General features: G+C 37.1%; 2 long non-coding RNA genes and 23 other non-coding genes across 25 annotated transcripts; 1 reads left to right on the top strand and 24 right to left on the bottom strand.

The window, feature by feature from the left end:
• Positions 1-6,836: 6,836 nt before the first annotated feature.
• Positions 6,837-8,525, bottom strand: LOC149635022 (uncharacterized). The gene is made up of 2 exons (XR_016372407.1): positions 8,109-8,525; positions 6,837-8,048 (listed from the first exon to the last, which is right to left on the bottom strand). It is a non-coding gene; the product is annotated as an uncharacterized LOC149635022 (long non-coding RNA).
• An 11,486-nt stretch (positions 8,526-20,011) lies between these two features.
• LOC149635021 (uncharacterized) lies at positions 20,012-20,676 on the top strand. Its single transcript, XR_016372390.1, has 2 exons — positions 20,012-20,122; positions 20,183-20,676. It is a non-coding gene; the product is annotated as an uncharacterized LOC149635021 (long non-coding RNA).
• Positions 20,677-33,709: 13,033 nt separating this feature from the next.
• On the bottom strand, positions 33,710-33,793 carry TRNAL-UAA (transfer RNA leucine (anticodon UAA)). The gene has a single exon. It is a non-coding gene; the product is annotated as a tRNA-Leu (tRNA).
• Positions 33,794-33,946: 153 nt separating this feature from the next.
• TRNAL-UAA (transfer RNA leucine (anticodon UAA)) lies at positions 33,947-34,030 on the bottom strand. Its single transcript has one exon. It is a non-coding gene; the product is annotated as a tRNA-Leu (tRNA).
• A 390-nt stretch (positions 34,031-34,420) lies between these two features.
• TRNAF-AAA (transfer RNA phenylalanine (anticodon AAA)) lies at positions 34,421-34,504 on the bottom strand. The gene has a single exon. It is a non-coding gene; the product is annotated as a tRNA-Phe (tRNA).
• Positions 34,505-34,657: 153 nt separating this feature from the next.
• On the bottom strand, positions 34,658-34,741 carry TRNAL-UAA (transfer RNA leucine (anticodon UAA)). Its single transcript has one exon. It is a non-coding gene; the product is annotated as a tRNA-Leu (tRNA).
• A 1,575-nt stretch (positions 34,742-36,316) lies between these two features.
• TRNAF-AAA (transfer RNA phenylalanine (anticodon AAA)) lies at positions 36,317-36,400 on the bottom strand. The gene has a single exon. It is a non-coding gene; the product is annotated as a tRNA-Phe (tRNA).
• Positions 36,401-36,553: 153 nt separating this feature from the next.
• On the bottom strand, positions 36,554-36,637 carry TRNAL-UAA (transfer RNA leucine (anticodon UAA)). Its single transcript has one exon. It is a non-coding gene; the product is annotated as a tRNA-Leu (tRNA).
• A 390-nt stretch (positions 36,638-37,027) lies between these two features.
• On the bottom strand, positions 37,028-37,111 carry TRNAL-UAA (transfer RNA leucine (anticodon UAA)). Its single transcript has one exon. It is a non-coding gene; the product is annotated as a tRNA-Leu (tRNA).
• A 390-nt stretch (positions 37,112-37,501) lies between these two features.
• On the bottom strand, positions 37,502-37,585 carry TRNAF-AAA (transfer RNA phenylalanine (anticodon AAA)). Its single transcript has one exon. It is a non-coding gene; the product is annotated as a tRNA-Phe (tRNA).
• A 153-nt stretch (positions 37,586-37,738) lies between these two features.
• Positions 37,739-37,822, bottom strand: TRNAL-UAA (transfer RNA leucine (anticodon UAA)). Its single transcript has one exon. It is a non-coding gene; the product is annotated as a tRNA-Leu (tRNA).
• A 1,575-nt stretch (positions 37,823-39,397) lies between these two features.
• Positions 39,398-39,481, bottom strand: TRNAF-AAA (transfer RNA phenylalanine (anticodon AAA)). Its single transcript has one exon. It is a non-coding gene; the product is annotated as a tRNA-Phe (tRNA).
• Positions 39,482-39,634: 153 nt separating this feature from the next.
• Positions 39,635-39,718, bottom strand: TRNAL-UAA (transfer RNA leucine (anticodon UAA)). The gene has a single exon. It is a non-coding gene; the product is annotated as a tRNA-Leu (tRNA).
• Positions 39,719-40,108: 390 nt separating this feature from the next.
• On the bottom strand, positions 40,109-40,192 carry TRNAL-UAA (transfer RNA leucine (anticodon UAA)). The gene has a single exon. It is a non-coding gene; the product is annotated as a tRNA-Leu (tRNA).
• Positions 40,193-40,582: 390 nt separating this feature from the next.
• TRNAF-AAA (transfer RNA phenylalanine (anticodon AAA)) lies at positions 40,583-40,666 on the bottom strand. Its single transcript has one exon. It is a non-coding gene; the product is annotated as a tRNA-Phe (tRNA).
• A 390-nt stretch (positions 40,667-41,056) lies between these two features.
• On the bottom strand, positions 41,057-41,140 carry TRNAL-UAA (transfer RNA leucine (anticodon UAA)). Its single transcript has one exon. It is a non-coding gene; the product is annotated as a tRNA-Leu (tRNA).
• A 627-nt stretch (positions 41,141-41,767) lies between these two features.
• On the bottom strand, positions 41,768-41,851 carry TRNAL-UAA (transfer RNA leucine (anticodon UAA)). Its single transcript has one exon. It is a non-coding gene; the product is annotated as a tRNA-Leu (tRNA).
• An 864-nt stretch (positions 41,852-42,715) lies between these two features.
• On the bottom strand, positions 42,716-42,799 carry TRNAF-AAA (transfer RNA phenylalanine (anticodon AAA)). The gene has a single exon. It is a non-coding gene; the product is annotated as a tRNA-Phe (tRNA).
• A 153-nt stretch (positions 42,800-42,952) lies between these two features.
• Positions 42,953-43,036, bottom strand: TRNAL-UAA (transfer RNA leucine (anticodon UAA)). The gene has a single exon. It is a non-coding gene; the product is annotated as a tRNA-Leu (tRNA).
• Positions 43,037-44,921: 1,885 nt separating this feature from the next.
• TRNAL-UAA (transfer RNA leucine (anticodon UAA)) lies at positions 44,922-45,005 on the bottom strand. Its single transcript has one exon. It is a non-coding gene; the product is annotated as a tRNA-Leu (tRNA).
• A 153-nt stretch (positions 45,006-45,158) lies between these two features.
• TRNAL-UAA (transfer RNA leucine (anticodon UAA)) lies at positions 45,159-45,242 on the bottom strand. The gene has a single exon. It is a non-coding gene; the product is annotated as a tRNA-Leu (tRNA).
• Positions 45,243-46,106: 864 nt separating this feature from the next.
• On the bottom strand, positions 46,107-46,190 carry TRNAL-UAA (transfer RNA leucine (anticodon UAA)). The gene has a single exon. It is a non-coding gene; the product is annotated as a tRNA-Leu (tRNA).
• A 153-nt stretch (positions 46,191-46,343) lies between these two features.
• TRNAF-AAA (transfer RNA phenylalanine (anticodon AAA)) lies at positions 46,344-46,427 on the bottom strand. Its single transcript has one exon. It is a non-coding gene; the product is annotated as a tRNA-Phe (tRNA).
• Positions 46,428-47,528: 1,101 nt separating this feature from the next.
• Positions 47,529-47,612, bottom strand: TRNAL-UAA (transfer RNA leucine (anticodon UAA)). Its single transcript has one exon. It is a non-coding gene; the product is annotated as a tRNA-Leu (tRNA).
• Positions 47,613-49,088: 1,476 nt separating this feature from the next.
• Positions 49,089-49,210, bottom strand: TRNAL-CAA (transfer RNA leucine (anticodon CAA)). Its single transcript has 2 exons — positions 49,173-49,210; positions 49,089-49,134 (listed from the first exon to the last, which is right to left on the bottom strand). It is a non-coding gene; the product is annotated as a tRNA-Leu (tRNA).
• Positions 49,211-71,403: the final 22,193 nt, after the last annotated feature.

Here is a 71,403-nt window from a genome sequence, read left to right as displayed (position 1 = left end):
ATATTTATGTTTAGCTTCCAAAACTAATACTGTTATGTAAGGTTAGGGTTGGTTAATAATATTTTATAAAATATTTAACTATGGTACGCTTTTCCAAACTATTTATGTTTATCTTCATTGACTTCTCAAATAATATGCCTTTTCTAAAACATTACTGTTAGGTTAGGTTTGGGTTGGTTAAGTTAGGTTAGTAATATTTTATAAATAATTTAACAATGTTAGGCGTTTTCCAAAATATCGATGTTTAGCTTCATTGACTTCTCAAATAATATGCCTTTTCGCAAAAGTTACTGTTATGTTAGGTTAGGAGGACGTCTCTTCCTCTTCAGAGCGGTTATACACTTCAAGTAAGTGTATCCCTTATGGAATGAAAAAATAAATAAATAAATAAAACCATCAAATTCTTCTCTATTTTAGTCTTTTTGGGTATGCTATATTGGGTTAAATGGAATAGGAGAACTGGGAATTGGGTTGAATGAGGTTTGAGTAAATGGGAATTGGGTGTTTTAAATTGGGTGAAATAGGGGGTAACCGGTTGTACATGGGATCTCAGAACTTTTACGGTGTAGCAGTTCCAAAATGAAGGTTTCAATATTTTTGAACGTTAGTATTTTTGATAGGATTTCACTTCTTTTCATATGTAGTTTTTAAAGTGAGAACTAGAAAAATATTGAAAGAAATTTCAATATTTTTAAAATTTCCTTAGTTAATAAATTAAATACTAAATGAATCCCAAAGGTTTGGTTTCCACGTCTTCTAGAAGTACCTTAGAATATTCATGATCGCTCAGTAAAAATAATGAAAATTTGACTTTAGTTATTTCGTAAACTATATTAGGTACAAACTAGTAATTTGGCGATAGAGGTAGACCTAGTAAGATCTATTAGTTAATGAAAGTTCGGAATGTTACCTTTAGTTGCTACGGGAAAAGTGTGTTTGGAGTGCTTTTAACGATTGCTTAATTTGTCGGACCCACAGTCGTGTACCCATACATTTTTCTAGGGACCAGACCCATAATCATTTCCGGGGCCTGCAAAGTCTCTTGACGGGCCTGGCAATAGCTTGCATGAAGAACATAAATTTAGAAGCTAGATTTTATATAAAGTTTTCATAATTACAGAATCATACGCACGCCTGATAATAATATATTAGCAAGTGAAAAAGTGACTATTTATTTTAATAATAGTGAACCGAAAGTAACTAAAAATTAAGATATAGAAAGAGAATGCGAATTCACAATTTTATTTCATATTTTACCACGAAAGTGGTATTATGTTACTACTTTCAAAAACATCAAGTTTTAAGTATAATTGAACCAAAGTTTCTATTTTTAAAATCTATTGAAAAACCACAAAAACTCAGTTATTAATTTTGACTTGTCGAACTTGTTCGCCCGTTTGATGACATCACTATGACGCGAGGAAAAAATACCGCGGGAATCCTGCCTGCGTCTCGAGCTTCTCGCCAGTCTAAACTCTGGGTCTGATAGCGGAGAGAGTTGCACCATCTGACGTGAAAAATATATCTGTGACCTCAGCCTACGGGAAAGGTTTTAGCCTTTCAGAAAAAGTGGATTTCAAATATTTTCATATGAAGCATTTTCAAATGCATATTGCGGCCAAATAACAATTAACGGAGAATTAAAAGCTTGATATTTTTGAATTCACAGATATTAATTCTATCTTTTGTCATATAAAGCAGAGGTATTACAAACGAAGCTTCTCATTCCCTTTAAAAGATCTTGGTCAAGTAAAATCTTACTTTCAAAGCTAATCACATCACCGATTTCCGTAATTTTGGCAAGAGTTATTATTGTTTTGAAATATAAGCAAACTATTTTGTTTGAATTTAATAAGACATAAGCGAGCTCCGCCATTTTTGGACTGGTGAATTCCAAGACAACACATTTTCCGGTCACTCTGACACTGTTACACAGACTTTAAATTTCACTCGAAAATATTTTTCACTGAGATTACGAAACCTGTTACGGCACAGACTAATATACTGTATGTTAAAGCTCAGATTTATCAGATATTTCATTCGTTCTACGTCGTTTGGCAGCGTCAAACGGACTTGAAGGTGCACAAATTCTTTTAACTCTAAGGACCCTACCATTATGACAAGCTTCTTCATGAGATTTCTTAAAGTAATGGTTAAAAACTGCTTTACAACACAAATATTGTACAGTCTGTTAGAAAAGTCTTTGCCCGTTGATTTTTTTTCCGAAATTGTTCAATAATTCAAAGACCGTTAATCACAGTAATATGATACTTGAAACTAGTGTTGTAAATTTTCCGGAAAAATAAAACGCGGAAAATTTTCCGGAAAATTTTCCTCTTCGCGGAAAATTTTCCGCTAATCGGAAAAATATAAAACTAGCAATTATGTGAGCTTTGAGTCAATTTATCCAACTTTTAAAGATTTAAAACATTCCCCAGCTATTTTGCCATCTTTAGTAGATTTATTAAAGTACCGCCAAATATTACTGGTTGATTTTCCCATAATTTGTGATTTTAAACAGGGTTAACAAGCTTAATAACATTAACAACATAACACCCCGTTTCCCTTACAATGACGCAGACCATCACTATCCTTTATGCCTGATAATTTTAGTTTCACTTGGGTCTCTTAACGGTTAGGTCTCGACTCTCTAACGCCTTATACCGTCATAAGACCAAACAGTAACCCTATGCATGCAAGCGATAGCAAATGAGTGAGCTTTTCCTATAGAGAATAGGGGTCACTAGACTCTGTGCCCTTGGACAATTTTTACCCCTCCGAATTCACCTAAAACAAAATAATGAATGTTTTGAAAAGAAAGGCAATTGAAAAATTTTAAAGTTTTAACTTTTTAATTGAAAAACCGGTAGCGGAAAAATACGGAAAATTTTCCGGAAAAATATAGCTCGGTCATTTTCCGGAAAAATTTCCGAGCGGAAAATTTTCCGCGGAAAATTTTCCGACTTACAACCCTACTTGAAACTATCATAAATAATATGGTTTACCATATTATTAAGTTTCTGATAAAGGTTGAAGCACGTGCTTAAAAATCACAAAATGTCCAAAATCTGAAATGTTGAATCTTTTCAACTATGACATTTTGGAGAAAATGAATATGATTTTTGGCATCAGCAGGGTCGATTAATATTTAGAAGGTGTGAATATTTTCTTATCATCTTTAATAGTTTGTGAGATATTATGGTTTAATTAAAATCATAACATTGAGAATGTCCCAAATTGCACAGTGTGGAAGTGCAAAGCGTTACCGCAATGCGTAGAATTCTCGCATGCAGGATTTTTACTCCTATTAATTTGGTGATGCTACGAAAAGGTGCACTATAGTTTTTTATAATATTAATGGGATACTTAAACGGTATAATTTTTGTTATTTATTTCTGTAGTCTTTTACTGAGAAACCAATGAATGACGTTACACGAAATTATTCTTGCATTTCGAGAAGCCATTCGAGAACAAGCGGTCAGAACGGATTTCATGGCGTTGTATTAAATAAACCATTTCAGTAAGTCTTGAACTGCTAGATTTAATACATGAGCATCACAATATTTGCATATAGCCATATTCTCTTCAATAGTGAAATGATCCCACACTGGGCTTCGCAGTTTTCTCTTCTTTGCTATATCGTCCGAAGTGACACTATCCATTCCGGCCACGATAACGCAAGAACGACGGATCACACGGGTCCAAACAAATATAAACTTTAAACCGCTTCGCGCGATGCTAACACGATGATATAATTATACCGATCAAGCGGGTCCTTTTGTATAACCACTCCACTAGCAAAGCCCGGAATAAAATAATTAATAGGTAGCCGAGTGTTTATATCCACAATTAATTACAAAAATAACTACAGATATTATGCATGCGCATATAGATAATGAAAAACCCAACTTTTTACGATAAAAAACGACTTCGTTTACTTCACAACATTCGAGTGGAATATTTAAAAATATATCTTCGCGTCGATTAACAAAGGTACTATATTCTATTGACTAAACCTACGTGAATAACCTTGCACCGATTAACCGCTCCGTAGATTTATAACAAAAATAGTATCATTTTTGGGGAAATATATCACACTCTAATCGTGAAAAACGATTATTCGTTCACCGAGCCCTAACCTACACAAAGGTGGGAAAAATAATTACTTTTATAATTTAAACATATGAATAACTTAAACACAACCTTAACCTAAACCTATTGCAAAATATCCTTTCCAAACTCCAAATACAGTGAGGACCATGTTGCCATTTTAACCCATCAATTTTCACAATTTAAGATTTGCAAGAAGAAATGGGGGAAGACTGGGACGAAAATCAAGGTATAACCTTCTCGTAGTTATGAATCAAGAAAAAATGCCAATAAAGAAAGATTTTTACAAAGGTAAAGAATTAGACAATGGTACCATTGTTTAGAGTAAATTATTTGAAGCATTGGTTTTATGTTATAATTTTTCTATTTAGGAACGCGAGAAAACTATATCGTACTCAGTCTTCAAAAAAGAATGAGACCTCTTTAAATACTGATATAAAAGAACCACCTCAGTATCACTCGTGGCATAACTGCAAAGACTTGAGGTCAGCTGTCAAAGCTATTTATGTTAAAAAAATGGAATTTACGCACTGAACTATGACAGGTACCTACTTTTATTTAACACATTTTGGGTTGATAATATTTGTAATATTTTTGTACTGTATCAGTGTTCAACGCAGTGAATGCTCGGGAAATTGCACTCCGATGTATTCCCCTTATAATTCACCGTAAGTTTTTAATAATTTAAACCTAGTAAATAATCGAATGTAACCTTTTCTACTAGGTATAATATTATTATTATTAAAGCTTTATTTATTAGGATATTCCTATTCAGTCGAAACTGTTTTACAAAGGAGTCCTTAGTTTAATTAAATGATAAATGTGCCGTTTTGCTTCCCTCTTAAACTCCTTAAGGTTCATTACATTTTTTAGTCAAAGGTTTTCAAGTCCATGCTTTCAAAGCCCAATTGTAACACCAAAGAAACGTCCCTAGGAAGCCCCAGATGTTTTAAAACAAGATGGCCCCGGCCATATTAACGTTTTGCCTTGGCTAGCTAAATTTATTGTAAGGTGACCCCGGCCTATATACTTTACGGTTATTTTTTTCTTTTAAATATCAAATATCATTCCAATTATGAATAAAAATAATCTAGCTTGATTTTGGGTTATAGATTAAGAAACAAGTAAATAACCAACTTCTGTCCTATGAAATGGAACAATTTTCTTGATATTTTTGTTGCAAACCTAATATTTGTGGGATAATTGATGCGTTTGGGTACTAAAATTATTCATTGATTGCACGCTTATGCAATATGCAATATGCAACAAGCGCTTAGAATTAGCCCCGAGTCATGTTCTCTTGAAACTTGAAGCAATAGAAATGAAGTAATTTGCATAAGCCCTAAAGAACAACGCTAGACGGGACACGGAAACGGATGGTGGAGATAAAGATCCTTTTTGTTTATGATGTACTAAGCGTTAATTAATCAGAGAAGCTGGAACCGAAAAAACTTACAAAAATCTCATAATATTTGTGCCAAAAAAGTTAATTTAAAAACAATTTTATATATTTTAATTTAGTATAAAACAATTTTAGAACTAAAAATGGGGTTGACGGGACGCCCAGCCTGCCAGCCAGGGTCGGACCAATACTTTTCCGAACCTCTAAAACGCGCGAAACTAAAAACTTAGTAAGGAAATAATTTATAAATAAAAATGTGGTTGAAGGTACGCCCAGCCTGCCAGGCAGGGTCGGACCAATACTTTTCCGAACCTCTAAAACTCGCGAAAGTAAAAACTTAGTGAGGAAATTTTTCTCAGATTCCGCGCCTAGAACGAAAAGTTTCACTAGTGCCATCGTCCGGAGAAAACGCGAAGCTTGATCTAGGTGAAACAAAAATGGCAGGCCTGAGACCTGTAGCATCAACGGCAGTGTATGTGACGTTTAAACTTATAATTAAGTGCCAAATGAAAATTAGTACTCGAAATTTTTTGCAATGAATGAACCACAATTTTCAGAAGAGAATATTTTCAAAATTGGTAAGTGTTGAAAACCTAATCACCCTAATATTAACCAGATTAGTTATGTAAACTCTTAAGCCTTGGTCATAACACGAGTATAAAATTGGTCATACTGTTTTGTTTTGTTTAGTACCTGTTGCTCTCTCTCTTGTGAAAATTGCTACGAGTATTACACATATTTTCCAAAAGATCCTACTGAAAAAATTCGAAAAGCTCTTCAGTCAAACTTTAAGGGAAATGAATTCACACAGTATGGAATTATAAACGAAAAAACAACACTTGTTGCTTTAAAAAAGAGTCTAATTTAAAAGTAACGAAGATTGGTTTGAAGTCAACCCTTCTTATCAATTCTTGGGGTGTTCCCCTGACGGTCTAGTCAACGATAATTTGGTCGAAATGAAGTGTCCAGTCATTGGTGAAAAAGGAAACTTAGAAACAGTCCTCAAGAAAACTCCTTACGTAATCAAGAAGGACAGAACATTTTCTTTGAAACCCAAACAAATGTATTATGGGCAAGTGCAACTTAGTTTGGCCCTTTTAGGACTTCAAAGTTGTCATTATGTAATTTATTCAAACTGGAAGATGATTGTTTTGTTATATGTGCCTAAAGACCAAAAATTTATTAACAATCAATTAACCAAGATTACAAATTACTTATTTCAAAAGGTTTTTTTGCTTATTTTAATTACTACATTCCAAATTATTTGAAATGGAAAAATAATGGAGCAAACAAGGCTGAAGTGATATTTTTAAGTTCCTTAAAATGTGATAGAATCTTACAAATTTATTAAATAAAATTGTTTTACAAAATTTCACGAGTCTTGGGTGCATTATTCATTTGCATTTTTTTTCACGGGTTTTAACAAGCTTGGGAACTGCGTAAGAGTTAATTTAAAATGATTTGAGGTCTGAACTTTACTTATTCCAAACAAAGCTGATAGAGCGGTGAATGAAATGCCAAGTTTTAGTTTCATGAGTGTCAAAAATACCCTATCTCGAGACTCGTAGTTTCCCCCATTCTTGGCCCTCTCTACCTTATTTGTCCATGAAAAAGGGGTATGAATTTACTGTTAATATTTTTAATGATTGCATCAAATAGACCAGTACTCCTTAATCCTGTTAATGAAATTATAGAGGGGGCATTCAATATTCCATTAGAAGCATTAACATAACATGTATGATTTTCCAAGGTGTTGACCATAATGCATTTACAGGGTTGCCACGGAATATTCAAAACCAAATTCCCTGACTTTTCCAGGTTTTCCCTGACCTTTTTCTGAGATTTTCCCTGACCTTTTCGGCCGAAAGTGTAAATGTTTACAGCACGTTTTAAGTGGTGCTTATAATTAAATAAAGTCTCTACATTTAAGTTTTCCAATGTATTTTTCACACCAAAAAGATTAAGAAACATTTTCACCTAAATGATTAAGAAAAATTTTAACTAGGATATAAATAACAGTCTGAGAGATTTCTTTAGAGAGCATTAACTTTACAAAAACAATTCTAGACAGCATTTTTAAGGATTGCTCTAGAGTTCACTCTGTGTTAAGAGAGGATGAGAAGAAACTTTCATTACTCTTTCAATAAAGACTTATCCCCAGAAATTTTACCTACTAAAATAAAATTCCCTGACTTTTCCCTGACCTTTTTGGCCCATTTTCAAATTCCCTGACCCGTGGCAACCCTGATTTATCATTGGGGTTTGGAGTGGTGCATTTGTCGGTCGTAGTTTCCTCGGTAGTTTGTTGAACCGCATCAATCCCCAATCTTTCAGCTAGAATTTCTGCGTCTGCTGGTCCATTTATTTCAGCTGTTTCACTTGCATGCAAAGTTGGAGATTGTGAGAGCTGATTCCTTTTTTTTCAGTCTTTCCAATCTCCCATTAGCCTTGAACTATTGTTGATCATGTTTCCTTAACGGGAGTTTTTTGGAAGGAACAGCCAAAGGTCCAAGTCTGGGAGGGTAACTTAACTTATCTACAATAATAACTCTAATTATAATTGGTTTTAAATTAATATTATACGCTTAAAACATACCTGAATGTTCATATTTCGGAATGAAGGGAGCAGACAACCACGGACTTGGTGCGTGGTTTACCCATTTTTAAAGCTATATCCCATTGTTTCGACAATTTAACGTCGCGCGGAAATTGGTGAAAGCGGACACCACTCATTATTTTTACACCCATACACGCTGCAGTATTTAACCATTGTTTAATTACGTTTAAATAAACAGCAAAACTGACAAAAACTAGCCAAATTATCGTTGAGCAGATAGTTGAGTTGTTGATTTAATTTTATAATTATCTTTGAGCAATTCAATTTAATTAACTTTAATTAAACCATGAGTATGTTGATTGCGTTTGTCATTAATGGTATCGCCGGAATCAAGTTACATTTAAACACCTGATTAAACTAATCATCGATCATCCACCTTGCAATAGGCAGACAACAAACTAGCAGGGATGCCAGATTGAAAACCTTCAACCCGCCAAAATCAAATTGGAAACAAGCCCAAAAAACCGCCAATCGGTATTTCGAAAAAAAGCCCAAAAACTGCCTAAGATCTAGACTATCCAGCCCAAAAACAAGCCCAAAATTTATCGTGAAAATTTGAAATTAGTTTTTCTTTCAGAAATTTCAATGCATATTCTATACTGACACCATTTTTAAAACCCAAGCCAAAATGAAACCATTTTATTTAATCATGAATTAACGAATTATAAGCCGCTCAAAAGGTTTCACAGCACCATTTGTCAGTTTTTTGGGCATTCTAATGATCTTCGCCTATTGGCGGTATTTTAAGTACAAAAAGCCAAAGAAAAACCCCGACAAGCCCAATTTCGAGCCAACAGCCAACCCTTTTATTTCAAGCCAATATTTTTGAGAAGAAGCCCAATTGGCGGCTTTCCAGCCCAATATGGCAACCCTGCAAACTAGACGGAGTTCGCAAACTTCGCAGTCTTATTTATGACATCTCATGTTGCCCTCTATTGAATCTCTCAACAACTATCGTTAAATTTATTACTTAAATAATATAATTTTTTTTAAATATAATAATCATATTAGCTAATTATAATTATTTAACTTTAAATGAGTATGTTTCATTGATTTAAATCGCATTGCTAAAAATGATTGGCGGGCGCTAGGCAGTCATTCTCTCTACTCTCTCTCCTCTCCCACTTACAAAATCCAGCCGCAGCTGGTTGCCGCGCGTCGGGAAGGGGAGGGTGGGTGGGGATCCACAAACTTCTACCTCTCTCTACTCTACAGTCTAACTTAACTCGGGTTTTGTACTAAGCAAGCGTGGCTTCGTGGTAACGCGCTCGCTCGGGCGTCTTCACTGACGTCTCGTATGGATTAGGACATGGCAGGTTCAAACCCCGGCACCGACGGGAAAAATAATTTCAATTGAAATTAAATACGTTACGCCACCTATGAGGTGTAGCGTGAACTACGGATAAATTTCGAGTCGAAAATTCGCGGGAAATTTGAAATTTAAAAAGTTTATTTATGACGAATCTCATCAGGTCACACCAAAATCCAGCCAGCCGACATGCCGACCTACCGACCTGCCGACCAGCCGTCCAGCCAACAGAGGGCGGAACAATAGTTTTCCAGCTCTAAAGAGCGGCAAAACTAAAAATTGAGGATGATATCGATTCACAGTTATCACAACTATCAGACGATTTCTGGTCTCAAAAGAATGTGAAAATGGCCAAGTGCGATGAAAATGCCGAAACCATACGAGAAAAAAATCAAAGTACAACTGAGCAGCTGAATCTTTGTGAAAATACTGAAGCCGAAGTGAAAGAAGAAAAAGATGAAACCAAAAATGACGGTCAAATGAACTCAAAAAAGACTAGTAAAACGAAAAAATCTTAGAACGCAAAAAACTGATATACTTGAAGACATAAGTGCAAAAAAAATGTTTGACTTTTCTTTTTAATTTTTTTATATTTAAAAAAAAACCTGTATGCTTTGAAAGACCAAAAATTAAAGAAACTTTAACAAGTCGTCCTTCTCAAGAATGTTGAAACATTTTTAATATCATAGAAGGGTAGATTGAAACACAACTCTCATTTAAATTTAGGAAAAAGTAGAAACAAACACATTAAAAATGTAATGGTACAAATATAAAGTTATTATTTGTATGAAACATTTAAAATCACGAGCGAGTAAAGCGAGCTGCACTATTTTTCGTTTTGACAGGACTCTACATCCAAAAAAAGCTCATTTCAATCTTCAATTACCCTGACATTTTGTATTATCAATGAATTTTCATGCTCTTGTGATTTTTCATACTACTGAGTTGATCTATGAAACGAAACTTTCCTAACACGAACTAATTTTCAAAGAAGTCGAGATTTTGTAAGAAATAATTAAAACAAATACCATTTTTACTTTTCCCAACAAAATATCCTCACCAAAATTGTAATATTAAACGTTATTTGACCAGGGATGTTTTTCATGGTTTCTAGCAAACACTGTTCGGACAGAAAATAACATTACCCCATTTTCCGGATAAATCTTTCCAACACTTGATCTGAAATTAACATGTCAGGTTCACCGGAAAAAAGTTGCTAACCGATTAGTAGCCGCGCAAAAGTGTAAAGTTGGCCGGGGCCATCTTGTTTCTTGAACATTGGGTGTTGATTTTGCTTTTGGGATGCTTTCGCACCCAGAAACGAATTGTTCCCATACTTCCATAGTAGACTCCATCGCTACTTCAAAATTCTCGTCCAAAGTGACGTAGGAGCTTATTGCGGTGGTAGATTGCTCGAACTCGATTCAGCAATCACATCTACTGGGGGCCAAAACCCGCCTCAGGAATAGAATTTAGCCTCGTGAGTGTTCCCCTTCCAATAATTGAGAGAAGCCGCTCCTCCAAATCTGTTAGTGGCTCGGCTTGCGGGCCACCACCAGTCTTGTTCTTTAAAGCCTTGGAGGCTTTGGCTCTGACATTCCAACGACATGCAGAAAAACACTACCGAAAAAGATTCCTTAAAGTAATATAAATTATAAATAAAATTGTACATACCTTCTTCCACTTTTCTACTGTTTTCGAAGGGCCTGCACCACAACTGTTAGTCTTGCTGCAAGTTCAACCCAAAGGGCATCGAACTTGGCCTTAGTGAAACTAACTCTAAATTTCATATAGACTAAATCCATATTAGCTTCCAAAAATTCAATATAAATCAATTGTTGCTTCTTGTGCGCTTTAACACCCATTACGGAAATCATTTTTAAGCAAAAACTTCTAATTACAAGCTTTACAAAACTAGTACAACTTAACTTGCAAAAATTCAACGATAAAAAAATCTTTACTTGTATATAAAGCGAGCGCAAAAACGAATTGACCAATAAAGAAGGAAAAACTACGTCATGAAAAAGTAAGCGCGGGAAAATATTGACCAATAAAGGAGGAAAATTACATAATGAAAGAGGAAGTGACGTACATTTGGTTTGGATAACGGTTTGGGAGAGATCCAAATGTCGATTTGGATTAGAGAATACGGGTTTAAGCGCCCTGTCCAAATGGAACCGATCGAAACGTTTAAGATTTAAATCCTCGTCCAAATGATTTAGATTTTTAGAGAATGGGTTCCCTGGACAGTTTTCGCAGCCGTGAAGAATGCAATGCCTATCATTCGCGTCACACACAGATTTCAGCATTAGAATTTTATAGTAGATCTTCGTTGGCAAAGCCAGAGCCATTAACTCTAAATTTTTGGTGAATTTTCCAGACGCTCACGCCATAGGCACCATTTGAAGAAACCGTTAAGCACCACTTTGGCCTAAGTGTGCAAAATTTCGAAAATTCGATCTTCGCCTGTGGAAATATTGTCTTGAATTGGACATAAATCTCTCTAAGATTGGCGAGCAGTAACCTGTTTTGTTTTTGCACTTTGGCACCATTTTCTCTAATCAAAACGTATTCTTTTTTACCCGGAACATCCTTAAAATTTCATCGTCTTCGTAAAGGTCTTTCTTTAATTTTCGAGCCTTTTTCGCCAAGTAATGAGTCACTTGAAACTGTTCAGAAATTTTCGAAATAGGCCACGAGTTTGGCACTAATGTCAAAAGCTTGAATTTATCTTGTCTTGAAGAGTTTCTCACTTTTTCTTTTAATTGGGATATCAAGGTGTTGAAGACTTCATCATTACCATTTGTTGAGCTCGGGTCGCATTCGTTTTCTTCAATGTTAAGAAGTTTCGCTACTTTAGATTTTACTCCTTCCGTGGTTTCTCTAAATTTTCGTTTAGCATGGTCAGGGCGTTGATACTCGTGTAAACCATGTAGCTTAAGTGGTGACGTTTCAAGAGCCACTAACGAACTCTTAAAGGTTTCTAACTGTCGTTCGTTCTCTTGAGTTACTGTAAAAGATTCACTTTCTTCTTGGGCACTATCACTTTTCTCATTTAGACTCTGTGACTCATCTGGTTCAGCAACTCAGGAAAAGAATTAAGGTTATAAACATATTTAAAACTTAAAAAAGTCAAGAGATTCATGAAAAAAAACCGGAATGTAACTTCTTTTCCTGTGCCCCAATTTAATAAAAGTGTTAAATTTTTTAAACATGGCTTAGTACTTAAAAAGATTTACAATGACGTCTCCATGGTTCCACCTTTGAGCAGACTGGTTCCACCCTCTTGTGGTGGGGGTGTCACCGCTACTACAGGCGACTCAACGCCCGCCGAATCCGTTTCCGCCGGTGAGACCGGCAACGCGTCGTCTACCATGCAACCGTATATAAGTCAACTATATATGCTTGAGCTTTTAACACCTTTGGCTAGATTGTGTTCATTATTATTTTTTATAATTCATTTTGGTCTCACATGCAGAGAATATCTGTCCTACAATTTCAGTCTAAATTCCCTTTCTCTCTATATACTATTATACCATAGAATATCGTCCTACCCCGTTGCCATATATTAGAACAAAATTAAGCTATGAAATCCATGGCGATAAAAGGCTCTAGCTAAGATTGCTTGCATTAGGGCCTTTTTTAATTTTGAATAAGTATTTTCTTATTTTATTAAAATAAAAACTCGTTTTCCTCAACGAGAATTTTAACCAAGTGCCTAGAAGTTTTTAGGTAGCTCCAGGAAAAGCAATCGAAAATTGTTAGTACCTCTATTTTGCGGGCAGTCCCGCTTTAGGTGGCCCGGCTTCTTGGACTTGTGGCAAGTGCGGATCCACTTCCATTGACAGCCCCGTTTACTTCGGCCGCCTCGCCCTCGACCGCCGCCGTAAAAGTAGGCTTTGACTACTTTGATATTTTTTGATGCACTGAAAGATTTCCAAGCTATCTTATCTGAACCAATCGAGTCTCAAAGTGATGAATTACTACGCCTGAAAACCTGTTTCCCTGACCGTCAGGGTAACGATCATTCCATCTCTATCTCTGCCAGTACCAATTTCTCTCCGTCTACTACACCGAAAACCAATTCAGCAATCGCTTCGTTACAAACCAATCAACCACACTCCTCGAACTCTGCCCGTCCTCATTCTACAAGCGGCCATCCTTCTACCCACACCCAACTTTATCAAAATAAAATCTGGAAATTTCTAGGCACAACCGTAACGCTATTCTCTTCCAAGTACCGGACTCAAATGACTATGATAAAGACGCTAGGTTTTCTTCCTCCAGCCTTAGAGACTTAGACTTTACCCCCCCCCCACCAGTGTCAGTATATTCGTATATCGAGGCTCGGCTATTTCAAACCTGGTCAAAATCGCTCTCTACGTCTCGAATTTCTATCGCTTAGTCATCGCCAATATTTCGGACAAGGCATTACTCAATGGAGACAGAAATATGGCTTTGAATACCCCGTATCTCCAGACCGTTCAGAATCTCAGCGTATCGCCCGCCGTCAATTGGTGGCTGAACTTCGTGATCGCCGTGCAAGGGGTGAAACCAATCTTTTGATTCGCCGCGGTCAAATAGTTCTCAATGATACGTCCACTTTTAATGTTACAGATGTCGCCGCTCCTCGGAATCAGAATCTTTCATCATACTCACTCTTCTCACCCAACAGCATTCCGCTATCTAACCAATACCACCACATCCTACCTACCCAAAAAAAACTAACTGCAATACCCCCCACCCCAAGTCTCGTTGTGAACTCATTTAATGCACAGCATCTTTGCGGTAAGTGCCCAGAACTTTTGAATCTTTCTCCTAACTCCTTCTTGGAGTGCCGACTCCATCTGTATCACTGAAACATGGGCTACTCCTTCAAAAGATGATGCAGTTTTTAACCTTCCGGGGTACTCTATCTTGCGCAAAGACCGTTTGGATCGAAGTGGTGGTGGGGTTCTAATCTACATTCGTCAAGATGTTGTTTTCCATAAGCTCGACGTCTCTGTGACCCATCCAGAATCTCTATGGCTTGAACTTAAGCCTCGTAACTCATCCTCCTGGGTCACCCTTGCCTGTATATATCGTCCCCGAACTCCCTACCTTCACGTCTTAACATTCACCTTAAAAATGGTCAAAAAACTCAAAACTGCCTCAGATTCCGAAATGTGTGTAATTTCAATTCGTCTCCCAGACCTTGCCAACCTACCTGACACCTTGACCACTCCTATGCCTGACTTCCTTCCCTCTATTAGTGACATATATCACATCCTACGGAAAATAGACGTTAAGAGTGCTTCTGGACCCGATGGAATACCAAATCATCTTCTCAAAAACTGTGCCTCAACTCACTCCCCACCGCTTCACGCGCTTTTTAAATTATCTATTTCTGAAGGTACTCTCCCCTAGATTGGTGCACAGCTCATGTGACCCCACTTTATAAAGGCAAGGGCAGTAAAAGTGATGCTGCAAATTATAGACCAATTAGCCTTACTTCAACTCTATGCAAAGTTCTGGAGAAGTGTATCCATGCACCCCTATTGGAGTTTGTTAGACCCCATCTTAGCTCTTTCCAGCATGGCTTTATTTATGATCGGTCCCTTGAATCCAATCTCTTATGTGGCCTTTATACCTGGTTAGCTGCTTATGATGAAGGCCGCCGAGTTGATGTTATATATTTGGACATTGCTAAAGCCTTTGACTCTGTTTCCCATAAGCGTCTCTTGACCAAGCTTCGTGCCTTGGGTATAAATAATAACGTCTACTCTTGGATTGAGGCTTATTTACTACGCCGAACCGTGTTGGAGCAAGTCTCAGTACCCGATCCCAGTTACTAGTGGAGTCCCACAAGGGAGCGTGCTTGGACCACTTTTGTTTTTAATCTTTATTAACGACCTGCCCGATAAAATTGTTTCCCAATTTTGTCTATTCGCCGATGATTTAAAGATTTTCCGAGAGATAACCTCTTATAACGATATACTTCTTCTTCAATCTGACGTCACTCGACTTGAGGCTTGGTCAAAGACGAATGGTCTGTCCTTTAACGGGCAAAAATCGTTGATTTTATCTATTCAGCGTTCTGAGGTTAATATTTTCTCAGTGGCCAAAATATCCGCCGCGTTAACGAGTGTCGTGATTTAGGTGTAAAAATATCGCATAATCTTTCCTTCCATGCCCACATCAAGAAAACTTGTAGTCGTGCAAACGGTCTCCTTGCCACGATTAAAGCCAACTTTCCAAAAATCCCTAACACCTTAATGACCCGTCTCATCAACTGCTATGTCCTTCCCATATTAGAATTTGGTAGCCAAATTTGGAACCCTTATCAGGTCTCTGACACACAATTACTCGACAATGTTCAAGGTCGTGCGTCGAAAATTCCTTTCCACCTTCGTCACCTCCCTCGTCCCGATAGACTAAATTCCTTAGGTTGGCTGTATCTGTCAGTAGTAAGTTACCACACTTTTAGGCATGCAAATTAGCCAACAATGATCCAAATTTGCATAATTCAGAAATCTCACTTTTGACTATGCAAATTAGGATCTAAATTTGTATAATTCAGAGATCCGACCTTAAACATGTAAATGAACCGAAAATGATTATAATTTGCATAATTCAGAATCCCACGCCTGTCAATCAAATGCGAGTCACGTGTGAGTCACGTGTAGTGTTGTGACGTAGGTAAAATTTGTAAGATATATCAGCAACAGGGTTTGAAATGATATTAGTTCGGGACAAAACGTAAAGCTATAATGAACTGGGAAAAACTACGGCTCGAAACTTTTAAAGATTACCCCGTTAGTAATATAAGACCGTCAGAGTTTGCGAAACATGGTTTTTATTATTTAAAGAAAGGCGACGCCGTTAAATGTTTTTATTGCGATATAACATTACATAGTTGGAAAGCTAATGATAAAGTAAATGAGGAGCATCGGAAATATTCCCCGGAATGCCCAATTGTGAAAGGGTTTTCGACATGCAACATACCTATACATTGTTCTATCGATGAGATAGGTAGAGATGTACCACCAACGGAGAAATACGTTTCAACTACAAGCAAATCCAAGACTGAAGAATATTGTAATAATCGATGTTGTACGCAGCGTGTTTTACAGGTTGTAAAAGAAAATGTCTGTTTAGGTGGGTTATTACTTATCCTTCCCATAACTGTACCTGTAGGAATTATTTGTGGAATGTTATCTATGAACCCAGGAGTAGCGCTTCTTGGTTTTTATCCTGTACTCTTACCTATTTTAGATCAGAATTTTTTTAAAACAGGATTGTGTCAATGGTGTAAAAAACAAATCAAAGGATGAAATAAATTTTTTAAAAAACAATGTTTATTTGTATTGATTACATCACGATTAAATTCTGCGATAAATATTCCAAAAAATTGGAAATAAATTTAAAAAGTGTCTTTCCATCTGCTCCAAGTCTTGATGATAATAATAATCAATAGCGTCTTTTGAAAATACATTAAAAGTGGGGTCATACGCTAATCTCAAGTTTCTATCTTCCAAAATACTTGGAAGATATGGAGATCTTGTAATGAGACTAAATTTATTTTTAAATTTTTCGAAAGTGAAAGTTAAATCCATTAAAGAATGATTATATTTATGCAATTCTTCAATAACTACGCTAATATATAATAATTTTAACAAATTAACAGTATAACTAACAGGTGTAATAATATATTTAATATGGGGGTCGTCATTGCATTGTCTGTTCTTTATAGTCAAACGAGTGTTGAATTCATACAAAAGTTTTATAATTGCAGTATTTAATACCGATTCAACACTCGCTTGATCGTGACACACATACCCTAAAACGTACGCTGCTCGATAACATTGATCAAGTTCATTAGGGTCGTATTTATGTATACTTCCTAGTTTACATGCCGAACTACAAACGTAGCGTCCACAATCTCGGGTATTGATAGAGGTCCATTCAAACCATTCACCATTTCGTAAGCGGGGAGATACACTTCGATAGTAAGATATTTTAACAATGTGGTTGGTCCACAAGTTTTTTAACATTTCGCGACGTACAAGTTTATTAATAACATGCTTTGATATTTGGTTGTTTCCTTCAAACTTTATACGATTGTTCTCAATTTCGATCAAACATAATGTACCTAATCGAGGTATCGCGTTTGCACCTTCTGATTTAATACTAATAGGTTTGTAACACACGTAACTCGAAAACCGATGATTTATATTTTTACGTGATTCAATACCAAAAACGTTCTCCATTTTTGAATTTTTATTTCACCAAAAGGTAAAATTATTTGTCACTATCTCGTAAATTATAATTGACAGTGTTCTTTCTGGGGTTAAATTCTTCGATAGTAAAACGAAAAATTTGGAAAATTACGTTTTAAGATTTTATCTAGTTTTTCCAAGTCGTTGTTGAAATACGTTAAGTGGTCATTTTTAAACATTGTAATCATCGGGTTATAAAATACACCGCTAACACCTTTAAACGGATGATGACGGTGTACGAGAAAAGCAAACTTTCTTGTATAATTTTTAAAAGTGAATGTCAAGTCCATAAACGAAAAATTGAATTTGTTCAATTCCGTAATTGCAGAATATAAATACGCAAATTTCAAAAATACTACTGAAAAAGTAGTAGGAGAAAAGTTACCAACAAAAAGCGATTGGTTTTTTACAATTAAAGGAGAGTTTAGTTCGTATAAAAGTTTGATTATAGCGGTGTTAATAACTGCTTGAACACTATCACTGTCGTGACACACGTACTGGAAAATATAGGCTGCTTCATTCGAATGCTGACAACGCCACTGTTTTTTGGGATCGAATTTATGAATTCGACCAAGTTTACATTCTGTCGTAACAACGTGACGACCGCAATCTCTAGGATCGATTTGACACGACTCTATCCACGCGTGTGGCCAATTCAAACGCACGACCCTGCTTTCATATACGTTTTTTAACATTTCCCGACACACAAGCTGTTCGATAGCGTACTTGGCAATTCTCTTCTTTCCACCAAATTTTTCACGATTATCCTCAATTGTGATTAAACATAACGTACCCAGTCGCGGTACTGCGGGCACAACATCAACATGGATACCAAGAGCTTGATTAAAAACGTAACTCCCGAATTGAGGCATAATTACCAATCCCAATCTTCACCTTCAAGTTCTAGGAAAGATGGATTGGCATTTTGAAAATCTTCGTAAGATTTATTGGTGGCATTCTTTGAAAAAATCACTTCAGACACGTTATCAATGGATACATTGTCACGAAAGTGCCCGGTTTTACAAAAAGAGTATCGAACCTTAAAAAATGTATTCCTAAATCTAGACAGTGTATTTGATAAGGATGATTTAGAGTAATTGCCGAACCGTAAAGAATCGATTACAACACTAATATATAACAGCTTCAAGAAATTTGAGCTGAAGCTGTTAGATGTTGCGTAATTCTTGCGAAATGGGTTTTTATACGTCAGCGTAGAGTTGCATTCGTAAATGATTTTAACAATCGCCGTGTTAATTACTGCTTGAACAGCCTCACTGTCGTGACAAACGTATCCCAGAACGTAGGCCGCCTCTTTTCGATGTTGACAACGCCAGTTTTGTTTGTTATAGTACTTATGAATCCGACCTAGTTTACACTCCGTTGTAGGGATGTAAATACCACAATCAACCGTATCGATTTGACATAATGAGTCAACTGTACAGAAAGTGACCCAAGATAGTTCTACAACATAACTCTCCCGCTTGTTTTTCAAAATTTCTTCACAAACGAGTTTTCTAATCACTGTGTGAGTTATTTTATACTTTCGCGCAAATTTCTGACGATTGTCTTCAATTTCGATTAGACATAACGTCACTAACCGAGGTACGTTATTTTTACAATCATGTTCAATAATATTTTTTTCATTAAAATTGTACGAATAAATTTCTCTCATTTTTTGGGGAAGCTACACAAATAATAGTTTGGTTCCTCTTCACTGTCCCAGTATGAACACTCTTTTTCTTGGCGTTGAGCTTTGTAACAAAACTGGTTACAATTGATACAAAAAAACTATTGTCCAGAATCGCGTAAGCGTTTTCAATATTGGTGATTAAAACTTTACCGTATTGTTTATAAATGGCTTTTTTAAATTTTTCACAATTATTGTTAACGCAGTAATGAATTTCACCACCAATAGATGAGAAACTAGCAATATCGTCTTTTTCACAAAAAAGACAGTTTAGATCCTGACCACTCTGTAACTCAGTTTGGCCTGTGGTATTTAATTCCGAAAATTGTTTTTCATTCAAGTCTGTGAAAAGTAATAATATCTTATAAGAAACACGTACGTTGTGAGGGCCTCTTTTAAAATTATACATTTATAATATGCACCCTTCTTAAAACGACTGATAAATATTTTTCGATAGGGACGCTCATTAATATTTACCCTTCTTTAAAATCGTTAATACATAAAAAACCAACAGTTAAATATTTTTTCAAAGAAAACTAGGGATGACCTCGACGCTCTTTACAAATTCCTAACTAGACTTCTTAAGCTAACAACCTTGAACGGATTTCAAAGTTTCACATCATAACGCAAAAAACTTTAAGTTTGAAAATATCTTCATAGATAAAGTCTAGAGTACTAATAGAAAAATGTGTCCAGCAAAATCTTTTGACTCAAACGCTGCTCAACCGGTTGAGGAATTGTAAGTTATTTTAGCTAGCAAGTTAAAATTATTTTTTAATACCGGATCTATTTTATATAGCGCTTTACCCCAACTCTGGGATCTCGATGATGAATTGGAAGTAGAACCAATCATCATCCACGAGGAGCATGATATCCCAGATGGGGTGGAGGAGGAAATAAACGAATTAATCGCGAGTATTGATATGTTCGCCGAAGCGGACGACCCCGATGTGGTCTCTACCGAATCATCCTCGGATGAAGAAACGTAAGGTTTTAAATAAGTTTGAGGAATTGTAAGATACCTAACAAGAAATTTTTAAAACAGCGAAAGCGAAGAACTTTACAACGCAATGATTCAAGAATACCCATGCATGCAAATTTATTTAAAGTAAAGCAAAATAAATTATTATCTAAAAATTAATAAACTAATACATGTTTTTACAGTCTTAAATATCCCTATCCTACATTGTGTTCTTGTTGTTTTTCCACCGAATTTAATTCTCATGTCATTTTTCGTACTATTGAATCCCGCTATATTTTATACTTTTGCGCTACTCCTAATTGCCCTCTTTTCCGAACTATGCCTTACCTGGGATCAGTCTAATTTCTATCCAATTAACATTTTCCTAGACACCTATTTCCTTTCTAAATATAAATCACACCGACTTCCCCTATACGAAAAAGATCTACAAATTGACTTAAAGTAAGTTGGAAATGAGTCTTATTGTATATAAAAAACTAATTTTAACCTATTTTTATAGTTCTACCTACGATATTCCTACTCGCTGCCCTAATTGTTATTGCCGTACTCCAAACCACTACACTATCAGGGAAACTGTCTGCGTTCCGGAACGACGTACAACTGTCTACAAGCTCTACTTCTGTCCTATTCGAGAGTGTCCTTTATACCAACATCTCATCTGCTTCTCCTATCATCAAAAATATTATCCTGTTCATATTTTAAATAATTCTCATTTCTGTTTTCTTATTGATCGTAGACGCTTACCTAAATTATTATCTCAAACTAATTCACAATAAAAATATATATATTATAACGAAACTTGTCTCTTATCTTTTTATATTAAGCTTAAACACTCTATAAGAATCCCCTCTCTTAAACAACCGTAGTGCCAAACATTTCTTAAAAAAGTAGTTAACCTTGACAACGCCTAATAATAATTCTTTTGAAATAGTAGATATCTCGGGGAAAACTTTATCATTTTCTTTTAACGCTTCATCCGAGAAAGTCTTTTAAAAAAACATGGGTCTCCCTAGCAATAACGAAGAAGCTTCCGAAAACTAGTACGTTATTCTATCTTGGTAGTTTCTTATAGATTTTAAAGATTTGTCTTTTATACTATAGTTCTCAAACTCCGGCTACTTTGGATTTTCCGCGTCAAAATGAAATGGAATTGGCTAGTATCTATCGGTAAGCGAAAAAATCTATTTTTACTATAAATTTAAAAAAATAATAGTTATATACATTTTGTAGATTTAACTGTGCTTTTTCTGAAATCATGCCTTGCTCTAACTGTTTTTCGTCGCAATATCATATTGTATCCGATACTGTATTAGCTATTAATGGAATTGTTGACGCTTACTATTGTACTAATGTTAATTGTGTTTATTATTTAAAATAATTTTGCTATTGTACACACTCCATTTGTTTTATTCCTTGTCGCGGGTATTACGACGATTGGAGTACGCGATATGCCCAATTCTTGGGCTTACCACTATTTTTATAATGTTTAAATATATTTTTACCATTTTTTCAAAAAACATATATTTTTATTATTGTAATTTACAAGTGATTAAAAAAGATTTTTTAAAATTCAATTAAACAGTACGAAATCATTTGTTGAATGCTTAAAACACATTGAATATTTTGAGGATTACGTAAATTATTTTCGAAAGATTTTAACAGATCGGTTAAATTTAACGTGCTGCAAAATGCGTGTAAGGTAGTTTTATACTCGCGTTTAACATCCAATAGTTTTTTTTCAAAATCACCCAAAAGAATTCGAAAGGTGAGTAGCATATTTTTTATGAAAATTCTTTGATTTATAATAAAGTTAATATGGGTTGAAATAAACCCGTTTACGGGGTCTTGCATAATAAGCGTAAATACTTCGGGTTTAATTGTTACTGGAACGCTTTCGTCATACGTAAAGACAAGACCCAAACTCGTAATAGATATATAGATGTTCTGACAACGATAAAATTTAATTGACGATATCTGCATACAGGCCGCGAATTCAGATTTACGTTTGTTCAAGATGTACCATATTTTATACGGTATTAAAATAAAGTTTCCACTTTCAACAATAACTGTTGGTTCTACGTCTCTTCCCCGCGGACAAACAGTTACCGTTACACCGCTTTTTGTTAAGTGTAAGTTCAAATCGCGAAACATAGCCATATTTTTATAAAAATAGTATTACTCACAACACATCACGGGTATTTTTATTCAGGAACGAGCAGTGCAGTTTCAAACATTTACTTTCGATTGACTTTCCTAACAAAAACTCGGGGTCTTTTTATAGTAAAATATCTCCACTTAAAAATTCCATAATATTACCCTTAAGCGATAGAAATTCTTATACCTGATAATTACGAGAAAATAAGTTTTTGACCCTTCGACCTTTTTCCAAAAATATCATCCATTTTAAGATCGGAGCACCTTTCCCCCGAAAAATCCCTGTTTAAATTCCCACACTTTTTCGTTTTTTATAAAACCATTAAATTCCAATTAAAGCTTTCCATCTGTGTAGGATGTGTATTGGAAAGCGTCTTTAGCCTTCTACATAAACTCCACCCAAATCGAAGCAAAAAATACTTCTCGGTAATTACACCCAGGTGCATCGTATAAAAAAGCAATTATTTTTTTGATACAATGTAATTTAAAAAATATATTTTGTAACCTAGGGGAATTCAGGTGTTCCAATCGTATATCTAATATCATTAAAAAGTATACCCGCAGCCAGATAAAAAAGCAATTATTTTTGATACATTGTAATACAAAAAATATATTTTACAACCTAAAAGTATCATTAAGTATAATTAACGACTAGAATTCTCGGTAAATTACTTTTAAAAAATATATTTGATAACCTAGGGGTATCCAGGTGTTTGAAATCGTATATCTACCCATCATTAAAAAGTATACCCGCAGCCAGCAATTATTTTTGTTACATTGTATATACCTAGGGTATCATTAAGTATCATTAACGACGAGAATTCAAAATATATTTTATAATCAAGAGGTATCATTAAGTATCATTAACGACGAGAATTCAAAATATATTTTATAACCAAGAGGTATCATTAAGTATCATTAACGACGAGAATTCAAAATATATTTTTATAACCAAGAGGTATCGTATAATTATCCATGAGAATTCTAACTTTTAAAAAATTTTATAGAGGCTATAATTATCTACGAGAATTCCTATCGTAATTATTACTGGGAAAAAAATATTTTTAACCGTATAATTAAGCGTTGTGTGTCACCCCCCTCCCCCGGGGGCGGCAGGGGACGGTGTATATAAACTCTCGGGATTTTCGGATATTTCATTCGTTCTTCACTCGACGTTCGTTATGGCATCTTCATCTTCACTCGGTAAGCGAAAACTTAATATATCAGATGATGAGGAGGAAATAGATATTTTTGAGCAAATTAAAAACGTTAAAGAGGAAACTACTATCGAAAAAGCCGGCATTGTCCCTCGATACGATATTAAACGAGGTTTAGCTAGTTACGTGACTTCATTACCAGCGTCGCGTGACGATTTTTATTTCGATATTCAAATATACAAGTACGAGGATATAAAAGATAGAGATAATAAAGATATTTGGCAATGCGATGGAAGAAGATTAAGATTTGTCGCGTCTAAAGATAGCGTCGAATGTAAACAAATTCGATCTATCGTGAACAAGATCGCCAAGCATATGATCGATAATCCCGACAAGATCACGAAAAATTATTCGTTTTTTAACAAAAACGAATAATTAATCAATATGGAATCCCAATATCTATTACTCGTATATCTTTTAACGTATCTATATATACTATATACCCAATATATCAATTATCACTACTATTTAATATAAAAAAAGAAGACAATTATTACATGGTTGATGGGATGGATATGAGACTCGAAGTTAACAGATTATCAACGTTCAAGATATGGTCTGTCGAAGGTATTAGCGTGGATGACATGGCAGCCAGCGGTTTTTATTGCATTAGCCCTAAAACCGTTCGTTGTTTTTCGTGCCTTACCGCCTTGACTGGATGGAGAGCCGACAATCATCCATTGGCTGTTCATGGCTACGAACAACCGTTATGCAGATTTGTTTTTCGGTCAGGAATGAGGTGTGGAAACGTCCCTATCATTGGTCGTAATTTTTTCGAGGAAATTGAAAGGGACTTCACGGGACCGGAAAATCATCCTACCAGAGTACAACTATCACCTTACGCGGCCATGTTTCAACACAGAGTCGAAATCGATTTAAAAGAAAAAGAAGAAAAACGAAAAAAAAATATATAAAACTCTAAACAATTTGATAAACTTACTCATTTTAAGATGAGTAGTTCGAGCGATTCCGAAAATGAAGAACCGCTAAATTTAAGTGTTAAAGCTAATCCTAAACAATTTTATACTTGCGAAAAAATATTAGATAAAAAATCTCGAAAATACAAATGTAATCAAGTAGAATGTAAAATTAAATTTAAAAATTTAGAACGTATTAAATTAACCGAAGTAAACGAAACGTTTGTTAGTATAATTAATTCCATACTCTTTGAATTATTACGCAATCATCAAGGATATAATAGAGTTAGATTTTGTATTCGTTCGGATGAGTTGGATAGTCCGATAAATTTAAGGTTTATGAATATTAATGAATTAACGGCTGAAAGAGTAATAGGAGCTATAAGTCAAGTTGCGCAATCAAATCGAAATTTCCATTTACAAAGCTCTTTAGTTTTTGACGTTATTTTTTTACATTGCGACGTACCCGTTGGACGTCGATCAAAATCATTAAAAAATAGAAATATAGTAATTTTGGATACGTTTATAAAAACGAGTCCAAATTATATTTACATTGACAATACCGATAACTTATGTTTTGGAAGAGCTTTGGTGATAGGAATTTATTTGGCTGATAAGAGATTCGAAAAGAATACGAATGAAAAGTATCAAACAACGAACGAGTCAATTAATTATTTTAGAAAGATAAAAAAATGTAATCACCCCCTCCAAAAAGAAAAAGCGGAGCAATTATATAAAAACGCTAATATTTCTCCGGATACCGTTAATTTATTAGATATTCAAAATTTTCAAACTTACTTAAACGAATATCAAATTATTATATTCAGAGCTGATAATTTAGAAAAATATTTTGTCGGACCTTTCAAGGAAAAACAAATTTTTCTATTGTTAGTTAATGATCACGTGCATGTAGTTAAGAAATTGCATACAATGTTTGGCGGTATATCTTATTGTTCTAAATGCTTAAAAGTATTTCACGGAACTAATCAAAAGAATAATCACTTTTGCGAAACTCGAGTTAAATGTAGTAGATGTAGAACTTTAAATGTATTCCACGAAGATAAACTAATTAAACCTGTTAAATGTCGAAAATGCCATCGTTATTTTAAAGGAGAAGAATGTTTGAATTTTCATATATCTAACGGAACGTGCGATAACTTTAAAAGGTGTTTAAAATGTGGACTAGAACTGAAAGAAAAACACTCTTGCTCGAAACCATGTTAAAACTGTTTACGCGTACACGAGAGGAACCGTTGTTACGTTATGCCTCTTTCGAGAACGTACGAAAAAACCAGATATTGTTATTTCGATACCGAATCAATCGTTAAAAATAACGAACACGTCCCTGTCTTACTCGTAAGCGCTATGCAAGAAAGTGAAGGGAACAATTACGAGTACGAGATATTTCGGGGGTTCGACTGCGTCGATAAATTTCTAAATTATTTATTCCGGACGAAAGAAATGGTTTTCCAACACGCGACAAAAGGCTTAAAGCAACTAAACCGGTTTTTGAAAATATTACGTTGTTAGCCCATAACAGTAAAGGTTTCGATTCGTTCTTTATTCTTCGTGGGTTATTAAAATTGAACATCATACCGGATATTGTTTTTGACGGAAGCAAAATGTTGGCCATTTTTTTGAAAAATCAAAAAATGAAATTTATCGACTCTTTCAATTTCGTCTCGCAACCATTAAGATCGTTCCCCGCGACGTTTTCTTTGGGCGAAAATAGAAAAGAATTTTTCCCTTACATATTCCACACCGAAGAAACTTTGGATTATGTCGGTCCACTACCGCCGAAAGAGTATTTTCAACCGGAACATATGAAAGAAAAAGATTATAAAGATTTTCTCGAATGGTACGCGACGAAATCGAGACAATCGGTCTATAATTTACGCGAAGAATTGGAATATTATACTATCATGGATGTTAAGGTTTTACAACAGGGTATGGATAAATTTAGACAATTGTTCGAGAAGGAAACTGGTTTCGATGTTTTAAATATGAACGCTTTAACCATAGCGGGGGCCTGCACGAATATTTTCCTTCATAAATACTTGGAAGAATTTACACTCGGAGTAGTACCGTGTAACGGCTACATGAATAACTACAATCAAAGCAAATCTGCTTTAAAATGGTTGGCGTGGGAAGAAAAAGAACGCGGAATAAAAGTTCAATCGGTTCTCTCGTTGGAAGGGGAAAAAAAGATTGGACGATACCCGGTAGATGGTTATTCTTCTCAACCCGAAATAATATTTCAATTTGACGGAGATTTTATTCACGGATGTCCGAAACATACGAAAGGAGGCGAATGGAATCCGTTATTGCAAGATACGTTTAAAAATTTATACGAGAGAACTCTGGATCGAGATGATGATATCATGTGTAATGCACCGAACGCTGAATATCTTAGAATATGGAGTTGTGAGTTTGACGAAATGTTGAAAAACAGAATCGAGGTAAGAAAGTTTTGCGATTCGTTACACTTTCGAGATCCGATAGGTCCAAGATCGGCATTATACGGTGGTCGTACTGAATGCTTCAGGCTGTATCATAAAACCAAACCAAACGAAAAAATTCTATATTACGATGTTTGTAGTTTGTACCCCTTTGTATGTAAGAACAGAGACTATCCTAAAAATCACCCGGAGATTATTACGAGAGATTTTTCATTCGATTTGAATCATTACTTTGGGGTAATGTCTTGTAAAATATTAGCTCCGAAAGACGCTTACATACCGGCATTACCAATTCGAACCAGAAAAAAACTTTTTCGCTTTGTGTCGTACTTGCGTGGAAAACGATATACAAACAGCCTGCGCGCATAACGACTCCGAGCGAGCTTTCGAAGGGATTTGGCCCACCCCAGAAATATACATGGCGGTCGAAACCGGTTACGTTATATTGGAAATCTTCGAGGTTCACCATTACCCCGAAAGATACACCTATATCAAGGATAAAGATCCTGGTTTTTTCGGCAGTTACATTAATACATTTTTGAAACTAAAAATCCAAAACTCTGGCTGGCCTCGCAACGTTACCACCGACGAGGAAAAAACGGAATATTTAAGACTGATTAAAGAACGAGAGGATATCGAGATTAGACCCGAAGATGTAACAAACAATTCAGCTCTACGCGCGTTGGCGAAATTAGCTTTAAACTCGTTATGGGGTCGACATTGCTTAAACAACGATAAACCAAAATCGGTTTTCGTCAAGGATTATCAAGATTTCATTAAAATTATAATGGATCCGACATTGAAATTAACGGATATGCGGCCAATTAACGACGATGACGTTTGTTTAATGACCTACAAATTCAAAAAAGATTTTTGCCCGACATATTACAAAGGATCGGCAGTGTTGGGGAGTTTCGTTAGTTCGTACGGTCGGATCGAATTATTTCGGACTCTGAATAAATTAAAAGAAAGGGTTTTGTACTGCGATACGGATAGTATTATATTTATTCACAAAGAAAGTGACGAATTTCTTCCACCCGTCGGACAATTTATGGGTGATTGGACCGACGAAGTTCCAAATGGGTATATATCGGAATTCGTTACTTCGGGTCCGAAATCGTACAGTTACAAAACAAATACCGGGCATTGCGTTACGAAAATGAAAGGAATTTCGTTAAACAGGAAAAACGAACAGATAATTAACTTTGATTCGATCAAATCGGCTTTAGACACTCCGGGAACTAGTTACACTTTGGAAATCCCCTTTAACGTTGTGCGTGACAAAGCTCGCGCGAAACTACTTTTAGGAAATCTGAAAAAAAGTTTCGGCGTGACTTTTAATAAGAGAATAATCGCGAACAATTTTTTAACATATCCGTTTGGATACTCGTTAAAGCAAGATGCATCGTGAAAGTCTTCGTTTAAAATCATTCAATGGTCATTGGACTTCCAATTCGTCGGAGTTGGAAGTTATCCCCGCGGAACTAGCAGCGTCGGGTCTCTTTTACTTGAACGATGGTTTAAAAACCATGTGTTTCAGCTGTCATAACTTATTCGATTGGGGAGGATCGAATGAGACTAATCCTCACGAAGTGCATCAAAAACAAGCTCCATTTTGTAATTATATTCTCGGACTCGATATTACTAACGTGAGTCTGGCTGATGAAGAAGGGGAAAAGAGAAGATTAAAGGAAGAAATCGTGGAATATTTTGACGAATCCATCAAAACGTTTACGTCGAGTTTCGTCGATTTAATTCTCGAATCGTCGATAGATGCTTTCAACACGGAATTTCAACTCTAAAAGAAAAAAAGTGACTTTCGACGATATCCCCGTGGTTTTTATTATTCCGTACGAAGATCGCGTTAATTGGAGAGAAATAAACAAACTCCATTTTCAAAAACGGATTGACGATTTTAATAAACTTTTTGAGAAATGTTTGATGCTTGTAGAATAAAATTCCAAGCCCCCATGCAAATTTTACTGGCCGGTAGTACTATGGCTGGTAAAACGACGTGGATATTTAACCTTTTGAAACACGCCCATTGTTTGATCGAACCACCTCCGGACAGGATAGTGTACTGTTATAAAGAATATCAACCGAAATTTGACATTGCGAAAAAAGAATTAAAAACATTGAATTTTTGGAAGGACTCCCCCCAGATGATTCTTCATTTTGGGATGAAAGTATTAATAATTTTCTAATAATAGATGATCTGGCATTCTCTTGTTATAATAGTTCCCATATCGCTAATATATTTTGCGTCGGCTCTCATCATAAAAATTTATCCGTCGCTCTTTTAACTCAAAATCTTTTTGGTCAAGGTAAAGAGAGTCGAACCATTAGTCTTAACTCTTCGTACATAATTGTTTTTAAAAACCCGCGAGACGGGTCTCAAATAACTTACTTGAGCAGACAAATATTTCCGAATAATAAAAACCTCGTAACTAGAGCGTATGATTTTGTTACCAAGGGTACTCCCTATTCTTACTTGTGTATCGATTTAAAACAAAACATTCACGATGATTTGCGTTTAAGAACAAATATTTTTCCGCATGAAGGAAATATGATTATTTTATGCGATGACAAATAAAATTTTGTATATAAAACTATTTATCGTTTCCGTATGTCTTTTATTTCGCGTTGGAACGTTCGAGGAGTTGGAATGGTTAAGAGTAAGCGTAAATCGAGTTTGTTAAAAAAAGTATTAAAAAGAAATTTTAAACGAAAAATTCGAAAGAGAGGACGTCATCCGCTACATAGACATTTACCATTTTTTCGTGGATTGGTACGCGCCAGTCAAAGTGGCGGAGGAAAATTAACCAAGGTACTGAAAAAAGCCAAGCAAAGTCAAATCAAAGCCGTTCACAACACGTTTTATAATTTGTTAAAGGGAAATATTCCATTACCCGAAAAGGATAGAATTTATTTTAAAAAACATCGAGTATATATAAGAAAAATCGCTAATAAAAGAGGTCTGGCTAAAAACAAACGGAAACTTCAGGCGGGAGGATTTTTACCCGGGTTAATAGCTGCTTTGGTACCGACCTTGATATCTACCATCACTTCATTAGCGAGATGAAACGAATGGTATTACTACCCGAATCCGCTGTTTTATCGGGAGCTGAAAAAGAAGCGACAGAGTTGGATAGTGAAATGAGTCGGATTTTAAAACAAAACACCTCTTCGGAGGATAAACTTCGACATTATTTATTAACTTTACAAAAGTATTTGACTATGAAGAGCCTGATAGAACCTCCTAACGTCAACGTTGCAAATATTCCACCAGTTTTCCAAGTTCAACAACAACAACAACCCGTTCAACCACCGCAATTTCTAACACCTAATCCGTTTTCAGTATTGCAACAGCCGCCTTCGCAACAACAATCACCTCAAGGGACCCCCTGGCTCTCTCAAGGTCAACGCCGAGGTCACCCTCGAGGGTGCCCTCGACGATTAAGAAGTCATTCCCACGGCCTAAACTCACGTCGACTCCGAAATCGAAAAGACATCGACGATATACCAGAGGTATACCGGAGGCGGAGGAGGGTGATGATGGTGATGATGGTGACGGTCATCCTTATCGCCCGAGTCGTCTCCTTACGGGTATGAAATTGCGAAAAGTCAAAACACCGATAAAATGGTCTAAATGAATATGTACCAATTTTTTTAAAATAAAAAATATTTTATTTCATTTTTTCTCTTGATTCAATAAATGTATACACATATTTAACATAATAATCACGTCGTTGTAAGGTTTATCTTTCACGTCGTACAATTCTCGTATTATTTCATTAAAAGAAAATCCGTGACACAAACTTGTTAAAACAAAAATAACGTGTCCCCCGCATGTAAATGAACTGTTCGGCTGTATTTGACAATTATTGTAATACCAATTGGAAGCGTAGCTTGATAGATTAAAACCGTAATAACTAGGGTCTTTACCGTACGAGCAAAAGAAATAACCGTTATCGTTAGTATCGATATAGACTCCTAACCAATGCAATCCTTCGTTTGAGGATGGTTCCGAATTGACTACGAAACAATAGGGTTTCCGTTCTGGTGGGTCGGGTAAAATATCTTTCGGGAACACTCCTATGAAGTAGGGTCTCGTTCGAGGATCTGTGCTTAAAAAAAGGTTTAATTCTTCCGTGTTCATTTAGCGACTTTTTGTAATTCCGGTTCGTAGAATGATCCTTTTATTATTTCGTCGTTTTCGTCTTTTATTATGTAAGCAGTTGGAGTACGTAGTAGTACTTTATGCACGACAAAAATTTCATTCGTCCAATATCCAGTGTATCCTTTACCAAAAGCGCCTTTGTCGGACGTAATTCTCACCAAATCACCCTTGCGTAATTTTGGCTTGTTGCTTGTACGTTTCTTCTTGTAGTATAATCGTTTCCATATTAAATGTTCGTTATTTATATTTACATTTTTCGGAGGTATACCGATTGTTGAATGAACAGTGGCGTTATATCCATTTACAATTTTTTGTAAATGTTTCGTGTAATTATAATTGTTATTTCTCGTCATTAATCGAAACATTCGCGTTTTCAACGTTCTATTCCATCTTTCTATCATGGCGCATTTTAAATTACCGTAACTAGCGTACCAATGGATATCCTTACTTTTAAGATAGGCTTGCACTTTTTTGTTTTTAAACTCGCTTCCTTCGTCGGAATTTAACCTCGAAAGTGTACGTTGCTTAAAGATTGTACCGAGAGCTTTTATAATTTCTTTCGCCCCCTTTGTTTTTAACGGTAAAGCCCACGCGTATCTCGACAAGACGTCAATGACGGTTAGAATATAACGATATTTGTTATTGTATTTGGATAATTGGGGTAAATCGATTAAATCGCATTGGAAAACCTCGTTCATACTAGTGACGTACGTTTGATTTCTAGGATATATTTTTCTTCTGGGTTTATGTTTCGTATACGCGGGTTGGGAAATCAACCATTGCTCGATATCTTCCTTTGATACATTTGGTAGAGCTTTTTGTAATTTTCTCACCGAACCTAAACTCGCGGGATGTTGCGGATCGTAATATATATTTTCGATTTTACGCGCTATTCGTTTACTAACCATCTTAGAAGGTATTTGGGTAATAAAGAAAAAAACCATCTGTGAATAAGCTTTTTATTTATCAAACGTAATTGTAAAAAACATCTCTTTTCAATTCCGTTACATTGTCGGTAATAATAAGAAACAATTGATCCAAATTTTCGTTCTTCTCTCCAAATCGTTTTTCAAACTCATTCTTCAGGTTCGTCTTATTTAACATCGATATCGCTTGTAGGATGTTCAAGTCAGTATTCGAATTTGAGGTGCAGGATACGTGGTGTTCGATTTCGCCTTGGCAATTAAGATTACCGCAGCAGTTGGTCTTTTCCAGTAAATTTTCGGTAATGTCTCGCAAAATCATTGTTCTGAATAATTCCTTGGTATTGGCTTTTATTTCCAATTGCCGGTCCAATTCCGGTTTTATTTGTTTCAATCGACTCCACGTGGTTTTATTTAAACAAAATCCTTTACACGTAGCCATCCACAGTAAATCGTAGCGATGAATATTCGAATTTTCGCATACGTATTGTCGAATGTCGATATACTTTGTTCCGGTTCCAGATACGTAACCTTCAACTTGAAAATTTTCCGGTAGGGTACTGTGGAAGCGGGGTAAGACGTCTTGGAAAAACAAGTTTATATAATCCACCAGCAACCATAAGTTTTGATATACTTTGTTACTAATTGTAACCATATACTCCGTTCTCGCATTATCGGAAATGGAAATAATTAGATCATCGCCAGCTTCGGCTATCTCGATAGTTTGTTTATCGGAGAGATTGTACTGTTGTTGTTTCATGATTTTCACGCGATCATTTGACGCTAATTCGTTGAAGACGTTTAATTTTATATTTCTTTCAACACCTTTTTAATTTCCTTAAAATCCCAACAATTACCGACGATAGTTACGTGTCTTTTGTTATTTCTAACTGTTACGAGAAGATTATTATCTTTTCGAGTTGGTAAATAAACGTACTCGTCCATACTCTCACTCTAGTTTGTACAAAACGTTACGATCCCTCGTTATTAATAACTCGTTTTCGAACTCGGCGTATACTATGGCTGTTACCGCAAACGTGAGTGCTTTGTTAAAACGTATAGTCAACCTTAAACTACCGTGTTTTTCTAAAGAACAATGCTCGGCACTAGCCTGCTCTTCCGGAGTAAAATCAACAGCGTATAAAGTGTTACCTCTAGGATAATCAAAATGACTAATGTAGTTTCCTTTATTTTTCCCATACATATCTAGAGCCGTAAATAAGGAAGCGTATTCCCTACAGTATTGATCGTGAGTAAAATCCGGTGTGAAAGGTTGATCTGGATAATTTTTATTCCCTACTGTAACTGATAAAAAGTTCAAATCTAAGTGTTCGAAATAAAATGGATTTTGAGATATACGCCCATTGAAGGCTGATGTTTTAACGAATCCGATAATCATTCGATTAGGAATTCTACCTAAAAATAGGTTTGTTGCCATACTAGAGAAGTCTTTTCTGATCATGAGATCCTTGTTATTAAAATGAAGCAATTCGTTGTCAGAAGTGGGGTTCGAACCCACGCCCTCATACGAGGATCAGAGCTTAAATCTGACGCCTTAGACCACTCGGCCATCCTGACACGATTTTGAACGTTTTCCTTGTAAACGAAGCTATAGTACAACCCCGAAATACCTCTCGGAATTCTATGCTCCATAAAGCCACTCACTTGTTGCAATACTAGAGAAGCCTTTTCTGATTATGAAATACATGTTATTTAAATGAAGCAATTCGTTGTCAGAAGTGGGGTTCGAACCCACGCCCTCATACGAGGATCAGAGCTTAAATCTGACGCCTTAGACCACTCGGCCATCCTGACACCCTTTTGAACGTTTTCCTTGAAAACGAAGCTATAGTACAACCCCGAAATACCTCTCGGAATTCTATGCTTCATAAAGCCACGGACTTGTTGCCATACTAGAGAAGTCTTTTCTGATCATGAGATCCATGTTATTAAAATGAAGCAATTCGTTGTCAGAAGTGGGGTTCGAACAAACGCCCTCATACGAGGATCAGAGCTAAAATCTGACGCCTTAGACAATTCGGCCATCCTGACACCCTTTTAGACGTTTTTCTTGAAAACGAAGCTATAGTACCACCCCGAAATTACTCTTGGAATTCTATGCTTCATAAAGCCATAGACTTGTTGCCATACTAGAGAAGTCTTTACTGATCATGAGATCCATGTTATTAAAATGAAGCAATTCGTTGTGAGAAGTGGGGTTCGAACCCATGTCCTCATACGAGGTTCAGAGCTTTAATCTGACGCCTTAGACCACTCGGTCATCCTGACACGCTTGTGAACGTTTTACCTGAAAACGAAGCTATAGTACAACCCCGAAATACCTCTCGGATTTCTATGCTCCATAAAGCCACTCACTTGTTGCAATACTAGAAAAGCCTTTTCTGAATATGAAATACTTGTTATTAAAATGAAGCATTTCGTTGTCAGAAGTGGGGTTCGAACCCACGCCCTCATACGAGGATCAGAGCTTAAATCTGACGCCTTAGACCACTCGGCCGTCCTGACACGGTTTTGAACCTTTTCCTTGAAAACGAAGCTATAGTACAACCCCGAAATACCTCTCAGAATTCTATGCTTCATAAAGCCACTCACTTTTTTCCATACTAGAGAAGCCTTTTCTGATCATGAGATCCATGTTATTAAAATGAAGCAATTCGTTGTCAGAAGTGGGGTTCGAACCCATGCCCTCAAACGAGGATCAAAGCTTAAATCTGACGCCTTAGACCACTCAACAATACTGACACGCTTGTGAACGTTTTCCTTGAAAACGAAGCTATAGTACAACCACGAAATACCTCTCGGAATTCTAAGCACCATAAAGCCACTCACTTTTTGCCATACTAGAGAAGACTTTTCTGATCATGAGATCCATGTTTTTAAAATGAAAAAATGCGTTGTCAGAAGTGGGGTTCGAACCCACGCCCTCATACGAGGATCATAGCTTAAATCCGACGCCTTAGACCACTCGGCCATCCTGCCACGCTTTTGAACGTTTTTCTTGAAAACGAAGCTATAGTACAACCCCGAAATACCTCTCGGAATTCTATGCTTCATAAAGCCACAGACTTGTTGCCATACTAGAGAAGTCTTTTCTGATCATGAGATCCATGCTATTAAAATGAAGCAATTCGTTGTCAGAAGTGGGGTTCGAACCCACACCCTCATACGAGAATCAGAGCTTAAATCTCACGCCTTAGACCACTCGGCCATCCTGACACGATTGTGAACGTTTTCCTTGAAAACGAAGCTATAGTACAACCCCGAAATACCTCTCGGAATTCTATGCTTCATAAAGCCACTCACTTGTTGCCATACTAGAGAAGCCTTTTCAGATCATGAGATCCATGTTATTAAAATGAAGCAATTCGTTGTCAGAAGTGGGGTTCGAACCCACGCATTCATACGAGGATCAGAGCTTAAATCTGACGCCTTAGACCACTCGGCCATCCTGACACGATTGTGAACGTTTTCCTTGAAAACGAAGCTATAGTACAACCCCGAAATACCTCTCGGAATTCTATGCTTCATAAAGCCACTCACTTGTTGCCATACTAGAGAAGCCTTTTCTGATCATGAGATCCATGTTATTAAAATGAAGCAATTTGTTGTCAGAATTGGGGTTCGAACCCACGCTCTCATACGAGGATCAGAGCTAAAATCTGACGCCTTAGACCACTCGGCCATCCTGACACGCTTTTAGACGTTTTTCTTGAAAACGAAGCTATAGTACAACCCCGAAATACCTCTCGGAATTCTATGCTCCATAAAGCCACTAACTTGTTACCATACTAGAGAAGCCTTTTCTGATCATGAGATCCATGTTATTAAAATGAAACAATTCGTTGTCAGAAGTGAGGATCGAACCCACGCCCTCATACGAGGATCAGAGCTTAAATCTGACTCCTTAGACCACTCGGCCATCCTGACACGCTTTTAGACGTTTTTCTTGAAAACGAAGCTATAGTACCACCCCGAAATAACTCTCGGAATTCTATGCTTCATAAAGCCACAGACTTGTTGCCATACTAGAGAAGTCTTTACTGATCATGAGATCCATGCTATTAAAATGAAGCAATTCGTTGTCAGAAGTGGGGTTCGAACCCATGTCCTCATACGAGGATCAGAGCTTTAATCTGACGCCTTAGACCACTCGGTCATCCTGACACGCATGTGAACGTTTTACCTGAAAACGAAGCTATAGTACAACCCCGAAATACCTCTCAGATTTCTATGCTCCATAAAGCCACTCACTTGTTGCAATACTAGAGAAGCCTTTTCTGATTATGATATACATGTTATTTAAATGAAGCAATTCGTTGTCAGAAGTGAGGTTCGAACCCACGCCCTCATACGAGGATCAGAGCTTAAATCTGACGCCTTAGACCACTCGGCCATCCTGACACGATTTTGAACGTTTTCCTTGAAAACGAAGCTATAGTACAACCCCGAAATACCTCTCGGATTTCTATGCTCCATAAAGCCACTCACTTGTTGCAATACTAGAAAAGCCTTTTCTGATTATGAAATACATGTTATTAAAATGAAGCAATTCGTTGTCAGAAGTGGGGTTCGAACCCACGCCGTCATACGAGGATCAGAGATTAAAACTGACGCCTTAGACCACTCGGCCATCCTGACACGATTTTGAACGTTTTCCTTGAAAACGAAGCTATAGTACAACCCCGAAATACCTCTCGGAATTCTATGCTCCATAAAGCCACTCACTTGTTGCAATACTAGAGAAGCCTTTTCTGATTATGAAATACATGTTATTTAAATGAAGCAATTCGTTGTCAGAAGTGGGGTTCGAACCCACGCCCTCATACGAGGATCAGAGCTTAAATCTGACGCCTTAGACCACTCGGCCATCCTGACACCCTTTTGAACGTTTTCCTTGAAAACGAAGCTATAGTACAACCCCGAAATACCTCTCGGAATTCTATGCTTCATAAAGCCACGGACTTGTTGCCATACTAGAGAAGTCTTTTCTGATCATGAGATCCATGTTATTAAAATGAAGCAATTCGTTGTCAGAAGTGGGGTTCGAACAAACGCCCTCATACGAGGATCAGAGCTAAAATCTGACGCCTTAGACAATTCGGCCATCCTGACACGCTTTTAGACGTTTTTCTTGAAAACGAAGCTATAGTACCACCCCGAAATTACTCTTGGAATTCTATGCTTCATAAAGCCACAGACTTGTTGCCATACTAGAGAAGTCTTTACTGATCATGAGATCCATGTTATTAAAATGAAGCAATTCGTTGTGAGAAGTGGGGTTCGAACCCATGTCCTCATACGAGGTTCAGAGCTTTAATCTGACGCCTTAGACCACTCGGTCATCCTGACACCCTTGTGAACGTTTTACCTGAAAACGAAGCTATAGTACAACCCCGAAATACCTCTCGGATTTCTATGCTCCATAAAGCCACTCACTTGTTGCAATACTAGAAAAGCCTTTTCTGAATATGAAATACTTGTTATTAAAATGAAGCATTTCGTTGTCAGAAGTGGGGTTCGAACCCACGCCCTCATACGAGGATCAGAGCTTAAATCTGACGCCTTAGACCACTCGGCCGTCCTGACACGGTTTTGAACCTTTTCCTTGAAAACGAAGCTATAGTACAACCCCGAAATACCTCTCAGAATTCTATGCTTCATAAAGCCACTCACTTTTTTCCATACTAGAGAAGCCTTTTCTGATCATGAGATCCATGTTATTAAAATGAAGCAATTCGTTGTCAGAAGTGGGGTTCGAACCCATGCCCTCAAACGAGGATCAAAGCTTAAATCTGACGCCTTAGACCACTCAACAATACTGACACGCTTGTGAACGTTTTCCTTGAAAACGAAGCTATAGTACAACCACGAAATACCTCTCGGAATTCTAAGCACCATAAAGCCACTCACTTTTTGCCATACTAGAGAAGACTTTTCTGATCATGAGATCCATGTTTTTAAAATGAAAAAATGCGTTGTCAGAAGTGGGGTTCGAACCCACGCCCTCATACGAGGATCATAGCTTAAATCCGACGCCTTAGACCACTCGGCCATCCTGCCACGCTTTTGAACGTTTTTCTTGAAAACGAAGCTATAGTACAACCCCGAAATACCTCTCGGAATTCTATGCTTCATAAAGCCACAGACTTGTTGCCATACTAGAGAAGTCTTTTCTGATCATGAGATCCATGCTATTAAAATGAAGCAATTCGTTGTCAGAAGTGGGGTTCGAACCCACACCCTCATACGAGAATCAGAGCTTAAATCTCACGCCTTAGACCACTCGGCCATCCTGACACGATTGTGAACGTTTTCCTTGAAAACGAAGCTATAGTACAACCCCGAAATACCTCTCGGAATTCTATGCTTCATAAAGCCACTCACTTGTTGCCATACTAGAGAAGCCTTTTCAGATCATGAGATCCATGTTATTAAAATGAAGCAATTCGTTGTCAGAAGTGGGGTTCGAACCCACGCATTCATACGAGGATCAGAGCTTAAATCTGACGCCTTAGACCACTCGGCCATCCTGACACGATTGTGAACGTTTTCCTTGAAAACGAAGCTATAGTACAACCCCGAAATACCTCTCGGAATTCTATGCTTCATAAAGCCACTCACTTGTTGCCATACTAGAGAAGCCTTTTCTGATCATGAGATCCATGTTATTAAAATGAAGCAATTTGTTGTCAGAATTGGGGTTCGAACCCACGCTCTCATACGAGGATCAGAGCTAAAATCTGACGCCTTAGACCACTCGGCCATCCTGACACGCTTTTAGACGTTTTTCTTGAAAACGAAGCTATAGTACAACCCCGAAATACCTCTCGGAATTCTATGCTCCATAAAGCCACTAACTTGTTACCATACTAGAGAAGCCTTTTCTGATCATGAGATCCATGTTATTAAAATGAAACAATTCGTTGTCAGAAGTGAGGATCGAACCCACGCCCTCATACGAGGATCAGAGCTTAAATCTGACTCCTTAGACCACTCGGCCATCCTGACACGCTTTTAGACGTTTTTCTTGAAAACGAAGCTATAGTACCACCCCGAAATAACTCTCGGAATTCTATGCTTCATAAAGCCACAGACTTGTTGCCATACTAGAGAAGTCTTTACTGATCATGAGATCCATGCTATTAAAATGAAGCAATTCGTTGTCAGAAGTGGGGTTCGAACCCATGTCCTCATACGAGGATCAGAGCTTTAATCTGACGCCTTAGACCACTCGGTCATCCTGACACGCATGTGAACGTTTTACCTGAAAACGAAGCTATAGTACAACCCCGAAATACCTCTCAGATTTCTATGCTCCATAAAGCCACTCACTTGTTGCAATACTAGAGAAGCCTTTTCTGATTATGATATACATGTTATTTAAATGAAGCAATTCGTTGTCAGAAGTGAGGTTCGAACCCACGCCCTCATACGAGGATCAGAGCTTAAATCTGACGCCTTAGACCACTCGGCCATCCTGACACGATTTTGAACGTTTTCCTTGAAAACGAAGCTATAGTACAACCCCGAAATACCTCTCGGATTTCTATGCTCCATAAAGCCACTCACTTGTTGCAATACTAGAAAAGCCTTTTCTGATTATGAAATACATGTTATTAAAATGAAGCAATTCGTTGTCAGAAGTGGGGTTCGAACCCACGCCGTCATACGAGGATCAGAGATTAAAACTGACGCCTTAGACCACTCGGCCATCCTGACACGATTTTGAACGTTTTCCTTGAAAACGAAGCTATAGTACAACCCCGAAATACCTCTCGGAATTCTATGCTCCATAAAGCCACTCACTTGTTGCAATACTAGAGAAGCCTTTTCTGATTATGAAATACATGTTATTTAAATGAAGCAATTCGTTGTCAGAAGTGGGGTTCGAACCCACGCCCTCATACGAGGATCAGAGCTTAAATCTGACGCCTTAGACCACTCGGCCATCCTGACACCCTTTTGAACGTTTTCCTTGAAAACGAAGCTATAGTACAACCCCGAAATACCTCTCGGAATTCTATGCTTCATAAAGCCACGGACTTGTTGCCATACTAGAGAAGTCTTTTCTGATCATGAGATCCATGTTATTAAAATGAAGCAATTCGTTGTCAGAAGTGGGGTTCGAACAAACGCCCTCATACGAGGATCAGAGCTAAAATCTGACGCCTTAGACAATTCGGCCATCCTGACACGCTTTTAGACGTTTTTCTTGAAAACGAAGCTATAGTACCACCCCGAAATTACTCTAGGAATTCTATGCTTCATAAAGCCACAGACTTGTTGCCATACTAGAGAAGTCTTTACTGATCATGAGATCCATGTTATTAAAATGAAGCAATTCGTTGTCCGAAGTGGGGTTCGAACCCATGTCCTCATACGAGGATCAGAGCTTTAATCTGACGCCTTAGACCACTCGGTCATCCTGACACGCTTGTGAACGTTTTACCTGAAAACGAAGCTATAGTACAACCCCGAAATACCTCTCGGATTTCTATGCTCTATAAAGACACTCACTTGTTGCAATACTAGAGAAGCCTTTTCTGATTATGAAATACATGTTATTAAAATCAAGCAATTCGTTGTCAGAAGTGGGCATCGAGCCCACGCTCTCATACGAGGATCAGAGCTAAAATCTGACGCCTTAGACCACTCGGTCACCCTGACGCGCTTGTGAACGTTATACCCGAAAACGAAGCTATAGTACAACCCCGAAATACCTCTCGGATTTCTATGCTCCATAAAGCCACTCATTTGTTGCAAAACTAGAAAAGCCTTTTCTGATTATGAAATACATGTTATTAAAATGAAGGAATTCGTTGTCAGAAGTGGGGTTCGAACCCACGCCCTCATACGAGGATCAGAGCTTAAATCTGACGCCTTAGACCACTCGGCCGTCCTGACACGGTTTTGAATCTTTTCCTTGAAAACGAAGCTATAGTACAACCCCGAAATACCTCTCAGAATTCTATGCTTCATAAAGCCACTCACTTTTTTCCATACTAGAGAAGCCTTTTCTGATCATGAGATCCATGTTATTAAAATGAAGCAATTCGTTGTCAGAAGTGGGGTTCGAACCCATGCCCTCAAACGAGGATCAAAGCTTAAATCTGACGCCTTAGACCACTCAACAATACTGACACGCTTGTGAACGTTTTCCTTGAAAACGAAGCTATAGTACAACCACGAAATACCTCTCGGAATTCTAAGCACCATAAAGCCACTCACTTTTTGCCATACTAGAGAAGACTTTTCTGATCATGAGATCCATGTTTTTAAAATGAAAAAATTCGTTGTCAGAAGTGGGGTTCGAACCCACGCCCTCATACGAGGATCATAGCTTAAATCCGACGCCTTAGACCACTCGGCCATCCTGCCACGCTTTTGAACGTTTTTCTTGAAAATGAAGCTATAGTACAACCCCGAAATACCTCTCGGAATTCTATGCTTCATAAAGCCACAGACTTGTTGCCATACTAGAGAAGTCTTTTCTGATCATGAGATCCATGCTATTAAAATGAAGCAATTCGTTGTCAGAAGTGGGGTTCGAACCCACGCCCTCATACGAGAATCAGAGCTTAAATCTGACGCCTTAGACCACTCGGCCATCCTGACACGATTGTGAACGTTTTCCTTGAAAACGAAGCTATAGTACAACCCCGAAATACCTCTCGGAATTCTATGCTTCATAAAGCCACTCACTTGTTGCCATACTAGAGAAGCCTTTTCAGATCATGAGATCCATGTTATTAAAATGAAGCAATTCGTTGTCAGAAGTGGAGTTCGAACCCACGCATTCATACGAGGATCAGAGCTTAAATCTGACGCCTTAGACCACTCGGCCATCCTGACACGATTGTGAACGTTTTCCTTGAAAACGAAGCTATAGTACAACCCCGAAATACCTCTCGGAATTCTATGCTTCATAAAGCCACTCACTTGTTGCCATACTAGAGAAGCCTTTTCTGATCATGAGATCCATGTTATTAAAATGAAGCAATTCGTTGTCAGAAGTGGGGTTCGAACCCACGCTCTCATACGAGGATCAGAGCTAAAATCTGACGCCTTAGACCACTCGGCCATCCTGACACGCTTTTAGACGTTTTTCTTGAAAACGAAGCTATAGTACAACCCCGAAATACCTCTCGGAATTCTATGCTCCATAAAGCCACTCACTTGTTACCATACTAGAGAAGCCTTTTCTGATCATGAGATCCATGTTATTAAAATGAAACAATTCGTTGTCAGAAGTGAGGTTCGAACCCACGCCCTCATACGAGGATCAGAGCTTAAATCTGACGCCTTAGACCACTCGGCCATACTGACACGCTTTTAGACGTTTTTCTTGAAAACGAAGCTATAGTACCACCCCGAAATAACTCTCGGAATTCTATGCTTCATAAAGCCACAGACTTGTTGCCATACTAGAGAAGTCTTTACTGATCATGAGATCCATGCTATTAAAATGAAGCAATTCGTTGCCAGAAGTGGGGTTCGAACCCATGTCCTCATACGAGGATCAGAGCTTTAATCTGACGCCTTAGACCACTCGGTCATCCTGACACGCATGTGAACGTTTTACCTGAAAACGAAGCTATAGTACAACCCCGAAATACCTCTCGGATTTCTATGCTCCATAAAGCCACTCACTTGTTGCAATACTAGAGAAGCCTTTTCTGATTATGAAATACATGTTATTTAAATGAAGCAATTCGTTGTCAGAAGTGAGGTTCGAACCCACGCCCTCATACGAGGATCAGAGCTTAAATCTGACGCCTTAGACCACTCGGCCATCCTGACACGATTTTGAACGCTTTCCTTGAAAACGAAGCTATAGTACAACCCCGAAATACCTCTCGGATTTCTATGCTCCATAAAGCCACTCACTTGTTGTAATACTAGAAAAGCCTTTTTACCTCTCCGTGTGACGTAGTCCAGGAGAGGTTCTGTAACGGCCGTGTCTGTGTGTGTGTGTGTGTGTCTGTGTGTCTGTCTGTCCGTTGTTACACCCACGTGACCGCGTTCGCAGTTTGCGTATCGGAGCAAACGTGTTCGCCATTTCCGAACTGCTTTCACAGTCACGGAAATGGCTCCTCTACTTGAGTTCTCACACCACCAATCTTCTGGTCTTTGTCCATACCACACGGACACTAGTCTGTTCTTACTGGCTGCTAATCACCACCATCTTCTGGTCTTCGTCCATTCCACGTGGACACCAGTCTGTACATACTGGCTTCTAATCACCACCATCTTCTGTTCTTTGTCAATTCCACATTGACACCCGTCTGCACTTACACTGCCTTCTAACACCACCATCCACTGGTCTTCCGTCTATTCCACATAGACACCAATCTGTATCATTGGCTTCTACTCCATTATCATCGTTTGGTTTTAGGATATACGCGGCGATCAGCTAGGGTTACGAGAAACGTCTAGCCTCCCTAAGGTAGGATCGCTACCAAAGGTTTTCGCATTTGCGGTTTTTCCTTACTATTATAATGGAAACGAATCGTATATATACCCCAAAATTTGAAGAAAGCGGGAAGAGGGGTACCCTTCACTTTAAACGTCAATATTAGCAAAGTTTGAGAAGATAATAAGTATAACTTTATTTTAAACGATTTAACTATTATTAATGTTAATTATTGAAGATTAAAATAATTAAAAATAATTATATTTATTTAAATATTAAAGATAAACCTCTCGTGCAAAGAGAGAGATTATCATTGCCTCCTATATCTACCAAGGCCCGTGCATGCGATATATTTCCTTCATTGCCTCCTATATCTATCAAGGCCCGTGCATTGTGATATATTTCATTCATTGCCTCCTATATCTATCATTGCGATATATTTTTCAAAACAACAACAAAAATGGGAAGCTCCTCTCAGAAACATAATAATTTCATTTCTCTGTATATGAAATGAAAATATGGATAATATTGCGCTCCTTTAATGGTATGAATCCTTGCCTGTCTATTAATATTTTACGTAGGAGTAATACGTTTTTAGCGAAGTTTAGAGAGGATAAACATAAGCGAGATTGTTTCGGAAAAAAAAATACTGCTTCCACTAATGGGTTTATACTCCTTGTTACTGTTGTATAGAGTAATCATGATAAAAGCTTAAAAAATTACGAGAGGACAGACCTTTTTTATCCTCTTGTTTTATTTTTAATAAGAATATAAAACATTTATTTTGTATCAAAAAATATTTTTTGCTGCTAAGATTGCTTTTAAAAAATCCAAACGGTTAGGCGTTGGTAAAAAAGACAAATGATATTTTTCAAATCTAATGAGATAACGCCCACCTAGTTGAAAATTGCCCTTTTTTTATCCGCGGGAGCCATTCTTAATGAGAATTTCGATGCTAGTAGGTTGTCAATTAAACTAGCGGTATATTATTGTTGTTGGAAATTGGATATTAAGTGGTTGTAAAGAGCCAGCAGGTTTTTGCCACTTCTTTTTGTGAGTATTTGATTTTTGTATGTAAAATGGAGGAAGATAATGTTGAGACTAAGGATGAAATGTGGAAGCGCAAAGCGCGGGAAAGGATGAGGGCAAAAAGGTCGACGTTTTCATTGGATACTTAAGGTTATATAATCTTCTCGACACGGAGAGGTAATATTTTGGTTTTCCCAACTTGTCTGATTATGAAATACATGTTATTAAAATGAAGCAATTCGTTGTCAGAAGTGGGGTTCGAACCCACGCCGTCATACGAGGATCAGAGCTTAAATCTGACGCCTTAGACCACTCGGCCATCCTGACACGGTTTTGAACGTTTTCCTTGAAAACGAATCTATAGTACAACCCCGAAATACCTCTCGGAATTCTATGCTCCATAAAGCCACAGACTTGTTGCCATACTAGAGAAGTCTTTTCTGATCATGAGATCCATGTTATTAAAATGAAGCAATTCGTTGTCAGAAGTGGGGTTCGAACCCACGCCCTCATACGAGGATCAGAGCTTAAATCTGACGCCTTAGACCACTCGGCCATCCTGACACGATTTTGAACGTTTTCCTTGAAAACGAAGCTATAGTACAACCCCGAAATACCTCTCGGAATTCTATGCTCCATAAAGCCACAGACTTGTTGCCATACTAGAGAAGTCTTTTCTGATCATGAGATCCATGCTATTAAAATGAAGCAATTCGTTGTCAGAAGTGGGGTTCGAACCCATGTCCTCATACGAGGATCAGAGCTTTAATCTGACGCCTTAGACCACTCGGTCATCAGGACACGCTTGTGAACGTTTTACCTGAAAACGAAGCTATAGTACAACCCCGAAATACCTCTCGGATTTCTATGCTCTATAAAGACACTCACTTGTTGCAATACTAGAGAAGCCTTTTCTGATTATGAAATACATGTTATTAAAATCAAGCAATTCGTTGTCAGAAGTGGGCATCGAACCCACGCTCTCATACGAGGATCAGAGCTAAAATCTGACGCCTTAGACCACTCGGTCATCCTGACACGCTTGTGAACGTTATACCCGAAAACGAAGCTATAGTACAACCCCGAAATACCTCTCGGATTTCTATGCTCCATAAAGCCACTCATTTGTTGCAATACTAGAAAAGCCTTTTCTGATTATGAAATACATGTTATTAAAATGAAGCAATTCGTTGTCAGAAGTGGGGTTCGAACCCATGCCGTCATACGAGGATCAGAGCTTAAATCTGACGCCTTAGACCACTCGGCCATCCTGACACGGTTTTCAACGTTTTCCTTGAAAACCAAGCTATAGTACAACCCCGAAATACCTCTCAGAATTGTATGCTTCATAAAGCCACAGACTTGTTGCTATACTAGAGAAGTCTTTTCTGATCATGAGATCCATGTTATTAAAATGAAGCAATTCGTTGTCAGAAGTGGGGTTCGAACCCACGCCCTCATACGAGGATCAGAGCTTAAATCTGACGCCTTAGACCACTCGGCCATCCTGACACGATTTTGAACGTTTTCCTTGAAAACGAAGCTATAGTACAACCCCGAAATACCTCTCGGAATTCTATGCTCCATAAAGCCACAGACTTGTTGCCATACTAGAGAAGTCTTTTCTGATCATGAGATCCATGCTATTAAAATGAAGCAATTCGTTGTCAGAAGTGGGGTTCGAACCCATGTCCTCATACGAGGATCAGAGCTTTAATCTGACGCCTTAGACCACTCGGTCATCCTGACACGCTTGTGAACGTTTTACCTGAAAACGAAGCTATAGTACAACCCCGAAATACCTCTCGGATTTCTATGCTCTATAAAGACACTCACTTGTTGCAATACTAGAGAAGCCTTTTCTGATTATGAAATACATGTTATTAAAATCAAGCAATTCGTTGTCAGAAGTGGGCATCGAACCCACGCTCTCATACGAGGATCAGAGCTAAAATCTGACGCTTTAGACCACTCGGTCATCCTGACACGCTTGTGAACGTTATACCTGAAAACGAAGCTATAGTACAACCCCGAAATACCTCTCGGAATTCTAAGCACCATAAAGCCACTCACTTTTTGCCATACTAGAGAAGCCTTTTCTGATCATGAGATCCATGTTTTTAAAATGAAAAAATTCGTTGTCAGAAGTGGGGTTCGAACCCACGCCCTCATACGAGGATCATAGCTTAAATCCGACGCCTTAGACCACTCGGCCATCCTGCCACGCTTTTGACCGTTTTCCTTGAAAACGAAGCTATAGTACAACCCCGAAATACCTCTCGGATTTCTATGCTCCATAAAGCCACTCACTTGTTGCAATACTAGAAAAGCCTTTTCTGATTATGAAATACATGTTATTAAAATGAAGCAATTCGTTGTCAGAAGTGGGGTTCGAACCCACGCCCTCATACGAGGATCATAGCTTAAATCCGACGCCTTAGACCACTCGGCCATCCTGACACCCTTTTGAACGTTTTCCTTGAAAACGAAGCTATAGTACAACCCCGAAATACCTCTCGGAATTCTATGCTTCATAAAGCCACGGACTTGTTGCCATACTAGAGAAGTCTTTTCTGATCATGAGATCCATGTTATTAAAATGAAGCAATTCGTTGTCAGAAGTGGAGTTCGAACCCACGCCCTCATACGAGGATCAGAGCTAAAATCTTACGCCTTAGACCATTCGGCCATCCTGACACGCTTTTAGACGTTTTTCTTGAAAACGAAGCTATAGTACCACCCCGAAATTACTCTTGGAATTCTATGCTTCATAAAGCCACAGACTTGTTGCCATATTAGAGAAGTCTTTTCTGATCATGAGATCCATGCTATTAAAATGAAGCAATTCGTTGTCAGAAGTGGGGTTCGAACCCACATCCTCATACGAGGATCAGAGCTTAAATCTGACGCCTTAGACCACTCGGCCATCCTGACACGATTGTGAAGGTTTTCCTTGAAAACGAAGCTATAGTACAACCCCGAAATACCTCTCGGAATTCTATGCTTCATAAAGCCACACACTTGTTGCTATACTAGAGAAGTCTTTTCTGATCATGAGATCCATGTTATTAAAATGAAGCAATTCGTTGTCAGAAGTGGGATTCAAACCCACGCCCTCATACGAGGACCAGAATACACAGATTCACATCGAGAACGAAGGAAACTAAGCCCCTTGAGTCTGGCGCCTCAGACCGCTCGGCCATCCTGACGTGGTTTTATGTAATTAGGACGTTTTATAAATTACATTTCTCCCAGTTAATTTCATAAAACATATCATGTCAGAAGTGGGATTCGAACCCACGCCCTCATACGAGGACCAGAATACACAGATTCACATCGTGAAAGAAGGAAACTAAGTCCCTTGAGTCTGGCGCTTTAGACCGCTCGTTTATCCTGACGTGGTGTTATGCAATTTGGGCGTTTTATAAATTACATCTCTTCCAGTTCATTTCATAAAACATATCATGTCAGAAGTGGGATTCGAACCCACGCCCTCATACGAGGAGCAGAATACACAGATTCACATCGTGAAAGAAGGAAACTAAGTCCCTTGAGTCTGGCGCCTTAGACCGCTCGGCCACCCTGACGTGGTGTTATACAATTTGGACGTTTTATAAATTACATCTCTTCCAGTTAATTTCATAAAACATATCATGCCAGAAGTGGGATTCAAACCCACGCCATCATACGAGGACCAGAATACACAGATTCACATCGTGAAAGAAGGAAACTAAGTCCCTTGAGTCTGACGCCTTAGACCGCTCGGCCATCCTGACGTGGTTTTATGTAATTAGGACGTTTTATAAATTACATTTCTCCCAGTTAATTTCATAAAACATATCATGTCAGAGGTGGGATTCGAACCCACGCCCTCATACGAGGACCAGAATACACAGATTCACATCGTGAAAGAAGGAAACTAAGTCCCTTGAGTTTGGCGCCTTAGACCGCTCGGCCACCCTGACGTGGTGTTATACAATTTGGACGTTTTATAAATTACATCTCTTCCAGTTATTTTCATAAAACATATCGTTTTAGAAGTGAGATTCGAACCCACGCCCTCATACGAGGACCAGAATACACAGATTCACATCGAGAACGAAGGAAACTAAGCCCCTTGAGTCTGGCTCCTTAGACCGCTCGTTTATCCTGACGTGGTGTTTTGCAATTTGGGCGTTTTATAAATTACATCTCTTCCAGTTCATTTCATAAAACATATCATGTCAGAAGTGGGATTCAAACCCACGCCCTCATACGAGGACCAGAATACACAGATTCACATCGTGAAAGAAGGAAACTAAGTCCCTTGAGTCTGGCGCCTCAGACCGCTCGGCCATCCTGACGTGGTTTTATGTAATTAGGACGTTTTATAAATTACATTTCTCCCAGTTAATTTCATAAAACATATCATGTCAGAAGTGGGATTCGAACCCACGCCCTCATACGAGGACCAGAATACACAGATTCACATCGTGAAAGAAGGAAACTAAGTCCCTTGAGTCTGACGCCTTAGACCGCTCGGCCACCCTGACGCGGTGTTATGCAATTTGGACGTTTTATAAATTACATCTCTTCCAGTTATTTTCATAAAACATATCGTTTTAGAAGTGAGATTCGAACCCACGCAATCATACGAGGACCAGAATACACAGATTCACATCGAGAACGAAGGAAACTAAGCCCCTTGAGTCTGGCGCCTTAGACCGCTCGTTTATCCTGACGTGATGTTATGCAATTTGGGCGTTTTATAAATTACATCTCTTCCAGTTCATTTCATAAAACATATCATGTCAGAAGTGGGATTCGAACCCACGCCCTCATACGAGGACCAGAATAGACAGATTCACATCGTGAAAGAAGGAAAATAAGTCCCTTGAGTCTGGCGCCTCAGACCGCTCGGCCATCCTGACGTAGTTTTATGTAATTAGGACGTTTTATAAATTACATTTCTCCCAGTTAATTTCATAAAACATATTCTAGGAGAGCGGTCGCTCTCTTAGATAAGACTTGATACTGCCTCTAATGCTAAAGGAGGGTTCTTTGATTGGCCGTAACTTTTTTCGTATTGTGTTTGCTGCTTTGAAATTTTGCCAGTAAACTAAAATTTGGGCCCTAATTATGTGGTTAAAATTTCAAAGAGATCCATCTAATAGTTAATTCTATAAAGATAAAAGTTGTTAAGGGTGGTTTTAGAATCCATAAAATTAATCAGACATTTGGTGAAAAATACTATATTGTTCCATAGAGATAACATGGGATTTTTTTGAAAAATGACCTTAATTGGGATCGTGTATAAAGAAAACTATTCATTCGTTACGTTTGGGAACCATCTTAAATGAAAGATAACAGTCCATAGATGTGCCTTTTCTTAGTTTCATTAAGATAAATTAAGTTTAAGTATTGATTTTTATCATTATTAACACATACTTTGACTTACGTTGTTTTGGGTATTGGAATTACGGCGTTTTCCCACTGTAAGAGACACGCATTTTAGCCCTAATTCTAAAGGAGCGGTAGCTCCCTTAGATAAGGCCTGATGACGGCTCTAATGTATAAGGAACGTTTCTGGATTGGTTTTAATTTTTTTCGTATTAAGTTTATTGTTTTGAAATTTTTCTACTGAACTAAAATCCGGGCCCTTAATATGTGGTAAAAATTTCAAGATGATCCATCCAATAGTTTATTTTATAAAGCATAAAGTTGCTAAGGGTGGTTTTCATTTCCATAAAATTAATCACAGATTTTGGCGAAAAACTAGAGAATCTCCATAGAAATAACATGGGAAATTTTCCAAACTTACCCATTTTGTAACTACCCTTACAAAAATAACTATACGTTTGATAGATTTGAAAATGGTCTTAAATGAAAGCCCCATTTTTAAAGTGGGCGCCAATTTTTGTTTCATTAAGAAAAACAAAGTTTAAGTATTGTTTTTAATAGTTTTAAGTACCTGCTCCGAATTACGTGGTTTACCTTTAAACTGTGGAACTTAAGACTTTTTTGCTTGGGTTAAGTAATAAAGAAAGTCATTCTAGGACTTACGTCGTTTAACTGCGGATAATCAAATTGGTAGGGCAATTAGCTAGCTTAATTGTCATTATAAATTTTGCGCGTCCAACTAATTTAGTTGCAAAGTACAGATTAAACTTAATTAAACAAAATAAGCAATTAAAGATAATTACCAATTATAGGTAATTAAATTTTTACACGAGTCTAAGCTATAACATCTGTTTGTGTACAAGTCTACGGAATCTGTTTAAGCGCAGACCTACAGAATGTTTTTGGGCAAAGGGGTATAAAATCTCTTTGTGCAGAGGCCTATGCAATTTTTTTGTTTCCAGGTCTATGGAATAGTGTTTTACACAGGTCTACGGAATGTTTTTGTGCAAATCTGCATGGAATCCTTTTGATTATAGGAGTATGGAATCTTCTGTGCACAGGTCTATGGAATTTTTTGTGCACAAGTTTGAAGAATCTTTACGTGCACACAAGTCTGAAGAATCTTTATGTGCACATAATTCTGAAGAATCTTTATGTGCCCAAGTGAAAAACCTTTATTTGCACAGGTCTACGACTTCTGTTTGTGCACAGGTCTATTTAATCTGTTTTGCTCATATCTATGACATCTCTTTCTGCGCAAGTCAATAACATTTGTTTTTGCACAAGTCAAAAACATCTGTTTGTACACAAGACAAAAACATCTGTTTGTGCACAAGTCTAAAACATCTGTTTGTGCACAAGTCTAAAACATCTGTGCACAAGTCTATTCCATCTGTGCACAAGTCTAAATCATCTGTTAGTGCAAAAGTCTAAATCATCTGTTTGTGAACAAGTCTATAACACCTGTTTGTGAGCAATTCTATAACACCTGTTTGTGAGCAATTCTATATCACCTGCTTGTGAACAAGTCTATAACACCTGTTTGTGAACAAGTCTATAACATCTCTTTATGCACAAGTCTATAACATCTGTTTATTCACAAGCGAGTGACTTCTGTCTGAATGACGGGTCTACGGATTATTTTTGTGCCAATGGGTATGGAATCTTTTTTAACATAAGGGTTTGAAATCTCTTTGAGCATAGGGGTATTGAAAAGGTTTGTGCATAACTCTATGGAATCTGATGTGCACATGTCTATAACATCTCTTTTTGCGCGTGTCTACGACATTTCTTTGTGCACAAGCCTGTGATTTCTATTTGTGCACAAGTGTACGAAAATTTTTTATGCACAATTGTATGGAATATTTTTGTGCACAGGTGTACGAACTGTTTTTGTTCACAGGTGTACGGAATATTTTTGTGCATAGGTGTACGGAATATTTTTGTGAAAATGGATACTGAATATTTTTGTGTACAGGTGTACGAGATATTTTTGTGCACAGGTGTACGTGATATTTTTGTGCACAGGTGAACGTGATATTTTTGTGCAAATGGGTAAGGAAAATTTTTGAGCATAGGGATATGGAATGTTTTTGTGCAGAGGTATATGGAATATTTTTGTGTTCATGTGTTCAGGTATATGGAATGTTTTTGTGCAGAAGTCCGTGGAATATTTTTTGTTTACAGGTATATGACTCATGTTTGTGCACAAATATATAGAATGTTTTGTACACCGGTCTAGGACATATGATTGTGCAAAAGTCTAAGGGATTTGTTTTTGCACAAATATTTGACATCTATTGTTGCACAAATGTTTGACATCTATTTTTGCACAAACATTTGACATCTATTTTTGCACAAGTCTATGGTATCTGTGTGTGTACAGGTCTACAAAATATGTATGTGCACAAGTCTGAAGAATCTTTATGTGCACAAGTCTACGGAATCTCTTGTGCAAATGTCGATGACATCTCTTTTTGAGCAAGTCTATGAAATCAGTATTTTACACAAGCATATGACATCTGTTTGTGAACAAGACTATAACATCGGATTGTGCAAAACCGTGTGACTTCTGTTTGTGTACCATTCTGTGGAATCAATTTGTGCACGAGTCTACGTAATATATTTGTGCGCAAATCTATATAATCTATTTATGCGCTAGTTTAAGGCATCTGTTTGTGCACGGGTCTACGGAAAATGTTTGTGCAAATGGGTGTGGAATATTTTTGAGCATATAGGGGTATGGAATGTTTCTGAACAGGTCCAAGGCATGTTTTTCTGCACAGGTCCATGGAATATTTTTGTACACAGGTCTATGTCACATGTTAATACAAAAGCCAATATAATATTTTGGGCATAGGTCAATGGAAGCTTTTTGAGCACAGTTTTATGAAATATTTTTGTGCGCAGGTCTAGGGAATATTTCTGTGCAAATGGTTATGGAATAGTTTTGTGCTATGGGTATGAAATCTTTATGTACACAGGTCTATGGAATCTTTAGTGCGCAGGTCTAAGGAATCTTTATGTGCACAAGCCTATATTATGTTTTGTGCACAGTTCCATGAAATCTTTTGTTCACATCTCCATGAAATCTTTTGTGCACAGGTCTATGGAAACTTGATGAGGACAAGTCTATAGAATGTTTTTTGTGCACAGGTCTATGACTTGTGTTTGTGCACAAAACTATGGAATCTGGTTTGAACATGTCTATGGCATCTGTTGTGCACAAGCCTGTGACTTCCACTTGTGTACAAGTCTAGGGAATTTGTTTGTGCACATGACTACGGAATCTGTGCACAGATCTCCGGAATCTGTTTGTACACAGGCTTACGGCATCTGTTTGTGCACAGGTTTACGGAATCTGTTTCTTTACAGGTCTACGGCACCTGTTTGTGCACAGGCCTACGGCATATTTTTTTGAGCACAGGTCTAGGGAATCTTTTTGTGCACAGTTTTATGGAATCTCTTTGGGCACAGGTCTGTGGAATATTTTTGTGCACAGGTCTTTGAAATCGTTTTGTGCAAATGGGTATGGAATCGTTTCGTACAAATTGGTATGGAATCGTTTCGTACAAATTGGTATGGAATCTTTATGTAAATAGGTCTATGGAATCTTTATGTAAACAGGTCTATGACTTCTGTTTGTAAACAAGTCTAAGACTTCTGTTTGTGCACTAGTCCATGGAATCTGATGTGCACATATCCATGACAGCTCTTTTTGCGCAAGTCCATGACATCTGTTTGTGCACAACTCTGTGACTTCCGTTTGTGTACAAGTCTTCGGAATCTGTTTATGCACATGTCTACGGTATCTGTTTCTGCACATGCCTACGGTATCTGTTTATGCACATGTCTACGGTATCTCTTTGTGCACATGTCTACGGTATCTGTTTGTGCACAGGTCTACGGAATATTTTTGTGCACAGGCCTACTGAATCTGTTTTTGCAAAGGCCACTGCATCTGTTTGTGCACAAGTCTAAAGAACATTTTTCTGCAAATGGATACGGGATATTTCTGTGCAAATGGATATGCACTATTTTTGTGCACTGGTGTACGAGATATTCTTGAGCATATTTTTGAGCATAGGGGTATGGAATGTTTTTGTGCAGAGGTCCATGGAATCTTTTTGTGTACAGGTATATAACATCTCTTTGTGCACAAGTTTATGACATTTGTTTGTGCGAAAGTCTATGACATCAGTGTGTGCGCAAGTCTATGACATCATTTTGTGCGCAAGTCTATGACATCAGTTTGAGCTCAATTCTACGGGATCTGTTTGTACACAATTATATGACATGTGTTTTCACAAGTCTATGGTATCTGGATGTGTACAGCTCTACGAAATATGTTTGTGCACAGGCAGGGTGACCACAACAAAGCCTTGTAATAGTTATAGGAAAATAGGAAATTTACAATTGATTTACAGGAAATTATAGGAGACTAGCTGTTACCCGCGGCATCGCTTGAGTGTAGTAAGAACTTCCATCAAGTATGGGTACATTATACTGATTCGACTAATATTTTTGTAGCATCCTAGGAGCGAAGGCACTCGGCGTCGCCCATCAGCTCGTCGGGACATTTTTTACTACTTTACACGCAGACATTCTATAAAGAAGGGTTTTTAAATATCTGGCCGCCATTTAAAATGATGGCAACAAATCGATCCTGAAAGACCATTCAGCCCGTCTATAGGTTAAAGGAATCCAGTGTACTAAATATTTGTGAAATCGATTGAAACGCGCGGACTTTCTTACAAAGAGAAGATTTGTTACATTTCTCGGCGCCATTTATTAAGATGGCGGCGGATTGGAAAAATCTTTCTTAGCACGCGCCTACTACTTAGGAGTAACGTTCCTCCAAATTTTCAGCGTTCTGGGGCCAGCGGTTTGGGCTGGGCGATGATTATCAGTCAGTCAGGACTTTGATTTATATAGATATAGATGTATAATTAAACAAGTTGGGAAAACCAAAATATTACCTCTCCGTTATTTAAAAAAACAGGAAAAGACAGAACTACTCTTGAAAAAATAGCAAAATATAGGTTGCAAATGCTTTGAAACTAATAAGACAAGATTTACAAAGGAACTTTGGTTTAATTATAATCATAAGTTCGTAAGATATGTTACATAAATTTGTCACTGGTTACTGAGAGCTATTCTCGAAGTGACGTAAATGAAACGTCATAGATTCTCGTAAAGCGACGCCTGATGAGGCCGTGTCAAAGGCTTAGTACAGACTAAATAGGAAGATGTAGTAGAAAATCGCGAGTAGTCAATTCTCGCGTCGTTCTCGAACTAGCTCTCATTAAGTCTCTAGCATTTCGAAATATAGGAAGTGTCATACTTATGGAACGTAATCTTAGCATTTTGAAATAGAGGAAGTGTCATACTTATGGAACGTAATCTTAGAAATATATGCTATAACCTTAAAACATCACAGACTTCCGTGACAAGTATTTTTAGAGGCTTCCATAGCTTTAGCTACATACCTCATGGAATACTAAACTTAAAACACGATCGGAATATCTGAATCACAGAAGCGTTAGCCTGTATTGTAAATCCACGGTATCTGATTGCTAGTAGCTAGTGGAAATCGCCATTACTTTCTGTCAAATTTCTGTTTTGAGTGATATATAACAAAACCAAAAGCGAGAGCGTACAAAATATCTACAATTTCAAAAAATAGGAAAATATAGGAATATTATCGAAATTATGAGAACTAATATAGGAAGACATCCGAAAATTGGAAAAATTATAAAATTTAGGAAATGTGGTCACCCAGCACAGGTCTATGGAATATGTTTGTGCACCGGTGTATATATTGTTTATTTTTTTTAGCCTAAGTCTAAGAATTATTGCATCCACTGTGCTTTGCACGTGAAAACGACGGGAAGGCAATTTGAGTTGGACTGGGCGTTGAAGCAATCAAGAATAATACTTCTATAATTCTAGGAGAGCGATAGCTCTCTTAGATAAGACCTCATACCGACTTTAATGTATAAGGATGGTTTTTTGATTGGTTATAACGTTTTTTGTATCGTATTAACTGCTTTGAAAAAATTCCACAGAACTACAATTCGGGCCCTCAATATGTGGTTAAAATTTCAAGAAGATCCACCCATTAGTTAATTTTATAAAAAATAAAGTTGCTAAGGGTGGTTTTCATTTCCATAAAATTAATCAGCCCTTTTGGTGAAAAAGTTAAATTTTCCCATAGAAATAACATGGAGTTTTTTTCAAATTTAGCCTTTTTGTGGCCACCCTTTTGAAATGAAATATTCGTTTGTTACGTTTGGGAACGGTTTTATATCAAAATTTAAACCTTTTTCTAGGACCATTTTTAAGGTTTTTGAGAAAAATTAATTTTAAGTATGTTTAATTTTAAATTTTAAAAACTACCCCAATCTGCGATATTTTAGCATGGATACGCTGTTTTATTGGTAAATATCAGCGCGACCAATATTGGCCTTTTTTACGTATAGTTGCGTCATAATAATCCGATTGTTTTTTCTTAATGCCTTTTGGTTGAAATGGCCTATCGATAGTGAGATAAGACTGCTTTAATATTGCCGCCGTGACAAATTACCCCGTTTGTGGCCGCCATTTTTTGAAGGGGAAAAAATTTGAGAGTGGGTCCTTTTTCGTTGCCATTTTCATATTTTTTGAGGATTTGCTCATGGATGGATTTTAAATATAATATAAAGTAGGTTTCAAGCTTCAATATAAGCCTAATTTCATAATTTTCCACCTTTTTATTGTCCCACAATCTATTTCTAAACTTGGCACTTTCTTTAAGGCGGTGAAATTGCGCTAAGCCTTGGCTTACCTTTAATTTTTGCCATTTATAAAAATGTTTACCTCTTGTTGTTACTTCGCCTTCTCGTATCGTCGTGTTTTTAAAGTTTAGACTTTAAAGTAGTGCTTAGTTTTCTTAAATATTACTTAATTGTATAAAATTTCAATATTATAATTGCCTAAAACGTCCGTATTAACGAATTCAATGTTTTTTGTTAAAGGGACGCGCCTTGCATTTTAATTTCGTTCCCTCGAAACTACCCCCTTTAAGAGACCGGCCGCCGGAGGCTTTTTCTTTTACGCCCTCTCGGTCGCTCGTTCAGCCCCGAGCCCCCGAAAACAGCTGTAGTGACTCTGTTATTTACCAAAAATGTATGCGGTCAGTGTGTTGTTTTTGCATTTTAATGCTTCAAATCGTGGTGCACGTCGAGGTTTACGAATCCAACGTGTGTTGCGTAATGAAAATCAAGGGTGGATACTATATGATCTAATGATCTATGCTTTAAAAGGAATTTGACGGCGACAGTCATGCAAAAACGGTATTAGGCCTTGCCAAAAGTTGACTAAGCTATAGTGAGCCTTGTCAGTCAATGATATAAGAAATTGACCCTCGGATATCCTCTGACTTGGAGATGGTTATAAAGTTACTAACCCTCGATTTTGGAGGTAGATACTGTCTAGTGACACTTAAAGTAACGATTTAATCTTATAAACAGACTACCATCATAAGCCCATATCGTAAATTCACCGATGTTGATATCTAAGCTTACTTGAAATACCAATACCAATTTTTTTAACTCAATGAATCTTAAATATCAACATCAAAAATTATCTTCTGAAAGAGATATCTACTTATATTCCATTCAAATTTCTCGCAACATTTCAAATTAACGAGTAGAAATGTGCAAATGAAGTTCAAACTGATTAATTGGGCAAATTGCTATATTGGTCACCATTACCGATCACAGATAGATTTGCGCCCTTCAGTAATGTTTATTATGCTTGTGAAATGGTAAGCGAAATCTGTGATTAAAGTTTAAAATAGACATGAGCAAAAACGGCTTTATTCATATCAACTCGATTACCGAATATCTAAATTTGACTGAAATTAACAAAATATTCTATTCATGGTTAAAAATCTTGTTTCAAGCAGCAAGCCATCTAATCCTTATTTACCTTTTTTGAAAAAAATAATAATAGGTTGATACCTCTTTCAGTAGATGATTCATTGATATTTCAGTTTCATTGAGTTTAAAAAAAATTAGTTCCACCATTGGTTAATTTTCAATATTGACCAATCGATAATCACAAATTTTAATAACTAAATTATTAAAACAGGTTCAAAACCATATTAGTTTTGAAACGATTAAATTATAATTTTAAACATATATACTAGTTAATTCCTCGTAGGTAATTAGTTAATTGTCTTAGTCAAATTAATGCTGAATATTACATACAAAAAGTAAATAATAAATTAACTTCTAAAATTTAAATGTAAAGTGTGTGCATTATTTCCCAATTAATAAAAGATATCCACCTATTTTCATACAAATTAAATACTAATTTGTGGATAATGGATAGAAAATGTCGAGCTCTAATTGCGATATAGCTAAAATCAATCCCACTGGCTATTTATCATACAATATAACCTTTGCCCTATGTTTACTGTTTTGAATTTTATTTGTAAAATTTAAAACATAAAATAGTGTTACAATTTTTTTAATTAAATAATTATTAATAAATTTCAATAAAATAAATTCTGGTTAAATACATAACACTACTTTTTATTAATTTTCTGCAATTATCAGAGCTAAATATCAAAGACACATTTAATTGCTCTCATTTCGACATAACTGCAACCGTATAGATTCATTCATTTAATAACATTTTTAAAGGGCTATATTAACTTTTAAAGGTGAAAACCCAGCTGACTTAGAAGTAAAAAAATACCAAGCTGCCAGGCTGTCTCTAACACAAAAGTGTTGGCTATTCTCGCTTATGAGAAATGAATCCTTGTCATATGCATCTCTGGACTTAAGGAGCTCCAGGAGTCAGACTCCCAACTGAAGCAGGGTGGGAAATAGGGATTTTGTTAAAAATAGACATTGGGCCAGCGACCCCCCAGCCCAGGAATAAATGAACTGGTCCATGAGCATTGACCAGGGCGCGGCGTTTGCTAAACTAAAGAAGTGGGTAATTAAAATAGTTGAGATAATGTCTGGACCCTGGTTACCCTAGAATTTCCTTAGTGGTTCTGTGGACCACTGCTCCCCCTCCGATTTAATTTTTAAACTGGTCATTTTCCCTGTGCCACCGCCTTATTTACAACGCTGAACTGAAGATTTCTTTTGACCGGACCATAGCCTACTCGATCACGCGCAACACGTCGCAAGCTGCTTGCTATAGCGCGAGTCAGGGTGGGAAATAAGGGTTTTTTTAAACTGGACATTAGGCCAGGGGTACGTTCAGTAACCCTCTTTGATGACAGCGCTTACTAAACGATGTGAGATTTTTCCTACTGTACGCTTTTTCGCGTTTCCGGTTTTGACGTCATGATGCTCAGCGCTTGCCCATCAAAAAAACCATCTAATCGATATGGTTTTTTTGATGGCGTGACGTAGCGTTTGACTGATGAACACTTGACAGACGAAAACTTGGCGCGGGATTTAAAAATTAAATTCCAATAATGTTATTCCTACAGTAATTGTATTAGTTTTCATTACAAAACTACTTCTACCATTCAAAGAGACATAATTTTCTTAAACAATTTCATTATTTGTCAGCTCGTTTATACTTGAAAAGAGCCATTTGCGCTTCGTAACGTTTTGAGGGCCAGTAAGACGTTTCCCCAACTCCATTTTCTAAACCAGCGCTAACTTCAAAGTGTCACTTTTCCGTTCAACAGCCTTTTACGTCACTGTAACGTCTCGAGCCCATCAACCACACATCAAGAAAACAGCGATTTCCTTGAGATTTTCGTTACTGAACGTACCCCAGACTCCCAGAGACCCTCCTGACTTGGATTAAATAAACTGGTCCGTGACCATTGGCCAGAGCACGTTGTCTGCTAAGCTAAAGAAGTGGATAATTAAAATATTAGAATTTTAATGTGTGGACTCTGGTTACCCTTGAATTTTTTAGTAGTCTCGTGGACCATTGACCCCCCCCCCCTCCGATTTAATTTTTGAACTGGACCAGGCAATTTTTAAACTCGTCATTTGCCCTGTGTTACCGCCTTATTTCCCACGCTGGCGCGAGTTGCTTTGCGTTGTCGACTGCGTGATGGAGCGGGCTATCCCTGGAGTCCCAACCCCCGTTACTTACTACCAAAATACCCACTAGCATAGCCCACTCGATCACGCTCTCTTTTCCCCGGCTATATATTTTGAAGAGGGCACTTTCTAGGCGTATTAACAATCTTGGATCACCTTTGTGGACTTTTAGGGTAGCCCTTATAAATTGAGTCGGCATTGCCCTGACTATATTGTGTTTAAGGTTTATAAGCTTAATATCAAACAGACGTTAGTTAATACTACAAAAAAGTTTGAAATTGATAATCTCGGATCGTCTTTGAGAAGTTTTAAGGATATCCGAATTTCATATTGGGCTTATGAAAAGTTTGAGCTAAAGGTTAAACAGACATAAATCAGCGTTTTAAAAAATTGTGTAAAACTGTCAATTTGGTCCTATTTGTGGAATTTTTAGGGGAGCGCCTCGCGTTTCAATAAAGGGTTGTAAAAAATTGTATTATGTTAATTACAATAAGAATACAAACTTTCAATGAGTTACGTTTTTATTTTTTGGAGTATGATTATAAATAAATGACTGATTGAGCTAAAGTTACGGTCCCCTTTTTATATGTTTCTGCTTAGTGTAGATTTTGAAAATGTAAAACAGTTTCTTAACAATCTTAATTAAAATGAAGACTGAAGGAGCAGATATTAATCAAAAATGTCTTGATTAGAATCAAGTCCTAAAAAGTATCGATAAGACTGAGGTTATCACTTGTCTATAGGATCAGATAATTTTTCTTTTTAATTGAAACTTAAAGGCATGCTTAAGAAAAAACAACGTTCCATTACCGTTTTCCGTTGAAATAACTTATTTTACAGGTAATCAATTTCAAAAATTTACTTATCTCGGGTTTTCGGGCACAATTCCATTCCCCCAAAACATTTTATCATTACATTAATTACTTTTGAGAGATAACGTGTCAAAATAAGCTTTAAAACAATAAAAAACTGAATGAGCGGTCTGTTTAGCCATGACCAAAACCTTCAAATCAGTGTTGCTAATGTTAGAAAGTGGATGTTCCCACTTCCATTTTAAAAATTTGCCGCGTTTCCCACACCCCCTTTTTTACAGTCATATTTATCTGGACTATTTTATCATACTAAGTTTAATATAGAATATTACTCCGCATGGCTTTGACACTATGTACAAATGCTATAAAGCTTTAAAATTCTCAAAATATGCTTTCTTTTTTTTCAGTGCCAAACTTAAAATCACCGAATTTATTTCAAAATGTCGCTTGAAATTATTAAACCGGATAAAATTTTCGAAACTGAACTTAACATTTTAAAAAAGAAAATGCACTAAATTTAACTGTGCAGTTAAAATTAGTGCATTTTTGAAAATTTTGCACTATTAACCCTTGAACAGGAAAATTCCGACATTTGATTGATTTCGGAAAAATATTACTTTTTCCCCACAGAGCCTAAAACCAAACCTAAATCTCCCACGATGTGGGAAATTACCCACACATTGGCAACACTGCTTTAAAAACTTACAACAAGCACACTTTCGAGACATGTTCTGAACAAATTAGTGCTTAACCCGCTAATAGTACGACCACGGAGAAATGATTTAAACTGTAGTTGAAATATATTCATGTGCGACCAGCGGCACTGAATGGTCTCGGCGCGCCACGACCAAGATCATCGCGAACGCGCTACGGGAACGTGTTTTCAACGTTTGGGGGTATCCGAAATATCTATTATCGGATCGAGGCCCTCAGTTTATTTCGGACGAAATGGACTCGATTTGCAAATCGTGGGGTATTCGTCAGCGTTGGACCACCTCGTATCACGCCCAAACAAACGCGACCGAACGAATTAATCGTGATTTAAAACCAATGCTCCGCGCCTACATTGAGGATGACCAAAAGACGTGGGACGTTTATGTAACGGATTTCGCCTTTGCGATAAACAGCGCCGTACAAGAAACGACAGGTGTCACGCCTTCGGAATTGGCCACGGGGAGGAAACTCTGTGGACCGCTGGAGAGACTCCTAGCGGAGAAATTACCCCCAATTCGTTCGTTAAAGAAACGGGAATTCATTGAAACAACCCGATCGAGGCTTGACCATCTCAACGAAAAAGCCGTAGAGCAGATTCGGAAATCAAAGGAGAAACAAAAGAAGTACTATGACCAACACCGACGCGAAATTACGTTTAAACCGGATGACCTAATTCTATTGAAAACGCACCACCTTTCGGATGCTTCGAAGGGTTTTAGCGCGAAACTCGGTGATCTCTATGACGGGCCTTATCGCCTGGGAGATCAAAACGAAAACTCTCCCGAAAATTTAACGTTGTACTCTCTTAAGGGACAAAACCTGGGTACCCACCACATAGACAAAATGAAAGAATACGTGGAACGAGAGGGTGATACCCTGCTCTGCTTCCATGAACATATTTCTTCGACTAACAAGGCTTTCAAACCGTAAAGTTAGTATAAGAATAGTTAGTTCCACAAGAATTCACAAGAATTAGTTATTTAAAAGAGGGACAGGTTCCCGTTTTAAGGACTTATTGTCCAGGAAAATTAGACGCTAAAAATATAATTAATGCTCCATCGTGCACTGAAAAAAACAATCAATCACAACTGGTAACTTGAAAAATTGATTTTCACAAAAGAGCAAAATCAGTGACAACAACTTGTTCTGACCGGCTCTAACCGTGACTCATTTTTTTCATCCCCCGCACAAGATTTTAATTTATGGAGTTGGCATACGGCGCCTCTCTGGTAAATGTAAATAATACAAGAAAAATAGAAGCACACACTGAGAAACTAATGTAAAAAAACAATAGTTTTCACCATGTTTTTGATTGTTTTAAGCTGTTATCCAGAAAAACCTTTAACAAGCCTTAATATATACAGGTAGTCGCTGTTTTTTGAAATTACTTTACCTTGATTTTAAATATACAGCAAAACATTGTTTTTTTATGTTAACGACTGTGGAAAAAACAGCTAGTTTTTATTTCTCAAACGGAAGTGCAGGATATGTTATTATTAATGGAACGTTGCTGTTTTCCGGGAAAAAAGGATTTTGCCGTGAAGAATACAGTAGTGTATAATTAAAAACACAGATAGTTACACTATTAAGTATAAATTTAACGTATATTTTACTGTATAATCCACTGTATATTAAAGCTTTGCATACTATAATTTGAACATAAAGTACTTTATTTTAAACCTTGAAGCGCTTTATTTTAAACCTTGAAGCGCTTTATTTTAAACCTTGAAGCGCTTTATTTTAAACCTTGAAGCACTTTATTTTAAACTTTGAAGCACTTTAATTTAAACCTTGAAGCAATATAACCTAATCTTACCTAACCATGCTAAGCCTTTTGGAAAAGGTCCGCGTTTATTATGAAAGGACCCAAATGAAAACAAAAATATTTTGGAAAGTCAGTGAGTTGCTAATTTTAAAACCAATTTTTTAACTTTGCAATTTCTCTTCTTCATTATAATTTCAACCTACTTATTTCTAAAACTGACCGAAAATGTACAAAACGTGTTAGGCGACACTCTTAAAAGCGTTATGCGACACTCTTAAAAGCGTTATGCGACGCTCTTGCCTCTTGGAGTGGCGTCGCTAGGCCTTTTATGGGCGCTATAGCGCCCCCAAATTTCAAAGTTAGCCCCCTCAAAATAATCCGTACACTAACCTCTAAATCGTCGACTTTAGTTATACAGTTAGAGAAATTTCCGCTTCAAAAACGTCGTTAGTGTCAAACTGTTCCAAGTTCTTGCACTTCCATGGATTTTCTTTTTTTAAATATGGTGGAGTAGATTAGGTTAAACGCGTTTCTGGTGCTCGAAAAACTCTTCGTGAAAAGAGATTATTAAATTTGACGAATACGTCTGTATCTACTGCTGGGATATTAGGGCCTCTAAAACCAATTTAACACCCGATGCATTTATACTAATTTATAACTTTCTGCCTTTTTCAGAAGTTATTAAGTCGGTGAAAATGACCAACTTACCATGCAGTTTCACGCTGGATTTGAAGTCGATCAAGTGGCCAACTTTTTATGTAGTTTCACATTGATGCGAGAACTACCCTTGTTTGTTAGAACTGTCTTCTTATGTTCTCTCAAGGTTGAACCTTGCTAAGCATATAGCGCTATTTGCTGATAAATCAACCACTCAGGTGTCATGCGACACTCAGAAAGCGTTATTTAAACTCGGAAAGGTGTTATGCTGTACCCTTTAAGGAATTTCACAACACTCATAAGGGAGTAAAAATTAACTTTTATTTCGATATAAGAGTTAAAATGGTGTTAAACTGAAACTCTGTAGCACCATTTTATTCTTATCTTTGACACTAATTGCTCAAATAAGTGTTATTAAACCCTTTCTGGGGTGTAAATGAACACTTGTAATGGTGTCAAATTTGGACCCATATAAACTACTTTTAAAGGTGTTAAAGCACACCGCATTTTCTTAGAGTTTATAACAGCAACCAGTATAAATCTACCCTAATGGACAGTCTGTTAAAACAGCTAGTCGTCTTATATAAATGACAAGTTGCATCTTAACCAACAGAGCTTAATGTTTTTAATAAAGGTTTGAGTGCTTTTAGTTTAACAGCAAAGAGCGTCTTTATCAAAAAAAGCTCCGGGATTTAAAACTGTTCTAAGAGCTGTTATTTTTACAGCAACCCTATTTTTTTAGTGTACCATAAGTGGTTTGAAACAGCATGATGTGTTTTTATTTTCACAGCAATCCACGTTTTAATCCACAGTGCTTAGTGACTTTAAAACCACATATTTTGCTGTTAGTTTTACAGCACCAGACATTTTATGTAACTGTGATTTTTTGGTAGTAAAACAACATATAGTGCTGGTTTTTTCATTGACCCCTACAATATAATCAACGTTTAAGACTGTCTTTGAAACAACCTCTGAAGCGGTTATTTTAGAAGCTACGAACGCCCCTGAATGCACGAACAATTAATACTTAAAACTGTTAGTTCCACTGTTTAGAAAAACAGTATTGTTGACGGTATTAAAAACAGGGAGGATGTGCAATTAAATTAACATCATCTTGATGGCATACGCTATTGCCATTACCTTAGTGTATATTTTACAGCATTTTTATTCTGTGTGTAAGTGAGTAAGGGTATTTTGACACACAATTGTTCTATGAGAGACTTGGAAAATGCTATTATGGTGTAGTTAGCTTCTTTCGAAATACAAAGGATCGAGAGGAAGGACCATCTGACGCAAAGGAATGAGTAGAGACCATTGGGATGGAGAAGGAATTTATGTAATGAAAAAAGCTCGAATGGGCTAAAGGGGAGCTAATGTTTAGCTGTGAATTTTCAAGGGGTGTATTATTTATATGAAATCCCGTACTTTTCTAGTGAAATCGGTTACCGAAATGAAATCACTAAATTTTAAAGAAGAAATCTCACTTTCTTTGGGAAGATATAGAATCTGAAGGAAGCACGGAATCCATATTTAAAAATGCACCGAATCCGATCCCACTATTATAATATTTTCCCCACGGATAAAACGTTACGAGGAAATCTCTATTGGTAGCGTCTGGTAGCGCTTAGCTAACGGCAAATTTGACCTAGACAAGACGGACCCAAGGGCTCGTAATAGCAGCCACATCGTACCGTACTTAACAGGCGTACAGAATGTTTGAGTGAATAGCCCCTCGATGCGCTGGCTCTAACTGTTTTAAAATTATTACTTCGATTTTTTAACTGTTATAATTATAATAGTGTGATAATAACGGAAAACGTGAGTGAGTACCCCCTCGATGCGCATCCTTTAACAGTGGTAATACGAAATACCCGTAAATACCCATTAAAAGAAATACTGAAGATCAGACTGAATAGCCCCTCGATGCCCTAGTAAAAAATTATAACCCTTAACCCTTCAATAAATTTACTTACGTTATAATTGCAATATCTGGGGCCTCATCGTATATATACGATGAGGCTAAAAAACCAATCTATACGAGGGGTCGGACGTTTGAAATCAATTTAAAATCTCGATCGAAAATCTCGAAATCCCGAAATCTTACCCATAAAATCTCGAAATCCCAAAATCCCTACTTTAACATCTGAAAATCCCGCAATGTTCACTTAAAATCCCGAAATCTCACATTAAAATCAAGATATCCCGAAATCTCGTCCTAAAATATCAAAATCCCCACGATTTCAAATCTCGAAATATCCCTTTAACACCGGAAGTTAATAGTAAATCTTAGTGATATTCCCTGCAAATTCCCAAAATTTCATCAAAAATCTGAAAATCTTGTTCCAAATCCCGAAATCTCCACCGAAATCTGAAAATCTCCTTGAAAATCCTGAAATCTTAAAAACTTGGACTAGATTTCAAGATTTCTAAAATCTCAGTCAGAATCTCAAAATCTGGGACAAAATCTCAAAATCTTTGTCAAAATCTTGAAATCTCAAAATCCCGTACACTAAAATGCCGAACATCCGACCCAACGAATCTATACATGCAGGATGTCAATCTGTTTTGCTTCCAAGGGTTTTTACCTACTTCCGGGTGCGATAGAAGGTTGACATTCAGCGAGGTGTTTAATAAATCGTATTATTTGTCAGGCCTGTGCGAGTACTCGATCGAGTCTCGAGTCGAGTACTTGACTCGCGACTTGAAAATCAAAATTTTAGGACTTGAGAATAATTTCGAGTCCTCAAAAATCCTCACTACTGGAGGAGAACTCGAACCGAGGTTTAACACCATATCAAGTCCAAAAATATTTACCATGGATAAACAATTTATTCTTCTTTCGTCTCTTGTCAGCACACACTAGTCTACATTACTTAGAGGCCTAGCTTTCCCGTGCTGACAACCGAAGCTGCAACAAAGTATATATCAAATAAGCTGCCTTCTGAGATAGGGAGTTGCCTACCCTCTCGCGTGAAAACAAATTTCTTCGCATTCATCCATTATCCATGTATTTCTCCTGAACTCGGTGACTCGGAATTTCTAGTAGAGCGCGGGATCTATTGGGGTTTTACCGATTTAGATTTTAGAGAAGACAGGGGATTGGACAAAAATTTGACATCAGCTAGAACATGTTTATTGACGTTTGTTACTTTTTATATCTAAGCTGTGATATTTGAACAAATGAAGAGTAAAAAATAAAAGATATGAGTATATTTAGCCTTGATTTTGACATGAAATAATTTATTAGGACTCGACTGGGACTTGATATAATTTATCAGGACTCGACACTGGGCTTGAAACGTAGTTTTGAAGCTGACTTTAGGACTCGAGGACTCGATACCAGTTAAAAGTCTGGACTCGAGATTCTATATTAGCTTTTTTAGGACTCGAGACTCGACTCGAAGCCCAAAAAACTGGACTCGCACAGGCCTAGTATTTGTTCTTCGTCTGAAGAATTTCTAAAGTTGTAAGCCATTTTCCGGGAATGTGGCGGTATTTAACGAGTATTTAATAATGCTCCCTAACTTGATGTTGCGCTTCTATCGTGATTATGTGCTTAAGACATTTATGGCAGGCTGGTTTTAGACAAATGGGGTGCCGCAAGCTAGCTCCCTGCCCTCTTCTAGATGTGTAAAATTATTATTTAACGGGTGAGTAGAAAATACTCTGCCAAACACCCTTATTCCTTCTAGCCAAGCTTCTAGGTAGGAAACGCAGGCCATAAGTGAATAGTTTTTAATCATGTTTGTATATACGAATGACGCCAAAAGTACAAATAGAAATAAGGATCTTTGTGCAGTTGACAAGGACATCCGTTTCTACTTTCCGGCGAATAGGCAACAACTTTGTAAGCCGAAAATATCAATGTTTATAAGATATTTTTTTAATTCCCGCCGTAGAAGCTTTCTGAACCAAGAAGTCAACGGTTTCAACAGGAAGTTCTCAAAGTATTTCATGGTTGAAGCTCTGAATCGCACGAAACATCTATCCAAGAGCTCTAAGCATTGCATATTGGTAAGTATAGTAAACAAACTATCAACAATTTCTAGACATTGTTCGGTAGCTACTTTTAATGGGGTTAATGTAAACTGGGCTTTCTCTAAAGACGAACGTCTCGTGGCAGTCTATAACATAGATAATCCTATAATCTCTTCCGGTTCTCATTTGCAAGGGAATACGGGAAATAACATTTGGTTGGCTCTAGTAATTATAAACGTATACTTAGCTTTAGACTTTCTCGTTGTCCGGTAGATTTAGACTTTAGGAAACAATTCACATGTCTTGTCAAAAGTAAATCAAGAAGGAAAGCAAAACTCCTTCAAAACCGCCAAAAACCCCGGAGTGTCAATGGGAATCAAAATTATTTGTATGACAACAGCGCAAAGTTTGTCTGTAAATGTTAATTACTCCAGTTAAAGGAAGAATGAAACGGCCAGCCAATAATTTTCTAATCGATTTAAATTGGTAAAATAATATCAAAATCATTAAAAATGTCTTCTGTTGATTTCATCTAGTTTTTGTTGTATCGAAAGCTGAAGTACTAAGCCTAACTTTCACATTTAATGGACGAAACGACCAAATAGCGACAACGATAGTTAAAGCACCACGTGTTATTGGGGTCCATAATTAATTGGTTTGTAAATCAAATATGGGAGTTTATTTTAAGAATACAAATTTAAAACCACCTTGGACTTTCATTTAGTCAAATTAGAATGAAAATTCAAAGAAATTTCTCACATTCCCTTGAAAATAGTGTAACACAGTTCCTCTAAAATACCATTGAAAACAATAACATAAAATGAATATTTTTCTACTAAACAACAATAAACACACACGTCAATTTGATAAGGCATATTCTACAACTTTTGTTGCAAAATCGGAATGGTATAATGAGGACAAAGGCAGATATCTCGATTTCCAGTGATTAACAATTATACTGGGAAATTATTTATTTATTAGTATCTTTGAAAAAAGCCACACACGTCGTTCGTTTCCTCCTTGGTCTATGATAGAAATGCTTTATATTCTGAAATCGAATTATCATGATTCGTCGTAATTGTATTTTCACGTCATGATGGCATTTCGGACTCGGAGCTTTCTCGCTCCGTCATGCTTCGCTGTCACTAAGAGGTTACGTCGTAGTCTTAAGTTCATATTCCGACGATTCCATTTCATAGATATATGAAATAAATTTATTCATGGATTTTCTGGAAAGTGTTAGAACGCATTTATGTTAAAATACCAGTTTTAACTGGATGCGATTTGTAGGGGTTTACGTAAAAAACTTAAGAGTGTAGAGTCTTTATAGAACAATTAGAGTCAATCGGTAAAAAATTACGTGAGAATGCATCATGTTTGAACTATAGCGAAACCATAATTCGAGAATTGACTAAAAGCGGTTTAGAAGTCCATATTCCAATTTTGTCTGAACTAAATCTATGACAGTGCCCCACCAGGCGTTGCTTTACAAGAATCTATGACGTTTCATCTACGTCACTTTATGACAAGCTCTCAGTAACCAGTGACAAACTTAAGAAACATAACTTATGAACTTATGGCGAAACCCGATGGTGGCGCTATTTAAAACCGTCGATTAATGTTCGAGTGGTTCATTATTTTCATAGAACAAGGTTCGGAACTGAGTTCTAGACATTTATAGTGCAACCTATAGCCAGTAAGCGGAAACATGATGCGTTCCACATTTTCTTTCCAAAAAAAAAATTTGTTTCACGTTTTTTTGTCCTATTGATGGCTGACGCTATTCGGTCTGTAGTTACTGTATGAAATAAGCCATTTGAAGAATGTGCCAACTAAGTAATTAGAAACTTATAATAATAATAATTTATTTGCCAGTGTGGGGTAGTTACAATTCAATGGTCAAGGCAATTTAGGCAAAGTCGAAAACGACTTGTTTACTCATGTAGTTAATTATTATTAAATTTATAAAATAGATAATTCAATAAGTAACATAAATATCAGATGTACTCAAAGTTTTGGGTCTAAAACACTTCACCAAAACGTTAGTGACGTTTTTATCAAAAAGGCCTTTTCAACATTAGTAATAGTTGATATTCGGAAAAAAACTGTTTACTCACGCAAAATTTAGTTTAGACCTTTAATATGCTTCGAGCATTTTGATACTAGAAGCAATTTGTTAAGAAATATCGATTATAGAAGCTTTTAAAACAAGGAAAACAAATAACAAAGTTGAGTGAAGAAACATTGGCTTCTTGAGAAGACGTACTTGATCAACAATGCGGGAAATACCTGAAACTTTTCTAAGCCTTAGTCACCGTCCTGTTTCAGATTGTCCAGTAACTCCACCCGCAGAAACCAGATTTTTTCCTTGCCAAAGTCTCAAGGTTTTCGTTTAAGTGTTTAAACGCTGCGCGACCTCTTTCTTGACTTGCTTTATAACAGCGTTTTTATAAGAGAGTTGGGGAATTTAGTCGTAAAAGTTTTTTTTTCATGTTTATAGTTGTTAGAGTATTTTCTAGGGTTTTATTTTCAAAATAGATTTGTCCAAAACACTCGAGGTACATCAATGTAATACGCGTACTAATTTAACAATGTTTAAAAATAGTATCGGTTTATTTCGCGATGTTTTGCAATTGTTAAATCAGGGTATTAACTCTCCGTAAAACGAGAGTTCCACGATTTAATTCTCCGGAATAGGCGCGAATCGAAGATAAACAACGAACCACTTTTAAACCGTGATGGATTCAGTCTTCTCGCTAATAAAGTATAATAGAAATCCAAGTACCACTTAATCTAGCAATGATCGAACTTTTTTTAATTAAAGAATTACCGGTGATTCGCGATGGAAACGCGCTGCAAATTCACGGTGACTCGGCCGTGTCTACCACGAAGTCAAATATATTGTTTTATACTAAGAACGAAAACAGAAGAGGGGATGCAAATAAGCATGAATTTAAATGCCAATCATTGACGTCACGGTTATTAATCGGCTGTGTTGCGTTCCGACGGGATGATTTCATGTAAGTTTTAACAGAAGGTGATACTAGAAGAAGGGTGTTACTCTTTAACGGACAATTAGTATTCCGTGAACTGAGTAATTTGTAAGCAACGGCTAGATAAGTGTTTCAATGTTGCGGCACATTTTTGTTTGATAAACTATGACACAGTATTCAAATCTGATAACACATTAATGTGTAGCAACACAGCGTTTGAGAAACACTGGGTAAGTCACGTTATTGTCTATTAGATACATAGAGGGTGTACAGTAAAGGAGTTGACACTTTAGCCTTTACCAATTCATAGGGGAATATCTCGCCAAATTTTAACTATTCATTTCCGGTTTTTTCCCCATT

This window comes from Phalangium opilio, unplaced genomic scaffold, assembly GCF_054372755.1.
Source record: "Phalangium opilio isolate 3A_F unplaced genomic scaffold, DU_Popi_V2 ptg000095l_1, whole genome shotgun sequence".
Classification (NCBI taxonomy): domain Eukaryota; kingdom Metazoa; phylum Arthropoda; class Arachnida; order Opiliones; family Phalangiidae; genus Phalangium; species Phalangium opilio.
The sequence above is the reverse complement of the archived record's forward strand: the minus strand, read 5'-3'. Positions and strand labels throughout refer to the sequence as shown.